The 72089-nt window shown below is 50.2% G+C and overlaps 1 protein-coding gene across 3 annotated transcripts; it reads left to right on the top strand.

Moving 5' to 3' along the window:
• The first annotated feature begins 35863 nt into the window (after positions 1-35863).
• SLC19A1 (solute carrier family 19 member 1) lies at positions 35864-66990 on the top strand. Of its 3 annotated transcripts, none has more exons than XM_075318902.1 (6): positions 35864-35963; positions 42989-43245; positions 48272-49025; positions 58162-58354; positions 58688-58829; positions 66079-66990. In XM_075318902.1, the coding sequence occupies exons 2-6, from the start codon at positions 43003-43005 to the stop codon at positions 66256-66258; spliced, it is 1512 nt and encodes a 503-aa protein (XP_075175017.1). In that variant the 5' UTR covers positions 35864-35963; positions 42989-43002; the 3' UTR covers positions 66259-66990. The 3 variants fall into 3 exon arrangements, with proteins under 3 accessions (XP_075175017.1, XP_075175016.1, XP_075175014.1); XM_075318901.1 differs by having other exon boundaries at positions 42982-43245; XM_075318899.1 differs by having other exon boundaries at positions 35864-35996; positions 42982-43245.
• Positions 66991-72089: the final 5099 nt, after the last annotated feature.

Genomic DNA, 72089 nt, shown 5'->3' with positions numbered 1-72089 from the left:
AAGGGTCCTGGCAATTTGGTGTTGCTACCAACAGGTAAACAAAAATCCTGAGAAACACTCTGCACCACACCCACCAGCCACCCATTGGGCAGTCTGAGGGGAACAGGGCCACCCAGATGGAGGGATGGAAGAGGGAGGGCAGAGATGTCAGGTCAGTGAGTGAGTGAGAGAGTTAAGTAGTGGAAGTGGAGGAGAAAGCAGCAGTGACAGGTTATGCTGTGGAGCTGGGCTCCTGTACCCGTCCCAGGTGCCAGACGTTTGCCTGGCCAGGAGGAGCTGGAGCCCCGGTCGCAGGGGATAGTGGCAGGGAGCACGGTGCTGCTACAGAGAGCAGGCCGGCTGCCTTGTGCTACAACCGGGCAGGGGCTAGGGCACGACGGGGTACGCGGACCCTAGGCTGGGAAGAAGCTTCACGCAGCCCAGTAATTCACCCGAAGGGAACGGAGTCTTCAGGAACCGTTTCCCACCCGCTCCAGAATCGGGGTACTAGCACAACGAGGGGAATAGGACTTCCCACATCCGTCCAGAAAATCCCAAGCGTGAGCCCTGAGAGCCAGCTCACCCTGCTAACCACGCAGGTGAGCGGGACCCAAGTAGTTCTAGGTGAAAGGGATCCATTTAGAAGACACACTGTGCCAAGGAACAAGACTTCAGGCCAACCAGCAACACCAAAAGGGCACAGACCCAGCGTGCTTGTTCAAGAGAGATGGAGCATTCAAGAGTTTGGTTTACCTGGTGTCCGTGTCTTTGGACTGTGTGAGTACCTGATATCCCTCTACTCCCGACGGGTCCCCCTATGCCCAATCCATCACCGAGCCCCGGGACACCATCCCCCTGCCCACGGAAGGGTTACCAACTCGAGCTGCTACACCATCGTCACCGGGCTCTCTCTCTACTTGTGTCCCTGATTTAATTTATATCCATATCCTGTGGTACTGTATTTCGAGGGGCGTAACAATCATGGTTGCAGAGAGTGCGACCATGACTGGCCCCATGCTGGAGGGGGACTGCCGACCCCAGCGCGTACTTCATTTGGATGTGTGTCAGAGGACCCATGTTTATCTGCAAAGTATTGCAGTGCAGAGACTGGTCGGGTCCCTGCAAAGCAATATACACTGCCAGCGAGAGATTGGGCTAAGTTGTGGAGGAAACATATACCAGTAGAGGGCCCAGGTTAGGAGACATACATGCCAGGATGGGGGACATATATACTAAGATAGGCGACCTATATACCAGGATAGGGCCCAAGATAAGGGATATATACCTGAAAGGAGCCCAGTAAGGGGGACATATATACCTAGAAGGGACCCAGGATAGGGGACCTTAGTACAAGATGGGGGACATTATCACATAATGAAGGGGGAAGGGGATACACATATGTCTTTACAGGATTTAGAACACTACAAAGGCCCATACATCTGACCAACATGCGAGGGGAAGGCAGGTCCAAATCTTGCACAGGGGTCCATCGGATTCTAGTTACAGCACTGATTATTCATATAGTATAACATTTGAGGGCTTTAGGCAGCACTCCAGGTACAGAAATAGGGAATTATGTAACATGGTTGTATCATTTACTATGTGATAAAAAACCCTTTACTTACTATATTTGGTTGTGAAGTGGTGATATCGATTAGCTCGTGTATGACTGTATTTATTACTCAATGTTTGGTAGTATTGGTCATAATATGGTGTCATTGTTTGTCAGCATATATTATTAATGTAGTATTAATCAGTCACTATGTTATAGTAATCTGTTATACTTGTAACGTGGTGTTACTCAGTGTAAGGGGTGGGGCAGACCCCTTACAAAGAAGCCCGGAATGTTGATGTTGTTTAATAAAAATGTTTTTATTGTTAATGCACTGTTTTAGTGGGTTCCCCCTAGTGGCCGGGTGGGACGGCTGTCTCACAGAAACAAGTGGTAGGAGGAGCCGGCAAGATGAATGGGAGGGAGAGAAAAGATGTGGAGGAAAAAGTGGGAGTAAGCAGGCAGTTGAGTCCGGGATGGGAGAGAAGAAGCAGAGCAGGGGCAGAGTGTGGGAGCTGGATAAAAGGGAAGCCGGAGAGAAAAGGAGCGGGCGGAACCTCAAAGTGCGAAGCAGTACCAGTGTGGGTCCAGTCTGTGGGTAGCCGTAGTGGGAGCCAGGTGAAGAAGATTAGCCGGGCACATCCCCACTGGAGGAGACGTCAGGACAGGCTTTCCCCCAGCTAAAGGAAGCGTGAAGTGTCATCTATAACTGCCGGTTGTGTGAAGAACTGTGTAATAAAGAATGCCTTTTGTTTGCACCGAATCATGCCTGGAAAGTGTTTGTATGTCGGACGACATCTGCACCACCACACTCTGCCCCACCAAGACATCTCCTGTCCCGATAGTGACGGTGGAGCCAGGGGTAAGCCCGAGAGGAAAAGGGGCCATGACTACAACCCCCGAGGCACCCCTGGCACCCCGTTACATGTGGCGTAGTCGGCAGGATACGGATTGTATGCAAGGGGTCCCGACCCAAGAAGACGGAGACCAAGTGGTGCCTAGGGCACAGGATCCGGATTATTGGAGAAGAGTACCGATCCCTTGGTGGGAAGAGGAAGTAGTGCCTGAGGCGTTGGACCGGGCACAAGATGGCGGCAAGATGGCCGTCGTCTTCAAGGACACAGAAAGAGCGCGAAGAATTGGCGCCAAAAGAAGAGCCTGGGGCTGGCCGGTGCCGAAAAAGAAGTTCGGAGTACTCCGCCCAAAGAGGGGAGGTGCCGGTCCCAGGGCACGGATGAAGATATGTGAAGTGGGCGGTGGTCCAGGGAAAAAGAAGAACCGCCGCGGAGGGGTCGACCCAATGTGTGAGGCTGGGGGTGGAGTATACCCAAGGGCGGGAAAAGTAGGCCTGCCTCCACTTCCTCCGGCATCTCCACTGACCCCGCCGCCATTATCAGAGACGCTGACTGAAAACGAGATGGAGACCTCCAGACAGCAGCAAGATGTGGTGGCCGCGCTAGCAGCCACTAATCTGGGCAGAGGACGCCCAAAGCAGACCGCGGAAGGACTTCCTCACAACTTACCGGCGGTGCCCGGAGGACCGGAGCGGCCTACGAAAGTCACCTGGCTTACGACCTGGGACGCCGTCACCGGAGAGACCACGACCAAGGTCCGGGCGACTTACACCGCACAGCTGCCGTCGGGGAACATGTGAGGTAAATCCGGAGATATGACGATAAATCATGATATTCAAGTATGTCAGGAAGCCCTCTCCTGGTGTCAACCCCCCTTTCCTCCACACAACTGGGTTAGCAACAAACTCCATGGCCATGTCCTGTGATATGGAAATTAGGTGGCTTTGGGACAATGGACACAGGATGACTCCCTGCCGTCACCCTGTAGTAGGAGCTGCTATCTAATTAGCAAGGCTCTGGAAATAGCCAGACAGAACGACTCCAGTAAAAAATGGTTCATATCTCGCAAGCCATATTTCCGATAAATATGGCAACCATAAAAATGGTGTCTCCGCATGTGGACGATGCCGGCACCCCCTTTTTATGGGAGCAGGACATTGGGAAATGCCCCAGGCGTGATATCAGCCAATGGGGAACTGGCAGACAGGTCATGAGTCCCCTCGTTCTGTAGCTAAATTCATAACTGTCACAATGAGAGCATTGGCGTCTGCCTACGACGCTCCCAGGCAAAGTTATAGCCAAAATCCCCTTTGCTGGATAATTCTGATCCATGCAGGGGGAGTGGCAGTGCTTCCCTGTGAGGTCACTAAGGTAGGAGGGGACCTGGATCTGCCCAGGTTGATAACCCTACTTCGGCCATTTTCCAGCGTTCTTCTGCTCGGGGGCCTGGTTGGGACAGACCTGTGAGAGAGTTCCTGGAAACCTGGTCTACAGCGCCCCCCTGTGGCCAGACGCACAAGGTAACTGATTGAATTGCATACCTGTTGTAAACCATGCTTTATCGGTAACTGTACTCTGACATAACTGTATATTCTGTAGATTCCCTATTGTATATATTGTAGTTCTAGTGTGCTTTAGGCTGATTAAATTATATAATTAATCTTGGGCTGTTCTGTTATCTCGATCTTGAATCCCACGTCTGTGTGTTCGGCTAATAGTTACCGTAAATCGGTTGGTGGCAGCGAGTTTGTGCCAAGGATTATTGTGGGGAGGCCAGTGAGATTCAGGGAGGTTTTATATATTCCGCCCGCGGAGGTCGGGGGAATATATACCCTACTCTCACCGGGGACCCTTCAATAATCGGCATAAGTAGTATAGCGGCCTCCTTGCTTATTGTCGGGCAATTCCATAATTGGCCTGACTATAAGAGGGGCGCTAGAGAGCGCGTCACGTGCTCTGTCTGTCGGTCGGGAGGTATAAAGTAGGGGTGACCCCCACTTGTTACCCCCCGATTGTGACGTACTGGTAGCCAGCGCGGGGGATTTCTGAGTGACCCCCCCGGTGGTTTGTGACATATTGGTGGCAAGCGGTGGGATCGAGATAATAGTGTGTGTGAGTGTGAGACCCATACTCCCAGACACTAAAGACTGCCTGCAGCAGCTGTGGCTGCTGGGGTCTTCAGACTAGCTCAACACTAGAGTGTCAGAGTGCAGATACTGTAAGGTGTGTGGAGGCATCAGGTGTCAGTTCTGTGTCAGTGACCAAAAGTCTGCAAGAATGGCTGATGGCACCAGGAGCAGAGCTATGCAACTGGCCAATGCTAAGGCAGGAGCCGAAGAGAGGGAGGACGGTGCTGTGGACAGCAATGAGGAGGTTGCCCACGAGTCCTCCAGGAGCTCGACGCCAGAAAACAGCTCTGCAGAGGACATTGCACAACCGGGCACTGCTGGACAAGATGAGGAGCAGCTCGCCCAAGGGTCCTCAACGAGCCAGATGCCAGCCCTCCGCTCTGCCATGGACAGTGAATCACCAGGCTCCGCAGCGGGCCGCAGATCACCACGTGCCATTCCACCGAGCCTGGGAGGCTCGGATAGCCTTCTTCAAATGGCTATGGCCCTACGCCAGGCTGGAGACCGGGAGGGCTACAAGGAACTCATGGCCGAGCGTGAGCGGCAAGCAGCGCGTGAAGAGCGCCAGGCAGAGCGTAACTACCAGCTGCAGCTAGCTCAGCTCCGGCCCTCATCAGCCACCCGTGACCTTCCAGACACCAAACTTCCAAAGGTCCGTGTTGAGGACTTCCCAGTGCTGGAGAAGGATGGAGACTTGGACTCTTTCTTGACTGCTTTTGAACGGACTTGCTTGCAGCACCATCTGGACAAGGACCAGTGGGCCAAATACCTGACCCCCCGTTTAAGGGGTAAGGCCCTGGATGTCCTTGGGGACTTGCCTGCTGAGGCAGATCAGGGCTACGACACCATTAAGCGGGCCCTGATCCAACAGTACAACCTCACCCCGGAGTCCTACCGCAAGAAGTTCCGGACGCTGCAGAAGGGACCAAAGGACTCCTGGGCTGACCACCGGCGGGCACTTGCCCGAGCTGCCGACCACTGGACCCAAGGCCTGCAGCTTTCCACCGGACCGGAGATCCTGGACTTGTTCATCACGGAGCAACTCTTGTGGAACTGCCCTGAGGATCTCCGCCAGTTCATCCGAGACCAGAAGCCAAAGGGATCCACGGCTACAGCTGCCCTGGTAGATGACTACACCAACAATCGGGCTCCTGAGGCCAGGAGAGCAGCCACCAGCAGCACCTGGAGAGGGGGTAAGATGAACTCTGCGACGGCCCCACCTGCCCCTAGACTGCAGGGGGTGTCCCCCTCAACTCCCCTCTCCAGGCCCGTGGCAGAGCCAAGACGGTGCCACCAGTGCAACCTACCTGGACACTTCAAGGCCATGTGCCCTCAGCGTCCCAAGGCCCCGGCTCCGTCCCCGTCCCAAGGGCCGCCCAAGGTGTATTGTGTGGGTGGGGGTGGTGGTAGGTCCCTGGACAGCTTCCAACCTGTCACCGTCGGCCAGTCTGTGACCATAGGACTGCGAGACAGCGCCTCGGAGGTGACTCTGGTGCGGCCTGAGATGGTGTCCCCCCAAGACTTGATCCCTGGAAAAACCCTCGCTGTCTCCGGGATTGGAGGCATTGACCCGGCGCTGCCTGTTGCTGACATTTATGTGGACTGGGGCGCAGGGCGAGGGGTGAGGGAGGTGGGGGTAACTGATCGGATCCCTGCAAACGTGCTACTTGGGACAGATTTGGGGCAAATAACCTCCCAGTTTGGCCCCGCCCCAAAGGCTGAACCTTCAGCCAGTGCTGACATGACTCCTGACAATGTTAATGTGTTATCTATGAATGATGTAAGGGAGGAGGGAGTGAACTCTGATATTTCTGCTTGCACAGACACCATAGACACACACACAGCTGCAGCTGTGACAGGGGAGGGGGTCAGAGAAAGGTGTGACAATGCCTCTACAAGTAATCAGCCTGTGAGCTGGGATCTGTTGCCCTCTGCAGGGATAAGCAGAGAGCAGGGTGCTGCAGGGGGAGGACCAGTGTGTGGGGTGGGGGCTACCACAGCAAATGTGGGGTCCCCAGAGATTTCACAGCGGGGTTCTGTTGCTGCAGGGGGGGAACAGGCAGGTGAGATTGGGGCCGGTCCAGGAGCGGAAGTGCTCCCAGGTAAGATCTCGGTGCAGGGTTCCCCCACAACCGGGGTGTCAGGAAGCCAGGTAGGTCTGCCTGAACCGGCGACTTGGTCAGGAACGGAGGAGGAGCAGGCACGACCCACGGTCGCAGCGGCTGTGGCCGCTGTCACCCGCAGTGGGAGTGCTGGAAGCCAAGGGGCCTCCCGGAGGTCCGATAGCTCTTCCCCTTCTGACCAAGTGGCAGCCGAGTCAGGTGGAGGCCAGGACACAGGTCCCGGGGTACTGACCGAAGATGTGACAGTCTCGTCGATTCTGGCCACATCTGGTCAGGGGTTTCAGGCAGCGTTAGAAGCTGACGACAGCCTGAAAGCTCTAAAGGAGCAGGCGGCACAGCCTCCCTCGGACTCGGACCCGGAGCGAGTGGTCTGGGACCAAGGACGGCTGTACCGGGCCACGGTCCAGCAGGGTTCACCGGAGGCGTGGCCCAGGGACCGACAGTTGGTGGTACCCTATCCGTTCCGGACGGAGTTGTTGCGGATCGCACATGAGATTCCGATGGCCGGACACCTAGGGATCGCTAAGACCAAGGCCAGGTTAAACCAGCATTTCTACTGGCCAAAAATGGGGGCCGATGTGGCTGCCTACTGCCGTTCGTGTGAAACCTGTCAGAGAGTGGGGAAGGCGGGGCCACACCCCAAAGCCCCACTAGTATCTCTGCCAATCATCGATGAGCCTTTCAGGAGGGTGGCTGTGGATCTGGTCGGCCCGCTGGCCATCCCCAGCAGCTCCGGGAAACGCTTCATACTGACGGTAGTTGACTATGCCACCCGGTACCCAGAAGCAGTGGCCTTGTCGTCCATTCGGGCTGACAAGGTGGCCACCGCATTGCTGGAGATTTTCTCCCGAGTGGGTTTTCCCCAGGAAATGCTCACCGACCGGGGGACCCAATTCATGTCCCAGCTGATGGAGACCCTCTGTAAGCAAGTCCAGGTGCGACATCTGGTGGCCAGCCCGTACCATCCACAGACTAATGGCCTGTGCGAGCGGTTCAATGGCACCTTAAAGCAGATGCTTAAGATGTTGGTCGACTCCCATGGGCGTGACTGGGAGCGGTATCTCCCACACCTGTTATTTGCTTACCGGGAGGTTCCACAGGCCTCAACAGGATTCTCACCGTTTGAGCTCCTGTACGGGCGACGTGTGCGGGGCCCCCTGGCTCTGGTGAAAGAGGCTTGGGAAGGGGATTTGGCCACCCCTGGAGTGTCGGTTATCGAGTATGTCATGCGCTTCCGGGACAAAATGCAGGCCTTGACGCAACTGGTACACGACAATATGGCTCAAGCCCAGGCTGATCAGAAGCGTTGGTACGACCAGAACGCTTGTGAGAGGACCTACCAAGTGGGTCAAGAGGTGTGGGTACTGGTCCCCGTACCACAGGACAAGCTTCAGGCAGCCTGGGAAGGCCCATACCTCGTGTACCAGCAGCTCAACCCTGTGACGTACCTGGTCACCCTGGACCCTGCCCGTGGAAGGCGGAAGCCCTTCCATGTGAACATGATGAAGGCACATCATGAGCGGGAGGCATGTGCGCTCCCCGTGTGCAACCTGCCCGAGGAGGGAGAAGCGGAAACCCTCTTGGATATGCTAGCCCAGGTTAGGGCAGGCGGATCCATTGAGGATGTGGAGGTTGGCCACCAGCTCTTGGAGGACCAACGGTCCCAGCTGTGGGCCACCCTACACCCCTTCCGGGGGTTGTTTACCAACCAGCCCGGAAGGACTGACTTGGCTATCCATCACGTGGACACTGGGGATCATCCCCCGATCCGGCGTTCAGCATATCGGGTCTCCCTGGAGGTGCAGCAACACATGCGCCAGGAGATTGACGAGATGCTGGAGCTGGGGGTGATCCAGGCATCCAACAGCGCTTGGGCCTCGCCTGTAGTCCTCGTCCCTAAGAAGGACCGAACCACTCGGTTCTGCGTGGACTACAGGGGGCTCAATGCTGTCACGGTCGCCGATGCGTACCCAATGCCACGCATCGATGACCTGCTCGATCAGTTGGCCGGGGCTCAGTACCTGACCATCATGGACCTGAGCCGGGGATATTGGCAGATCCCCCTGACTCGCAAGGCCAGGGAACGCTCTGCCTTTATTACCCCATTTGGACTGTACGAGTCCACGGTGATGCCATTCGGGATGAGGAATGCCCCTGCCACTTTCCAGCGGATGGTCAACACCCTGCTCAAGGGACTTGAAGGGTACGCGGCCGCGTACCTGGATGACATTGCCGTCTTCAGTCCCACCTGGGAAGATCACCTAGAGCATCTAGCACAGGTGCTCAGGCGGATCCACCGGGCAGGTTTGACCATCAAGCCGGGAAAGTGTCAGCTGGCCATGAGCGAGGTCCAGTACCTCGGTCACCGGGTAGGTGGGAGAACACTGAAGCCCGAGCCTGAGAAAGTGGAAGCCATCGCATCCTGGCCCACCCCCAGGACCAAGAAGCAGGTGATGTCCTTCTTGGGGACCGCTGGGTACTATAGGAGGTTTGTTCCATGCTATAGTAGCCTGGCAAAGCCCTTGACGGACCTCACCAAGAAGAAGCTGCCCTCTGCAGTCGATTGGACAATGGACTGCGAGACAGCCTTCCGGGCCCTAAAGGACGCCCTGTCCAGCCCGCCCGTGCTACAGGCAGCCGACTTCACGCGGCCGTTTGTAGTACAGACCGACGCCAGTGACTTCGGCCTCGGTGCGGTGCTCAGCCAGGTGGACTCTGCGAGCCAAGAGCACCCAGTCTTGTACCTGAGCAGGAAGCTGTTACCAAGGGAAGTTGCCTATTCCACGATGGAGAAGGAGTGCCTGGCCATAGTGTGGGCCCTGCAGCGTCTGCAACCCTATCTATACGGGCGCCACTTCATCGTGGAGACGGACCACAATCCCCTCAGCTGGTTGCACACCGTCTCTGGGACGAATGGGCGACTGTTGCGATGGAGCCTTGCGCTCCAGCAATACAACTTCACCATTCGCCACAAAAGGGGCCGTGACCACGGTAACGCAGACGGGCTGTCCCGACAAGGAGAGGTCGCGGACGGGCGCACGGGGGAACACCGGAGTGTGCTGCCCCCTAGCGCCCTCAAAAGGGGGGAGGTGTGAGGTAAATCCGGAGATATGACGATAAATCATGATATTCAAGTATGTCAGGAAGCCCTCTCCTGGTGTCAACCCCCCTTTCCTCCACACAACTGGTTTAGCAACAAACTCCATGGCCATGTCCTGTGATATGGAAATTAGGTGGCTTTGGGACAATGGACACAGGATGACTCCCTGCCGTCACCCTGTAGTAGGAGCTGCTATCTAATTAGCAAGGCTCTGGAAATAGCCAGACAGAACGACTCCAGTAAAAAATGGTTCATATCTCGCAAGCCATATTTCCGATAAATATGGCAACCATAAAAATGGTGTCTCCGCATGTGGACGATGCCGGCACCCCCTTTTTATGGGAGCAGGACATTGGGAAATGCCCCAGGCGTGATATCAGCCAATGGGGAACTGGCAGACAGGTCATGAGTCCCCTCGTTCTGTAGCTAAATTCATAACTGTCACAATGAGAGCATTGGCGTCTGCCTACGACGCTCCCAGGCAAAGTTATAGCCAAAATCCCCTTTGCTGGATAATTCTGATCCATGCAGGGGGAGTGGCAGTGCTTCCCTGTGAGGTCACTAAGGTAGGAGGGGACCTGGATCTGCCCAGGTTGATAACCCTACTTCGGCCATTTTCCAGCGTTCTTCTGCTCGGGGGCCTGGTTGGGACAGACCTGTGAGAGAGTTCCTGGAAACCTGGTCTACAGCGCCCCCCTGTGGCCAGACGCACAAGGTAACTGATTGAATTGCATACCTGTTGTAAACCATGCTTTATCGGTAACTGTACTCTGACATAACTGTATATTCTGTAGATTCCCTATTGTATATATTGTAGTTCTAGTGTGCTTTAGGCTGATTAAATTATATAATTAATCTTGGGCTGTTCTGTTATCTCGATCTTGAATCCCACGTCTGTGTGTTCGGCTAATAGTTACCGTAAATCGGTTGGTGGCAGCGAGTTTGTGCCAAGGATTATTGTGGGGAGGCCAGTGAGATTCAGGGAGGTTTTATATATTCCGCCCGCGGAGGTCGGGGGAATATATACCCTACTCTCACCGGGGACCCTTCAATAATCGGCATAAGTAGTATAGCGGCCTCCTTGCTTATTGTCGGGCAATTCCATAATTGGCCTGACTATAAGAGGGGCGCTAGAGAGCGCGTCACGTGCTCTGTCTGTCGGTCGGGAGGTATAAAGTAGGGGTGACCCCCACTTGTTACCCCCCGATTGTGACGTACTGGTAGCCAGCGCGGGGGATTTCTGAGTGACCCCCCCGGTGGTTTGTGACAGAACAGGCTTCTGGGAACCCCATACCCGTGCCCGGAGATACCCCCGCCAGTCGCGGTGGGATCTTCCACCCACGTAACCGTCCCGGCCCCGGAAGAACCACACGCCCGGGAGCTGGAAAAGGACAACTGGGGTTTCTTTTGGGACCCAGTACAGCCGTCACCCCTGCCTCAGCGGAAGTCTCCGTCACCAGAACCCGACCCGGTACAGGAGAGGCTGCTGGCCGAGACCGTGGCCCGGGAAATGATGGCCGGTCCCCGGAGTGAAGAATTCGAGCGCCAGTGCACCGTCGGGACTGTGGTGAAGTTTAACCAGAAGGAAGGTTACGGCTTCATCGAAGATGAAGAGACCGGCGATCACTATTTTTATAATCGGGTGAACCTTAACACCGAGGGCCTACCACAGCGCCTCCACACTTTATATCCGGGAGAGAAGGTGCGGTTCATGAGGGAGGTGGGATGCCGAGGCCTCTTTGCGGTCGGAGTGACCCGGATGCCCACTACCCAAGAGGCTGCCCAATGGCAGCAAGAACTTGAGTGGGAGGAATGCCAATACCGGCGGCATGCACAGCAAAGACCGGTACTAGCGGAGATCTCCCACCCGAGGAACACACTGGCCGTAGCCCCGGAAGTCATGCCCGGACCGAGCGCTGACCCGGAGAAGTGGACCCCGGCGGTGCTGGCTATACAACAGAGCCTGGTGACTCATCCGGTAATCGTCATGGGCAGCCCCCAGCCGTCCCGTGCAGCGACCCCGTCACCCCCGTCGGGGGTTGAGGAGACCAAGACACCGGAGCCCACCGTCAGTTATGAGCCCTTCCGGAGGCTGCGCCGGCTGCCCGGCCAGTCCTTGTCGGACTATGTGAAGGCTCAACGGGCTGAATGGCAACGTGCCTATCATCCGGAGTGAATTGTCAAGACCGGAAGATAGCGGACCTGCCTATGTTAACTACCGGCGTTGTTTTGAGCCGGAAGAAGTTCTGTTGTTGTTTGCAATCAGTTCAAGATACTAAGCCCGGAAGGAGCCTGAAGCTGGACTGAGCCAGGGGCTCCCTCCGCGTTATTGAAGAAGAACGTGTTGTTGTGTGTTCCTGCCGTCCAAGACCGGGAGTGCTGCAAAAGCCTCCGGGCACGTCTAAGACCGGGAGCTTCCAGGAGGAACTCCGGGCGCTGGACTGGTGTGCCCTTGCGGGTGCCCTAAGGTGAACATGGTCGTAGTTCTATTAAAATGACTTTGTTTAGTTTTAAATGTAGTTTTAGATTTATGCCTTGCCGGGAGGCTTAGGCTTAAAGAGGGGAGGTGTGTAAGGGGTGGGGCAGACCCCTTACAAAGAAGCCCGGAATGTTGATGTTGTTTAATAAAAATGTTTTTATTGTTAATGCACTGTTTTAGTGGGTTCCCCCTAGTGGCCGGGTGGGACGGCTGTCTCACAGAAACAAGTGGTAGGAGGAGCCGGCAAGATGAATGGGAGGGAGAGAAAAGATGTGGAGGAAAAAGTGGGAGTAAGCAGGCAGTTGAGTCCGGGACGGGAGAGAAGAAGCAGAGCACGGGCAGAGTGTGGGAGCTGGATAAAAGGGAAGCCGGAGAGAAAAGGAGCGGGCGGAACCTCAAAGTGCGAAGCAGTACCAGTGTGGGTCCGGTCTGTGGGTAGCCGTAGTGAGAGCCAGGTGAAGAAGATTAGCCGGGCACATCCCCACTGGAGGAGACGTCAGGACAGGCTTTCCCCCAGCTAAAGGAAGCGTGAAGTGTCATCTATAACTGCCGGTTGTGTGAAGAACTGTGTAATATAGAATGCCTTTTGTTTGCACCGAATCATGCCTGGAAAGTGTTTGTATGTCGGACGACATCTGCACCACCACACTCTGCCCCACCAAGACATCTCCTGTCCCGATAGTGACGGTGGAGCCAGGGGTAAGCCTGAGAGGAAAAGGGGCCATGACTACAACCCCCGAGGCACCCCTGGCACCCCGTTACATCAGTCTCAGTTAATCAGCATTATACTTACATGCAGATTTGGGTTTGTGGTCGCCAATTACATTACTGGTGTCAGGTCCGAACATTCCTACATGAACCTTGTCCTGGAAAGTGGATTCGTCATCATGGGCCAGTTGAATGGCCACCAAGATCTCTCGATCTGCCCCCTTAGACTTTTATCTTTGGGGTTATCTGAAGGCAATTGTCTATGCTGTGAAGATACAAGATGTGCAGCATCTGAAACAACAGATACTGGAAGCCTGTGCTAGCATTTCTCCTGTGGTGTTGCAATCAGTGTGTCAAGAGTGGGAGAAGAGGGTTGCAATCCAACACCAATAGGCAGCACTTTGAACACATTTTATAAGTGGTCATAAAATTGTAAATAACTAATGAACGAATAAAGTCATGTTAAAATCAAGCACACCATTGTTTTTCATGTGAAATGCTCAATAAGTTTGATGTGTTACATGACCCTCTTCCCATTGAAAAAATTAAAGTTGTATCCAAAATGGCCAACTTCAAAATGGCCGCCATGATCACCACCCATCTTGAAAAGTTTCTCCCCTCCTATATACAAAGGAGCCACAAACAGGAAGTTGATATCACCAACCAGTCCCATTTTATTTGGGTGTATCCATACAAATGGCCCACCCTGTATATATATATATATATATATATATATATATATAATTTTTTTTTAAAGAAGTTAGAAATCTATTTGTTTAGATTTTGCGTTGTTTGGCTATTCTCACTTTAACGGATGAAAATAAACAACCGAGATGGGGAAATTTACATTTCTCACATAGTTACATAAAGGTGCATCTCAGGAAATTAGAATATCATCAAAAAGTTCATTTATTTCAGTAATTCAATACAAAAAGGAAACAGATATATTATATAGAGTCACTACACACAGAGAGATCTATTTCTATATATTATATAGAGTCATTACACACAGAGGGATCTATTCCTATATATTATATAGAGTCATTACACACAGAGGGATCTATTCCTATATATTATATAGAGTCATTACACACAGAGTGATCTATTCCTATATATTATATAGAGTAATTACACACAGAGGGATCTATTCCTATATATTATATAGAGTCATTACACACAGAGGGATCGATTCCTATATATTATATAGAGTCATTACAAATGGCCAACTTCAAAATGGCCGCCATGATCACCACCCATCTTGAAAAGTTTCTCCCCTCCCATATACTAATGAGCCACAAACAGAAGGTTGATATCACCAACCAGTCCCATTTTATTTAGGTGTATCCATACAAATGGCCCACCCTGTATGTATATATATATATATATATATATATATATATATATATATATATATAAATATATATATATATATATATAATTTTTTTAAAGAAGTTAGAAATCTATTTGTTTACATTTTGCGATGTTTGGCTATTCTCACTTTAACGGATGAAAATAAACAACCGAGATGGGTAAATTTACATTTCTCACATAGTTACATAAAGGTGCATCTCAAGAAATTAGAATATCATCAAAAAGTTCATTTATTTCAGTAATTCAATACAAAAAGGAAACAGATATATTATATAGAGTCACTACACACAGAGAGATCTATTTCTATATATTATATAGAGTCATTACACACAGAGGGATCTATTCCTATATATTATATAGAGTCATTACACACAGAGGGATCTATTCCTATATATTATATAGAGTCACTACACACAGAGAGATCTATTTCTATATATTATGTAGAGTCATTACACACAGAGTGATCTATTCCTATATATTATATAGAGTCATTACACACAGAGGGATCTATTCCTATATATTATATAGAGTCATTACATACAGAGGGATCTATTTCAAGTGTTTATTTCTGTTAATGTTGATGATTATGGCTTACAGCTAATTAAAACCCAAAATTATATCAGAAAATTAGATTATTATATAAGACCAACTGAAAAAATGATTTTAAACTCAGAAATGTTGGTGTCTACTGAAAAGTCTGTACAGTAAATGCCTCATTACTTGGTCAAGGTTCCTTTTGCATGAATTACTGCATCAATGCGGCGTGGCATGGAGGCGATCAGCCTGTGGCGCTGCTGAGGTGTTATGAAAGCCCAGGTTACTTTGATAGCAGACTTCAACTCATCTGCATTGTTGGGTCTGGTGTTTCTCATCTTCCTCTTGACAATACCCCATACATTCTCTATGGGGTTTAGGTCAGGCGAGTTTGCTGGCCAATCAAGCACACTGATACTGTGGTTAGTAAACCAGGTATTGGTACTTTTGGCAGTGTGGACAGGTGCCAAGTCCTGCTGGAAAATGAAATTTCCATCTTCAAAAAGCTTGTTGGTAGAGTGAAGCATGAAGTGCTGTAACATTTCCTGGTAGACGGCTGCGCTGACTTTGGTCTTGATAAAACACAGTGGAGCTACACCAGCAGATGACATGGCTCCCCAAACCATCACTGATTGTGGAAACGTCACACTAGACCTCAAGCAGCTTGGATTGTGTCTTCTCCAATCTTCCTCTAGACTCTGGGACTTTGAATTCCAAAGGAAATACAAAATGTACTTCTTTTGACAACACCTTGGATCACTGAGAACAGTCCAGTTCTTTTTCTCCTTGGCTCAGGTAAGACGCTTCTGGCGTTGTCTATTGGTTATGAGTGGCTTGATAATAGGAATGCGACACTCGTAGCTCATGTCCTGGATACGTCTGTGTGTGGTGGATCTGGAAGCACTGACTCCAGCAGCAGTCCATTCCTTGTGAATCTCCCTTAAATTTTTAATGGCCTTTTCTTAACAATCCTATCAAGGATACGGTTATCCCGGTTGCTTGTGCACCTTTTTCTACCACACTTTCTCCTTTCTCTCAACTTTCCATTAATATGCTTGGATCCAACACTCTGTGAACAGCCAGCTTCTTTAGCAATGACCTTTTGTTGCTTACCTTCCTTGTGGAGTGTGTCAATGACTGCCTTCTGGACATCTTTCAAGTCAGCAGTCTTCCCCACGATTGTAGCCTAGTGAACCAGACTAAAGGCCACTTTACACACTGCGATATCGGTACCGATATCGCCAGCGTGCGTACCCGCCCCCATCGGTTGTGCGACATGGGCCAATCACTGCCCGTGTCGCACAACATCACCTGGACCTGTCACACGGACTTACCTTCCCTGCGACGTCGCTGTGACCGGCGAACCGCCTCCTTTCTAATGGGGCGGTTCGTTCAGCGTCACAGCGATGTCACAGCAGCGTCACTGAACCGCCGCCCAATAGAAGCGGAGGGGCGGAGATGAGCGGGATATAACATCCCGTCCACCTCCTTCCTTCCACATTGTGGCCGGGACGCAGGTAAGGTGAGGTTCCTCGTTCCTGCGGTGTCACACGGAGCGATGTGTGCTGCCGCAGGAACAAGGAACAACTTCGTTACTGCTGCAGTAATGATATTTGAGAATGGACACCCATGTCACCGATGAGCGATTTTTCATGTTTTTGCGACGATGAAAAATCGCTCATAGGTGTCACACGCAGCGGCATCGCTAACGCGGCCGGATGTGCATCACAAATTCCGTGACCCCAACGAGATCACTTGAGCGATGTCGTAGCGTGTAAAGCCTGCTTAAGGGATCATTTTAAACACTTAGGATGCCTTTGGAGATTATTTGTGGTAATTATTTTAACTTTCTGAGATAATGGCTTTTGGGTTTTCAGTGGCTGTAAGCCATAATCAAGAACATTAATAGAAATAAACACTTAAAATAGATCACTCTGTGTGTAATGACGCTATATAATATATGCTTTTCACTTTTTGTACTGAATTACTGAAATAAATTAACTTTTTGATGTTATTCTAATTTATTGAGATGCAAATATATTAATTCTGCACATGTAGATATCCTCCTAAGAAAGACAAAACCTCACTTTTACTTTCTTAAATATTCAGGTCTATTAACCATTAATAGAGATGAGCGAACCCGAGGTCCTGAAGTTCGGTGTTTGTACCAAACACAGACTTTACAAAAAATTCAGAGCATGGATTCAGAGCTTGGGTGCTCTATGTATGCCAACCACTCATGCGAGCGTCTCTGTGCTCGGGTACACTTGATACTCAGCCCAGTGCGAGCCGCTTGCAGTGTTTGATCAGCTCGCACTGGGGGTAACAACTGCATGATCGTATGTAGTGTGCACCCCACAAAAAATTGACTTTTTACAGGACTTTTTATGCGGTTTTCTTACAAAATTTGTACCATTTATGTTCATGCCCAAAATTGGGGAACCCGAAAGTAAAAACATGGTGCTATATCCCAAAAAAACATGTGTCAACACTACATGATTTGTACTTTCTGCAACTTCCTCCACTACAGCTTCCACTGGCAGCGTCACTTCATAAAATTTCATTATATGAAAGTGGATCTGGGCTTTATGGTCAGAAATCATTAAGGAGGTTATAAACTCCCGTATAAAAAAAGAGCTGATGTGCCAAAATAAACCACAGATAACAGAGCTATGGAAGGTGAACGGTGCAAACTACTTAATGAAACCCAATGTCAAAAATGATTTTTATCCCAAAATGCATAGATTACAAAAACGTTGGCTCCAGGGGGTCTCCATATATTTTAACGTTCTCTGTAAAGTTATACTCAGATAAACGCTTTATTGATAAATCTGGCTAAAAACACCAGGTCACACTTTTTCCAAACATATTACATTTCTATACATCATCAGTAAAACCATGTATATTTAGTGCTGACAACTTTCGTGGATGTGCATCAGGAGGGCTGCTGTTATGGGTGTGTTACAGGCAGGGCCGGACTGGGACTGAAATTCAGCCCTGGAACTCAAACCAAAGCAGCCCACATGTGGTGGCGCACTGGCGGTATAATACCGGCGGCGGCCAGCAGCATTGAAAATTGGTGGCGGGGGCCGCTCACCGGACCCCGCCGCTATAGTGGCGGCCGGCGGGTGGCAGCAGCCACAAAATAATTTTAAACAGCAGGCAGTGCGGGCAGGGCCGGCTCCAGGTTTTTGTGGGCCCCGGGCGGAAGAGTCCCAGTGGGCCCCATAAACACGCAGACACACACATACGTACACATATATATACATATTTAAAGACAAACTCACAAAAATACATATAGAACTGACACATCTATACAGTCATATACACTGACATACATAGATACACATCATACATGCATACAGACACACACAGCTCTGCTACATACATACACACATAGCTCTGCTGCATACATACACACATAGCTCTGCTGCATACATACACACATAGCTCTGCTGCATACATACACACATAGCTCTGCTACATACATATGTGTCGCCCTGGGCAAGCCAGGGGACACAGGTCACAACACCACCACACCCCACACTCCAGGTAGGCACATCTGCTAACCAGAAATCCTTGTTGCCTTCCTCCAGGAGTCTGTTGATGCACACCAGGGGGTGGGCCAGGCGGTTGGCTCCGCCCACCAAGGGGCTCACAACTCTGGAGGCAGGAAGTAACCAGGCAGAAAGCCCAGGCAGGGCAAGTGTGAGGAGCTAAAGAGAGAGTAAACAAGCAGTGAAAGTAAGAGAAGTGTAAAGGAGAGAAGCAAGTAAAGTGACAGAAGGAAAGAAAGCCTGAGAGCCCAGCTGTGTGTAGGGCTAGAACAGCAAGGTCAGCGACGGCGGTGACTGTTTGGAGGGGGACAGTTTGGAAGTTCCTGGAAGGGACCCCGTTGGCTGTGTGCCCGGTGGTCTGGAGCAGTGTTCCGAAGGACAGTCAGCACCAGGGCAGGGGCCTCTCGGACCCCGGCAAGGCTAGGAGTCGCCAGATTTGCCAAATCCGTCAGTGACGGGGACGCAGATCCCCCAGCAACCAAGTCCCGATTGACGGCAACAGCCCGACCATTACCGGGGAGACACCGCCACCGCCAAGGCACAAGTTTCCCCAGGGCCAGCGCCTGCGGGCAAAGTGTAGAGCTCCTCCGGCCCAGATTGCAGTCGGGGAGCGGGTAACCGGAGGGAATCCACCGCTACCATCAGACAACACAGGTGCAAGGAAGAGAAACGTCACCGTTACCTACCGGGAGTGCAGGTGCAGCCGTCTGTGGGACCGTCCTACCAGCCGTTGGTTTACCGTACAAACTGTGTCCGTGTGTCAGGCTGAGTGAGTACCATAGTGCCGCAAGGCACAGCGCTGCCCCCGCGCCCCTGCGCCCTCCAGGCCCTACACTTCACATCTCATCACCGGGCCCCGGTATCACCAACCCCTACCCACGGAGGGGCAACACAACACCTGGCTGCTCCGCATCACCATCCCCGGGACCCCCACACTGAGCAGCGGTGGTGCAATCACCACAACCGTGGGTGGCGTCACGAACTATAACAATCCCCACACCCAACAAACACCCCCTTTCACTCACGGGCGAGGAGTGTCGCTCGAGACACCCCGGGATCCGGCCCACGGCTCGAGGCACCAGGAGCAACTGCCGGACCCGAGCAGAAGGGGTGAGCGCGGTGTGCTGACACCCTCCTCCCCGCCCGCGACAACTTGGCGTCACGAACAGGATCTTACCGCTCTGCCGTCAGGTAGAGGTGCGCCTTGTTACCGCCGGAGGCATCCGGCAGAAAAATTTCAGAAGCCGCCATCTTTGGCGCGAAAAGTTCCCGCTCGAGCGTCTTCTCGAGCAGTAGAAGCGCGAAGGCCAAAACCCCGCCCCGAGAGAGGAGGGGCCGGAAAGAGCTAAGGGGGACGGAAACAAGATGTCTGCGCCCGACGGAGCCGCTGGAGGAGCGGTGGTCGCAGCCGCAGCGGCACACGCGGATGGGAATGGGCCTGCCCAAGTCCCGGTTGTACCGGCGGGAGGTGCCGCGGCCCCCGCGCTTGCTCAGGTCATGCCGTTTTCCTTGCCCTATGCACCCGGAGCTGCCTGGCTACCGCAGTATGACGGGAAACCGGATGCCCTACAGGCTTTCCGGAAGAAGCTTAACCCGTTGCTAGAGCTGTATCCCCTGACTGATAAGCAACGTGCGGCGATAGTGTTGGGCCAGTTAACCGGTGCGGCGGAGCAGGAAGCGGAGACCTGGGCCGAGGGGGACCGGCTCTCTGTAGCCGCCATCTTCGAGAGGCTGCAGACTGCCTTCGAGACCCGGACCGAAGCTGAGCTGAGGATGCAGTTTTACCAGTGCCGGCAACGAGCTGGGGATAGCATTCGGGACTATGCTCTACGTCTGCAGACCGCCCTCCGCACGCTGAAGCGGGTGAACTCTATTAATGAGGCGGATAGCAACAAGATGTTAGTGGAGCAATTTGCGCAGGGGATGAGGTCCCCTGAGGATCGTAAACAACTCCGGCTGTGGGCCCTAGAACACCCTGATGTGGACTTCGCTGTGTTAAAGGAGCGGGCTATTAAAGCACTACAGCCCCTAGCTGCTGAAGTTCTGGAACCCGTCCCGTGGCCCGTCGAGACAGCTCCTGTTATGGCGGCCTCAGCCAAACCAACCTCTGTAATGCCTGCAGCCCCGAGCAGCACCGTAGAAGAGTTGGCCGCCCAGGTCCGTCGCCTGGACGGAGACCTTGCCAAAATCCTTGCTGCACTGCAACCTCTGACCAGATCCCAGCCTCCAGCGCAGATACAGCTCGCTGACAGTCCCGAAGATGTTCCCTGGATGCAGCGGAGAAGCGTTAACAACCCGCGGAGCAAACCTCCAATCTGCTACAAGTGCCGTGAGCCGGGCCATTATTACCGACAGTGCCCGTTAAACGAGCAACCCCTGGGGCCCCGGGCTAATCCTCAGGAGTAGAACACCGTGGCCCCCCGTACTGGCGAGACCGATATGTCGGGGCCCGCCCTATCATCCCCGTGGCTGTGGACGGCATACCAGTGATGGCTCTCTTGGACACTGGATCACAGGTAACTACCATACCGTACACGTTGTATCAGCAGTATTGGGCCACAGACGAGCTGGCGCCTCCAGACCCTAGTATAAATTTGATTGCCGCTAATGGACTTCCATTGACCCAGGTGGGGTATAAAGAAGTGGCTATGACAGTGGGGCAAGCTGAACTGCAACATCATTATTGTGATCATGAATGAACCCAGTGATCATAACCCGAAAATAGTGCTGGGAACCAATGTGATGGAACACTGCATGGCTGATGTGTTGAACCTTTTGCAACGGCTAGCCGCCACGGCGGCGGGGAGCCGGCAGAGGGCTGTGCAGCGTGAGATCCGCGCCCTGATGTACCGCCAGCATGTAAGCTCAACAGGAGGGGAGATTGGTGGAGTGCGAGTGATGGATGTTGCTCCATTGACTGTGCCCCCTAGGAGTGAGATGATGATCTGGTGTAGGGCAGCAGTAGGGCCTCAGGGGCGTGACTACCCTGCGATGATGGAGCCCATGCCTTCCGAGCACTGGCCCACTGTAATGGCCGCCCGAGGGGTGGTGGATGTGAAGAAAGGGAGAGTGCCTGTGAGAGTGCTGAACTGTGGAGAGGAAGAAGTCAGGCTTCCCCGGTATGCCACCATTGCCAAACTGCTCACCCTGGACCCTCACACTATCCAGGAAGCCCATCCATCCACACTCCCACCTACCACCAGCACTTCCCCACCCCAGGGGGACACCAAGGAGTGGCACCAACAGCTACATGTGGGCACTGATGATACCCCTACACATCACAGGGCAGGGGTACACAGGGTAGTGCAGGAGTACGAACAGGTTTTCAGTAAGCACCCCCTAGACTTTGGGCAGATCAAGGGGGTCCAACACCACATTCCCACGGGTGAACATCCCCCTATCAAAGAGAGGTATAGACCTATTCCCCCTGCACATTACCAGTGTGCCAAAGATATGTTGAAGAATATGAAGGAGGCAGGGGTTATTCGGGACAGTTGTAGTCCCTGGGCCGCTCCGTTGGTACTGGTCAAGAAGAAGGATGGTACCATGCGGATGTGTGTGGACTACCGGAAGATCAACCAGATAACCCATAAAGATGCCTATCCATTGCCTCGTATTGAAGAATCTTTGGCTGCACTGAGAACTGCAAACTACTTCTCGACCCTTGACCTCACCAGCGGATACTGGCAAGTGGCCGTGGCCCCCGAGGACCGGGAGAAGACCACCTTCACCACCCCGATGGGGCTCTGCGAATTCAATAGCATGCCGTTTGGGCTGTGTAATGCCCCCGGGACCTTCCAACGGTTGATGGAGTGCTGTTTGGGACATTTAAACTTCGAGACCGTCCTGCTGTATTTGGATGATGTGATTGTTTATTCCCAGACGTATGAAGCCCATCTGGAGCACCTGGCCGAGGTGTTCGCGTCCCTTGCCAAGTTCGGGATGAAGTTGAAGCCCTCGAAGTGCCATCTGCTGAAACCCAGGGTGCAGTATCTAGGACATGTGGTGAGTGCGGATGGTGTTGCCCCCGACCCTGAGAAGATCACTGCCATCCAGAGCTGGCCGAGACCAACCACAGTGAGGGAAGTAAGGCAGTTCCTGGGTCTGGTAGGGTACTATCAGCGTTTTATCAAGGGGTACACGAAGATGGCTGCCCCCATGCCAGATCTCCTCGTGGGACAGACCAAAGGTGGTAGACCCATTGGAGCCCCACTGTTGTGGGAGGACAAGCATGAGGAGTCCTTTGGCCAGTTGAAGGCGGCCTTGACCGGAGAAGAGGTCTTGGCGTACCCTGACTATGGGCGCCCGTTCATTCTCCACACGGACGCCAGTAATGTGGGGCTAGGAGCGGTCTTGTCCCAGGTCCAGGATGGAAAGGAGAAGGTGATTGCCTACGCCAGCCGAAAACTCCGGCCGACCGAAAGGAACCCTGAGAACTATAGCTCCTTCAAGCTCGAGCTATTGGCGTTGGTGTGGGCTATCACAGAGCGGTTCCGCCACTACCTGGCGGCACCCAACAAACACCCCCTTTCACTCACGGGCGAGGAGTGTCGCTCGAGACACCCCGGGATCCGGCCCACGACTCGAGCCACCAGGAGCAACTGCCGGACCCGAGCAGAAGGGGTGAGCGCGGTGTGCTGACACCCTCCTCCCCGCCCGTGACAACTACACACATAGCTCTGCTGCATACATACACACATAGCTCTGCTACATACATACACACATAGCTCTGCTACATACATACACACATAGCTATGCTACATACATACACACATAGCTTTGCTACATACATACACACAGCTCTGCTGCATACATACACACATAGCTCTGCTGCATACATACACATAGCTCTGCTGCATACATACACACATAGCTCTGCTACATACATACACACATAGCTCTGCTGCATACATACACACATAGCTCTGCTACATACATACACACATAGCTCTGCTACATACATACACACATAGCTCTGCTGCATACATACACACATAGCTCTGCTACATACATACACACATAGCTCTGCTACATACATACACACAGCTCTGCTGCATACATACACACATAGCTCTGCTGCATACATACACACATAGCTCTGCTGCATACATACACACATAGCTCTGCTGCATACATACACACATAGCTCTGCTACATACATACACACATAGCTCTGCTACATACATACACACATAGCTCTGCTGCATACATACACACATAGCTCTGCTGCATACATACACACAGCTCTGCTGCATACATACACACATAGCTCTGCTGCATACATAAACACATAGCTCTGCTGCATACATACACACATAGCTCTGCTACATACATACACACATAGCTCTGCTACATACATACACACATAGCTCTGCTACATACACACAGCTCTGCTGCATACATACACACATAGCTCTGCTGCATACATACACACATAGCTCTGCTGCATACATACACACATAGCTCTGCTGCATACATACACACATAGCTCTGCTACATACATACACACATAGCTCTGCTACATACATACACACAGCTCTGCTGCATACATACACACATAGCTCTGCTGCATACATACACACATAGCTCTGCTGCATACATACACACATAGCTCTGCTGCATACATACACACATAGCTCTGCTACATACATACACACATAGCTCTGCTGCATACATACACACATAGCTCTGCTACATACATACACGCAGCTCTGCTGCATACATACACACATAGCTCTGCTGCATACATACACACATAGCTCTGCTACATACATACACACATAGTTCTGCTGCATACATACACACATAGCTCTGCTACATACATACACACATAGCTCTGCTACATACATACACACATAGCTCTGCTACATACATACACACATAGCTATGCTACATACATACACACATAGCTTTGCTACATACATACACACAGCTCTGCTGCATACATACACACATAGCTCTGCTGCATATATACACATAGCTCTGCTGCATACATACACACATAGCTCTGCTACATACATACACACATAGCTCTGCTGCATACATACACACATAGCTCTGCTCCATACCTGCTCCATACCTGCTTCCAGGTATGACATCCCTTTGTCACGTGATAGTATTTTGAACACGCCCCTATCACGTGACAAAGGGACGTCATCCCTGGAAGCAGCCCATACAGTCTAGCATCTACACTGAGCACAGTGTGACCGCTGGTGAGGTTTGCGCGCTCACGAGATTATGGGCGGGTACTTGCTGATAACAGTCACAGTCCCGCCCATAATCACTTGCCTGCGCACACGTCACCAGCAGTCACAGTGCTCAGTCCCGTGAGACTGGCACTGGGCATGCGCGGGGATGGCTGGAGCAGTGGGCGGCGTCCAAAAGTATGGAAATCAGCGATGGGGGCGGCATACAGGACCAGGGGGCAGAATAACGGCCATCAGGCTGCCCGCCCCTGTGTCTGATTTATAGAATCCGAAGCCAAAAAGGTACCTCTTTATAAACTCTTTTTTTCGGTCAGAAAGTGGCCACAATACTAACAGGGACCTTTCTAGAATGCAGCCCACGAGCTGCAGAGGGGGAATCTGTTAGGTTTTAGGGGAAATTTCTGCTGACAGGTTCCCTTTAAAATAATACTTAGAAATATAATGTTTACATATGTGTGATGACATGATGCCTAAAGAAAACTACAATTCATCCTGCAAATTATAGATAGAGATTTTTATTTCAGAAAAGAGTTGGAATTATTATACGTATCATTTATCCAAAAAAAAAACCAACACATTGTTCTGGTCAGTAAGACCCTAATTTCCATCAGTTGAAGGATTAAAGGGGTTATCCGGTTTCTTTGACATTTTTCTTTTTATTTCCCTATTGGGCTACATTGGGGCAGGTAGGTAGATAGAGAGCACTTACCTGCCCTGCTGTCAGCCCCTCTCCCCCGGCTCAGAGCGGTCATGTGACCGCTCCTGCCGCGATTTTGCTGCTTCCGGTCATTTCATGTCAACATGGGCAGGGCCATGTTGACATGCAAATGTGGAAACAGCATGTCGCCTCCCTGCTGGGTGTCTACAGTGTGATGAGCCCCGCCCCCCTTCCCTGCACCCTCCCACACATTCCCCCGCACCTCTTTTACTCTCCAGTAACCTCCCCCTGCACTGCTGTGGGGTCCGTGACCTGGGGGCGTGGCCTGGCGGCAGCTGCCATGGTGTCAACTCCAGCACCGGGCCCCCTGCTCAGGATAACACATTCAAATGTACCGGCATCACAGATCACCGATGCCGGTATATTTGAAAGTGCTGATGAGAAGCAGCGCAGCGCTGCTTCTCATCACTGTCCCTCCCGCTGTCTGTGCTCTCTTCAGCACAGCGGTGACGTCACTACTGTGCTGATATGTCCAGAGCACAGACAGCACGCGAACGTGCAGGAGCGGCGGGGACCGAGGAAGGGTGAGTATGTATTCCACATGTGTTCCCGATGGGGATGGGGATGGGGGGGGTTGCAGAGCCATATGTGTGCGTGTACAGAGCCATATGTGTGCGTGTGCGGTGCAGAGCTATATGTGTACGTGTGCAGAGCCATATGTGTGCGTGTGCGTGTGCGGTGCAGAGCCATATGTGTGCGTGTGTGGTGCAGAGCCATATGTGTGCATGTGCAGAGCCATGTGTGTGCGTGTGCGGTACAAAGCCATATGTGTGCGTGTGCGGTGCAGAGCCATATGTGTGCGTGTGCGGTGCAGAGCCATATGTGTGCGTGTGCGGTGCAGAGCCATATGTGTGCAGAGCCATGTGTGTGCGTGTGCGGTACAGAGCCATATGTGTGCGTGTGCGGATCAGAGCCATATGTGTGCGGTACAGAGCCATATGTGTGGATGTGCGGTGCAGAGCCATATGTGTGCGTGTGCGGTGCAGAGCCCGATGTGGGGCTGTTATTTGCAATGCTGTAGTGATACCAGGTCAGGTGCTAGGGAAGGGAAGAATACTGACAAGGAATGTTGTGCAGGGGGCGGGCAGAGGGCGAGGCTGGACACTGGGGTGGGTGGTGACAGCTCTGACTGAGGTTTTGCACAGGAAGTGGTCATGTTTGCTGGATCTGAATGTAAACAAGGTGCTGCAGAGAATAAAGGGATAATTCAAGAGGAACAAAAGTTAGAAAACAAAAAATAACAATGTAGGGGTGATTTATATGACAATACAGCACAGATAAACTCAAAAATTTTTGTTAAGCTAATGTCGGACAACTCCTTTAAATTTAAAACTTTGCTTTCCTACGGAGAGCTGCCACTCTTTTTTGGGGGGTGGGTTTTTCTTAAGAAAAAAAATACAGGAATACATATTGATGCCTTTTATATTTGTCTATCGCTTATATAAGTGTAGTGAGTATGTGTGTAATGTATATATATATATATATACTAGAAGGTGGCCCGATTCTACGCATCGGGTATTCTAGAATTTACGTATTGTGTAGTTCATGTATGATTTTTGTTATATATATATATATATATATATATATATATAGATGTTGTTGTGTGTAGTTACCAAGTGTTTGTGTAGGGGCTGTACATGTTCTGGGTGTTGTCTGGGTGTGACGGGGGGTGAGAGCGGTGTTGTATGTGTGTTGCGTTGTTTGTGGAGCGCTGTGTGTCTGTAGCGTTGTGTGTGTGTTGCGCGGTTTGTGTGTGTGTGGTGTGTTTTGGGGGGAGGTATGTTTTGTGCAATGTGTGTGTTGTGCGGTATGTGCGTATATTTGTGTGTGCCGCGGTGTTTGTGTGTTGGGTGCTGTGTGTGCGCAGCGTTGTCTGTGTGTGTGGGTGTCTGTGTAGGGCAGTTGTTTGTGGTTCCCAGTGTGTGTGTGTGGTGTGTGGTGTGTGGTGTGTTGTGCAGTGCGCGCGCGCGCGCGTGTGTGTGTGTGTGTGTGTTTTGGGGGGAGGTGCGCACTCCCAAACGTGCTCCATCCCCCATGCAGCGCACTCCCCATCGTGCTCCATCCCCCATGCAGCGCACTCCTCATCGTGCTCCATCCCCTATGCTGCGCACCCCCCATCGTGCTCCATCTCCCATGCTGCGCACTCCCAAACGTGCTCCATCCGCCATGCTGCGCACTCCCAAACGTGCTCCATCCGCCATGCTGCGCACTCCCAAACGTGCTCCATCCACCATACTCTGCACTCCCCATCGTGCTCCATCCCCCATGCAGCGCACTCCCTATCGTGCTCACCCCCCATGCTGCACCAGCATCAGCCTCTCTGCCCCCAGCATCAGCTTCTCTGCCCCCAGCATCAGCCTCTCTCCTCCCAGCATCAGCCTCTCTCCTCCCAGCATCAGCCTCTCTCATCCTAGCATCAGCCTCTCTCCTCTCAGCATCAGCCTCTCCTCTCTGTCCCCAGCATCAGCCTCTCTCCTCCCAGCCTTCCCCAGCATCAGCCTCTCTCCTCCCAGCCTCCCTCCTCCCACCCTCCCCCAGCATCAGCCTCCCTCTCCCAGCCTCCCCCAGCATCTGCCTCCCCCAGCATCAGCCTCTCTTCTCTCAGCCTACCTCTCCCAGCCTCCCTCCTCCCAGCCTCCCTCAGCATCAGCCTCCCTCTCCCAGCCTCCCAAAGCATCAGCCTCCACCAGCATCAGACTCTCTCCTTCCAGCCTCCCCCAGCATCAGCCTCCGCCAGCATCAGCCTCTCTCCTTCCAGCCTCCTCCAGCATCAGCCTCCCTCTCCCAGCCTTCCCCAGGATCAGCCTCTCTCCTCCCAGCCTCCGTCCTCCCAGCCTTCCCCAGCATCAGCTTTCCCCTCCCAGCCTCCCTCAGCATCAGCCTTCCCCAGCATCAGCCTCTCTCCTCCCAGCCTCAGCCTCTCTCCTTCCAGCCTCCCCCAGCATCAGCCTCTCTCCTTCCAGCCTCCCTCAGCATCAGCCTCCCTTTCCCAGCCTTCCCCAGGATCAGCCTCTCTCCTCCCAGCCTCCTTCCTCCCAGCCTCCCGCTCCCAGCCTCCCTCAGCCTTCCGCTCCCAGTCTCCTCCAGCATCAGCCTCCCCAAGCATCAGCCTCCACCAGCATCAGCCTCTGTCCTTCCAGCCTCCCCCAGCATCAGCCTCTCTCCTTCCAGCCTCCCTCAGCATCAGCCTCCCGTTCCTAGCCTTCCCCATGATCAGCCTCTCTGCTCCCAGCCTCCTCCAGCACGCCGTGCTCCTCTGCCGACACTCACACACCCGATCGCATCCACTCACACACACCCGATCGCATCCACTCACACACACCCGATCACATCCACTCACACACACCCGACCGATCGCATCCACTCACACACACCCGACCGATCGCATCCACTCACACACACCCGACCGATCGCATACACTCACACACAACCGATCGCATACACTCACACACACAGACACTGACGATATCGCACATACGCGCTCACAGTCACAACATCCGGACATACCACATGCTTCTGGCCATGTGATCCTCCGGCAGGTCCTGGAAGCTCACAGCACAGTATCGAGGCCGAGAAGCAAGCGATATCGCCGGATGCTGTGAGTGTGTGGATGCGATGTGTGTGTGAGGTGTGTGTGAGGTGTGTGTGAGGTGTGTGTGAGGTGTTTGTGAGAGTGAGTGCGATCTGATGTGTGTGTGTATGCGTGTGTGTGTGCTGTTATGTTTGTGCGTGTGGAAGTCCCGCCGCTGCAGGACCTTGATTTACTGATAACTATGCAAGCATGGTTACCAGCGCAACACGTCCCCTGCTCGCACGGGAGCCAACACCAGCATACGGCGGCGGCGTACGCTGATGTGGGCTCCCGTTGGTGAGGGGGGAAAGGGGGGGGAGTACAGTACTCACCTGGGATTCGTGGCTCCGTGACCGTGTCAGTTCGGGCAATGCGGGGGGGGGGGGGCGAGAGCTAACGTCTATTGCGTGAGGGGGGCGGGGCGTGGCGTGGGCGAGTTGCCAATGCCTGCAGGGTGCCGGGGCGAGAGGCCAATCTGTGGGGGGGGGCAGAGCCTGGGCGAGCGGCTGGCCAATCCGTGTGGGGGCGCAGCCGGGGCGAGAGGCCAATCCGTGTGGGGGGGCGGGGCCATGGCGAACCCAGCGGCCAATCAGCTTTGTGTCACCGCAAGGACATGTCACGGTGACACAATGTCACCGTGACACAATTTTGGAGCATGACAGACAGAATAAGGCAATTATATATATAGATAGATATATATATATATATATATATATATCCACAGTGGGTAAAATACATATTGAATTTAAAAAATGGTTTAGGGTCCCCCATATTGTGATACCCAACACATATAAAGCATATAGCTACAGGCTGCAGCCCCTAGCTGTGTGCTTATCTTGGCTGTGTATCAAAATGAGGGACTCCATGCATTTTTTTTTTTTTAATTATTTAAAAAAATAATTTTAAAAAACGGCATGCAGTTGCCACAAAATTTTGATACCCAGCTATGATAAAGCCGACAGCTGGGGTTGGTATACTCAGGCTGGGGAGACCCATTGTTATTGGCCCCCCAGCCTAAAAATAGCAGTCTACAGCTGCCCAAAATTGTCACGTCCATTAGATGAGACTATCATGGCACTTTACCTGGCTCATCCCGATTACCCTGCTGGGGTAGCAATCGGGGTAAAATAAGGGGTTAAGGACAGCTCACAGCTACCACTAAGGCCTAGATTAGTAATGGGAGGCATCTATGAGACCCCACATTATTAATGTGTAAGTGAAAAGAAATGATTACTCTCAGTGAGAGGAACAAAATTAAAATTTTGTATTTGTGATACCTTTTAATGGCTAACTAAAATAAAAATAAAATATGATGTTATAAAGCAAGCTTTCGCGACATCTCTGGTCTCTTCCTCAGGCATGGTATGACAAAATATCTGAAGAAACACAAATATATAAATAAAACAGAGCAGAACTATGCATAGTAAAAGGACATTTAAATAAACAAACACTGAGCTTAGAAAGTGAATCCTTAATTAGCTTTGATTAGTGGTGTGAGTTTTATTGTCCCAATATCCATGTAGGATCAGAGGCATGGTGCCCTAGCAGTCTCTGGAGCTGACCTCTCAGATTTTGTAATGGGTCATAAATCCTCCTGAGAGGGTGAGTCCTGTGTCCACAGAGTTACACATTGTGATGAATTTGTATTCCCAGACCCTGCGATGGCTCTGTGATCTGAAGTTGCCTTTTAATATGACAACTTTCATGTGGTTTATGTTGTGTCCTGGAGCGCAGAAATGTTTGGTCACAGGTAAATGGATTTTTTTTGTCTGTAATTGTGTGGCGGTGAGATCTCATCCTTGCTCTCAGTCTCTGTCCTGTTTCTCCAACATAGAGGCCCCTAATAGGTATGACTGCACTGTTGTATAGAAATTCTGCATCCTGTGCTGTGTGTTTCCAGTTACTGTACTCCTTAAAGTTTGTATTTCCATTTGGACCTTTTTCTTGGTGCTGTAGAAAACATGAATAAGATGATTCCGTAGTCTCTCTCTGGCTAACACGGTACCAAAACCTTTTTCTTTTAAGTGAAAATAAACACAAATATCGAAAAAATTCTTTATTTACTATTAAATACAAAAAAATCACTCTCTATGTCCAGTATTTTAACCCCAAACACCCAGTTAGGACATAATCCACACAAGGTCCTACAATGATTCCAGCTCTGCTACATACATACTGAAGTCACAGGGCACGAACACAGAACATGTCTGCACACTGTAGCTTCAGGCAAAGACTGACTGAGCTGCAGCTGGGAGCGGTGGTGTCAATCAGTTTATCTGCAGTCAGAGCCGGAGGTTCCCACGGTAATCCACCTGTAACCACAGGTAAACTCACCTCACATGACCTCATTGAACTCAATGAACTCACCTCAGGTGAACTGAGTTCACAGACTTTTCTTTTGCTTTTTTTTTCCAAGAGATGCCGATTTGGTGCTGAAATTTATACATCATATTCCTGCACCAAATCTGCATCTTCTGGCAAAAAAAGTATCAAAACACGATGTAGTTTTGATGTGGTTGTGATACGATTTTTTGCCAGGAGATGCAGATTTGGTGCAGGAATATGGTGTATAAATTTCAGCACTAAATCTACATCTCTTGGCAAAAAAATGCACAAAAACAGTTTTGACGCCGCTTTGGTGCGGCTTTCTGCCAGGAGATGCAAATTTGGTGCAGACATTTCCAGTTTGACCCACCAATCCCGAATATGTGCAGATTTGCCCATCACTAGTGATACATCTCCAGACCATAATTCTGGTATGAAGACAGCTGCAGTGACTGTAAAAGGCTGATAATTATGGTACATTTGTCGCGGGCGGCGGGGCGCTGTGCTCGCTAACGCTCGGGTCCAGCGCTGCTGCTGCTGCTCGGTGGCTCAAGCGGTGGGCAGGATCCAGGAACTCGAGCGGCGCTCCTCGCCTGTGAGTGAAAAGGGGGTAGTTTGTTTGGGGATTTAGTCCGTGACGCCACCCACGGGTTGTGGTGAAGATGGGCACCACCGCTGCTGGTGACGGGGATACCGAGAGCGATGGTAGGAAGCAGCTGGGATGTTGTTTTCCCCCTCCGTGGGTAGGGGTTGGTGGTCCCGGGGCCCGGTGGTGAGACGGGGAGGCAGGGTCGGTGAGGTGCAGGGTTGCAGGGAGTGTACGGTATCAGCAAGAGATGCACAAAGACTCCGATAAACCAAACGGCTGGATGGACGGGTCCCGCAGGTGGCTGCTGTGTCTCTCCCCGGACAGGTGATGGTGGCTGTCTTTCCCTGCACCTTTGTATACTGTGTTGACTCTAAAGGCTTCCCAACGGTAATCCGCTCCCCGATGTATAGATACCGGAGGAGCCCGTTTTGCCTGCAGGCGCTGGCCCTTGGACTCCTAGCCGGTGGCAGTGGCTGTATGTCCTCACGGTGTGAGCGGTTGCCTTCAATCGGGACTTGGTTGTTAGGGAACCCCGGGGGTTCCTGTCACATTTGGATTTGACTATTGTCGGCGGCTCCAAGCCTGGTCGTGGTCCGATGGCCCTGCCTGGGTGTGCTTAGCTTCACTTCGTTCCCCGGTCCAGTACCGGTGGGGCACCGCCCAGCCCCGGTCGTTACGGCTCTGCGGAGTTCCACCAACTCCTGCAGACGGCCACCACCGTCTGCCAACCTTGCTGTCAGTGTCTGGGCTCCTACACAGGCACCTGCAGTACGTGACCTCTCACTTTCACCTCCAAGGCTAAACTGTCACTTTTCTCGCCTCCAGGCCTCTGAACTCCTCGGTGGGTGGGGCCAACCGCCTGGCTACGCCCCACCTGGTGTGAACATCAGACCCTGGAGGGAGGCAACAAGGGTTTTGTGTCTGACTAATGTAACTGTCCGGGGGTGGGGGTGTGTGTGTGTTTTGTCTGTGGCTACCTGGCTAGTCCAGGGCGCCACACATTCACATGTACATATGAATTGGATGAAAATCTCGCATTGCACTCGGACCAATGTTATTCAATAAAGGAGAGCAGATTAACAAGACCCATGTCACTCGCACCCATACGAGTCTATGGGTGCGAGTGAAACATTGGACTGCATTCAGATGACATCCAAATGCAGTGTGATAATCGCATCAGCTGACGATTGAGGAGATGGGGAGATTAATCCTTCCCTCTCTTCCTCAGCGGTGATCTGATCGCAGAATCAGATCACAGTTGGATGACACTTGGTTCATGCTGGCAGAAGAGTGGGAGCCGAGGGTGATTAGCATATCGCATCCGATGTTATCGCATCACATGCCATAGCATCGTGTGTATTCAGCCTAAAGGGGGCTTTACACGCTGCGACATCGCTAATGCGGAGTCGTTGGGGTCACGGAATTTGTGACGCACATCCGGCCGCATTAGTGATGTTGCTGCGTGTGACACCGATGAGCGATTTTGCATCGTTGCAAAAACGTGCAAAATCGCTCATTGGTGACATGGGGGTCCATTCTCGATTATCGTTACTGCAGCAGTAACGATGTAGTTCGTCGCTCCTGCGGCAGCACACATCGCTCCGTGTGACACCGCAGGAACGAGGAACCTCTCCTTACCTGCCTCCCGGGCACTATGCGGAAGGAAGGAGGTGGGCGGGATGTTCCGGCCACTCATCTCCGCCCCTCCGCTTCTATTGGGCGGCCACTCAGTGACGTCGCTGTGACGCTGCACGGACCGCCCCCTTAGAAAGGAGGCGGTTCGCTGGTCACAGCGACGTCGCCGGGCAGGTAAGTGTGACGGGTCTGGGCGATGTTGTGCGGCACGGGCAGCGATTTGCCCGCGTCGCACAACAGATGGCGGCGGGTACGCACGCTAGCGATATCGGGACTGATATCGCAGCGTGTAAAGTAGCCTTTAGGCTATGTGCCCACGGGACTTTGTACCTGCGGATTTATCCGCAGGTTTACCGCAGCTGCTCCCCGGAAACCGCAGCTATTTATAGCTGCGGTAGTACAGCGAAATATCTGCAGTAAACCTGCGGACATTCGTGCAGCTTACCTGCGGAAGTCCCGGCTTTATCTCCATAGTGGAGGGTCGGAATTCCACAGGTATTTCCGCAGAAAGAATTGACATGCAATTACGTGCGGCTGTGGGACATCCGCAGCATATTCCGCAGCCGCACATACCGCAGCGTGGACACAGACACTTCTCATGCCCCGTAGGATAACATGGGGAGTCTCTGTGCATGCTGAAACCTGCGGATTTATCTGGAAAATCCAGAAAATCCGCTGATTTTCCACAGATAAATCCGCAGGTTTAATCTCCAGTGGCCACAAGGCCTTATGCCGGCGTCACACGGTACGATATATCGGGCGATATGTAGGCGGGGTCACGTCGTTAGTGACGCACATCCGGCATCGTTAGAGATATCGTAGCGTGTGACACCTCCGAACGACTGTGAACGAGCAAAAATACTCACCTTATCTTTGCTCGTTGACACGTCGTTCATTTTCATAATGTCGTTCCTCCTTCTGTGCTCCGGTTGTTTGTCGTTCCTGGGGCAGCACACATCGCTCCATGTGACACCCTGGGAACGACGAACACAGCTTACCTGCATGTTGCCGGCAATGAGGAAGGAAGGAGGTGGGCGGGATGTTACGTCCCGCTCATCTCCGCCCTTCCGCTTCTATTGGCCGGCCGCTGTGACTTCGCTGTGACGCCGAACGTCCCACCCCCTTTAGAAAGAGTATGTTCGCCGCCCACAGTGAGGTCGTCCGGGAGGTAAGTACTTGTAACGGGGGTAAACGACTTTGTGCGACACGGGCAACAAATTGCCCGTGACGCACAAACGACGGGGGCGGGTGCAATCACTGATGTGATCGCACGATAAATCATCCCGTGTGACGCCGGTATTAGAATCAAAATAATCTGTAAAAGTTTCTTCAGCTTCTAAAAAACCACAAACACCGTAATTTTTTTTACAGACAGGGTACAAAAGTGCCTTATTTTTACAGATTGTCCCGGAATTTTTGAACTGTTGGCGTCTCAGGGAGGGGTCCGGCTGGGGTACTGTTGGCGTCTCAGGGAGGGGTCCGGCTGGGGTACTGTTGGCGTCTCAGGGAGGGGTCCGGCTGGGGTACTGTTGGCGTCTCAGGGAGGGGTCCGGCTGGGGTACTGTTGGCGTCTCAGGGAGGGGTCCGGCTGGGGTACTGTTGGTGTCTCAGGGAGGAGTCCGGCTGGGGTACTGTTGGCGTCTCAGGGAGGGGTCCGGCTGGGGTACTGTTGGCGTCTCAGGGAGGGGTCCGGCTGGGGTACTGTTGGCGTCTCAGGGAGGGGTCCGGCTGGGGTACTGTTGGCGTCTCAGGGAGGGGTCCGGCTGGGGTACTGTTGGTGTCTCAGGGAGGAGTCCGGCTGGGGTACTGTTGGCGTCTCAGGGAGGGGTCCGGCTGGGGTACTGTTGGTGTCTCAGGGAGGAGTCCGGCTGGGGTACTGTTGGCGTCTCAGGGAGGGGTCCGGCTGGGGTACTGTTGGCGTCTCAGGGAGGGGTCCGGCTGGGGTACTGTTGGCGTCTCAGGGAGGGGTTTGGCTGGGGTACTGTTGGCGTCTCAGGGAGGGGTCCGGCTGGGGTACTGTTGGCGTCTCAGGGAGGGGTCCGGCTGGGGTACTGTTGGCGTCTCAGGGAGGGGTCCGGCTGGGGTACTGTTGGCGTCTCAGGGAGGGGTCCGGCTGGGGTACTGTTGGCGTCTCAGGGAGGGGTCCGGCTGGGGTATGTACTGCTCAGGGGCGCCTGGTTGCACCAGAGCTACAAGTTATTTACTTGGTGCTGCAGCAATGACCACTTGACTCAGGTACAATTGAAAGCTTGGAGGGAAGAATCCGCGCCGGTTTCTATCACATATCTCTGCCGCTGATCCGCACCACGGACAGCACACGGATACAGCAGAACAGCGCCGCATGTGCACATACCGCGGAGCAGCTAGATGGCGCTGCCGTGCCCCGATTACGTGTTGTTTTGCTTTGTTACTATGCATCCTGGGAAATGTAGTCACGTGTGGAATGCCGGGTACTGTGCACAGCAGCAGACGAGCTTGTGAATATAGGGGAACGGGCATTGTGACCTGAGCGCGGTGACAGCGGCTACATGCGGTGAGTGAGCGGCCTGCCAGGACGGCGGCGCAGGTAGGTGACAGCGCTGTGTCAGAGTATAGGGAGCACGTGGCAGGGTGACATGCACTGTACACTGCTGGTATGTGGATGCCCAGTGCCATGTGTCAGCGCACCAGTGTATGCCTGCGGGCACATGATGATGTCCACGGGTGTCCTGTACATGGCGCTGTACTGTCTGCATTGTGCCACCTGGGTACTGAGCGCAGGAGGTAACTGTGTGTCCTGGGTAACAGGGCACCACCAATATGGATGACCACTAGTGATGAGCGGGCACTACCATGCTCTGGTGCTCAGTACTCATAACTAGTGATGAGCGGGCACTACCATGCTCGGGTGCTCAGTACTCGTAACTAGTGATGAGCGGGCACTACCATGCTCTGGTGCTCAGTACTCATAACTAGTGATGAGCGGGCACTACCATGCTCTGGTGCTCAGTACTGGTAACTAGTGATGAGCGGGCACTACCATGCTCAGGTGCTCAGTACTGGTAACTAGTGATGAGCGGGCACTACCATGCTCAGGTGCTCAGTACTGGTAACTAGTGATGAGCGGGCACTACCATGCTCAGGTGGTCAGTACATGTAACTAGTGATGAGCGGGCACTACCATGCTCAGGTGTTCAGTACTTGTAACTAGTGATGAGCGGGCACTACCATGCTCAGGTGTTCAGTACTTGTAACTAGTGATGAGCGGGCACTACCATGCTCAGGTGTTCAGTACTGGTAACTAGTGATGAGCGAGCACTACCATGCTCAGGTGTTCAGTACTTGTAACTAGTGATGAGCGGGCACTACCATGCTCAGGTGTTCAGTACTTGTAACTAGTGATGAGCGGGCACTACCATGCTCAGGTGTTCAGTACTTGTAACTAGTGATGAGCGGGCACTACCATGCTCAGGTGTTCAGTACTGGTAACTAGTGATGAGCGGGCACTACCATGCTCAGGTGTTCAGTACTTGTAACTAGTGATGAGCGGGCACTACCATGCTCAGGTGTTCAGTACTTGTAACTAGTGATGAGCGGGCACTACCATGCTCAGGTGTTCAGTACTTGTAACTAGTGATGAGCGGGCACTACCATGCTCAGGTGGTCAGTACATGTAACTAGTGATGAGCGGGCACTACCATGCTCAGGTGTTCAGTACATGTAACTAGTGATGAGCGGGCACTACCATGCTCAGGTGTTCAGTACTTGTAACTAGTGATGAGCGGGCACTACCATGCTCAGGTGTTCAGTACTTGTAACTAGTGATGAGCGGGCACTACCATGCTCAGGTGTTCAGTACTGGTAACTAGTGATGAGCGGGCACTACCATGCTCAGGTGTTCAGTACATGTAACTAGTGATGAGCGGGCACTACCATGCTCAGGTGTTCAGTACATGTAACTAGTGATGAGCGGGCACTACCATGCTCAGGTGTTCAGTACTTGTAACTAGTGATGAGCGGGCACTACCATGCTCAGGTGTTCAGTACTTGTAACTAGTGATGAGCGAGCACTACCATGCTCAGGTGTTCAGTACTTGTAACTAGTGATGAGCGGGCACTACCATGCTCAGGTGTTCAGTACATGTAACTAGTGATGAGCGGGCACTACCATGCTCAGGTGTTCAGTACTTGTAACTAGTGATGAGCGGGCACTACCATGCTCAGGTGTTCAGTACATGTAACTAGTGATGAGCGGGCACTACCATGCTCAGGTGTTCAGTACATGTAACTAGTGATGAGCGGGCACTACCATGCTCAGGTGTTCAGTACTTGTAACTAGTGATGAGCGGGCACTACCATGCTCAGGTGTTCAGTACTTGTAACTAGTGATGAGCGGGCACTACCATGCTCAGGTGTTCAGTACTTGTAACTAGTGATGAGCGAGCACTACCATGCTCAGGTGTTCAGTACATGTAACTAGTGATGAGCGGGCACTACCATGCTCAGGTGTTCAGTACTTGTAACTAGTGATGAGCGGGCACTACCATGCTCAGGTGTTCAGTACTTGTAACTAGTGATGAGCGGGCACTACCATGCTCAGGTGTTCAGTACTGGTAACTAGTGATGAGCGGGCACTACCATGCTCAGGTGTTCAGTACTTGTAACTAGTGATGAGCGGGCACTACCATGCTCAGGTGTTCAGTACTTGTAACTAGTGATGAGCGGGCACTACCATGCTCAGGTGTTCAGTACTTGTAACTAGTGATGAGCGGGCACTACCATGCTCAGGTGGTCAGTACTTGTAACTAGTGATGAGCGGGCACTACCATGCTCAGGTGCTCAGTACTGGTAACTAGTGATGAGCGGGCACTACCATGCTCAGGTGCTCAGTACTCGTAATGAGCAATTGGATGCTTGGACGGACTCTACTCGTCAATGGAAAACGAAAGAATGGGCAACTTGAGCATCTTTCTGGAAAATCTTCTGGAAAAATCCTCGATTTCCCCATTGATGTCCATTATACTCAGTACACAAGTTGCTCCTGTCTGCTTGTTAAGAGTATCGAGCACCTGAGCAAAGTAGTGCCCGCTCATCACTAGTGTCAATGCCAGTGTACAGGGCGGTGATGGACACCACCAGTAGTCTCTCCCAGTTACAGCCGGACATGTACCCTCATACGGTCGCTGGCTTGGTCACTGAGGCCAGGTCTAGGCCAGGAGGTCACATTGCAGGTGAATGGGGTCACGGGCGGCACGATGGCTCAGTGGTTAGCACTGCAGTCTTGCAGCGCTGGGGTCCTGGGTTCTAGTCCCACTCAGGACACCATCTGCTAGGAGTTTGTATGTTCTCCCCGTGTTTGCGTGGGTTTCCTCCCGGTACTCCGGTTTCCTCCCACACTCCAAAGACATACAGATAGGGAATTTAGATTGGCAACACTGTTCCCATTGGAGCTCACAATGTATGTACAGTGCTGTTGAATTAATAGCACTATATAAATGAATATATATATATATATATATATATATATATATATATACTGTGATCCACAATGTCCTGTAACTGTGCCAAGAATGGTGCAAAAAAACCCAACTGGTTCTTACTGTCCTCTCCTTGTGATAATTTGTGGATCACAAATGTTTCACTGTCTCTTGCAGGCTCTTTGCTTCTCTGATGTGTCCTGTGGCCATTACTCAGGAGCTCAGAAAAAGACAAATATTAGTTGTAAACTTACTAATGAATTCTCAGATAGGCCTAAGCCACACAGCGAGAAAATCAGTGCAAGTAGAGTGGGATAAAACATCACATTCCCCTCGGACCAATATTAGCCTGTGTGTCAGCGCACATGAGCGATTATTTTCTCAGCCCTAATCAGACCAAGAAAACAATCACAGCATGCTGCTACTGTAATGTGATCATTGTTTCTCTCACACCCATTCAAGTGTATGGGGTGAGAGAAAAATCGCGCTGCACTCACGGTACACCGGTGTACCGCGAGAATAGCAATAGCCAGCAACGGAGGAGAGAGAGAGAGAAATCCCTCCCGACTCTTCTCAGTGCCGGCCCGCCCCCTGCAGCTGAGGTCCGATCACACAGTTGCAGGGATACTAGCATGACACTCAGCTCTGCTGTACTGCTAGCGCAAGCCCAGTGTCATGCGAGCATCGCACTAGTGCCCTGTGTGGCCTCTTAAGAGGGCTTTACACGCTACGATATCGTTACTGTTTTATCGTCGGGGTCACGGTGTTTGTGACGCACATCCGGCGTCATTAACGTTATCGCAGCGTGTGACACTTATGTGCGACCTAAAACGATTGCAAAAGTGGCAAAATCATTTGCCGCGGAGAGGTCGTCCTAAAACCAAAAATCGTTCACCTCTCATTAGCGATGTTGTTCCTCGTTCCTGCGGCAGCACACATCGCTGTGTGTGACACTGCAGAGTGACGAACATCTCCTTACCTGCCTCCACCGGCTATGTGGAAGGAAGGAGGTGGGCGGGATGTTTACATCCCGCTCATCTCCACCCCTCCGCTTCTATTGGACGTCTGCCGTGTGACGTCGCTGTGATGCCGAACAAACCACCCCCTTAGAAAGGAGGCGGATCACCGGCCAGAGCGACGTCGCAGAGCAGGTAAGTGCATGTGACGGGGGAGTGCGATTTTGTGCGCGACACGCAGCGATATGCCCGTGTCACACAAACGATGGGGGCGGGTACGCCATTACCGATATCGGTACCGTGTAAAGCCCCCTTTACTCTCCAACCAGCAATGGACAGAACAACACAGAAGCTAGAGAAGGCAAATGGGGCACCATTTTTAATAAAATGGTATTGCCAAAATTTTCTTTTTTAGCCCTAAATACTTGCATTTAGGCCCGTTTCACACGTCAGTGAAAAACACTGACATTTTTCACTGGCGTGTAAAACACGCACATGTCCCTCCGTGTAACGTGAATCACGGCACACGTGGGTTGTCTAAGTGCAATCCGGGCTCCGTTCTCCGTGGCCCGTGATTGCACTTAGAAATCAACTCACCTGCGCCCGCTCCCGCTCTCCATGGTGCTGATCGCTCCCGCGGTGCAGCATCCGGCCGGCGGTGACCCCCGCAGCAGCTGCTTCCGGGTCGGCTGTGTCGCGCATAATGAATATGCACGACAGTAATGAGCCGGCTCAGAAGCAGCAAGCTGCACGGGCTGCAGAGGACATCGCTGGACGCCGGGTGAGTGAAATGATTATTATTTTAAATGCACGTTTTTTTCTGGCACGTGTCTCATGGATCACACCACTGCGTGGTCCGTGGAACATCAGTGATGCCAGAAAAAAATGGACATGTCTCCGTGCAGCAATCACGCACACGCGGGTACGCTGCACGGAGACACGTGCAGTGAAAAATCACTGACGTGTGAGCAGACCCATTCACTATAATGGGTCTGCGTATGTCAGTGATTCTGGTACGTTTAAAAAAAAGCACAAACGTCCCAGAATCACTGACGTGTGAAAGGGGCCTTAAGTAACAAAAAAACTTTCAGTTTGTCAGAGTTTCTATTGTGTGTGTGAAGGGAAGTGCCCTCTGTAGATGGCCGAAAACATCAGATGGCTGACGATGGTCTCACTTGATTCCACAATCACAGAGATCAGCCCATTGCGCCTGTTATGTGTAAAGAAGCCGCTGCCAGACATTCCTGGCGGTGGATTATATCCCTGCAGAATAAAAGGATTGGCCTTTGAAATCCCCCCACCCCACCCCTTACGTCCCCCAACATGATCTTTTAGCCCACCCAGGTTTACCTACAGATTTTTCCTTCCCGTGTGAACAGTGAACATACCCTTGGAAGTATAGGCATGGGGGGAAAAAGTCTGTTCTAAAAAAAAAATAAAAATAGGTATCTGGCACATATGAGAAAGAAGCCATGTAAAATTAAAGCATTTGTTCTTCTCTTGCTCAACTGCACATTCTCCCATTGTGCTAAAAGGAGAAATTGGGCAGAAGGTCAGAGTGATTACAGCTGCACAGCAGTCCCGGAGTCACCCGATCGCAGCTTGTGGCCTGCACTGGGATGTGACTACATAGTGGTAATAACTATAAACTGTGCTAAACCAGCGACATCCAGGAAGAGAAGTAATGGCAAGCAATAAATATAGTCCTAGTCATTGGTTTTGTTTATGCGAAATTGCAAAATCAAAAAATAATTGGATCAGTAAGAAAAGTAACAGCAAATGTTTAGTGACCCCAGATATAAAATAACAAATGTAGGGTTTTGTTAACGGATATTCTAGGTACAAAAAAAATAGATAGGCACGACATCGGTCAGTATACTTGTATCGAGTGAGGCGGCACCCATCTGGTCGGATAATGCCTGGGAGTCTGCCTATTGCATACTTGTGTGACCGCCATTTCCGGCTCTGACACGGGAGAATCCCCGCAGCGTATAGTGTGCACGATGCAAGAATTCACAAGTCTGCGGACACAGAGGGATTGCAGACTTGTCATTCTAGACTGGACAACCCCTTTAAAGGGGTTGTCCACTAGTTTTACATTGATGGCCTATCCTTATCCTAGCCTAGCCTATCATCAATGTCACCCGCACTCCCGCTGATCTGCTGAGCTCGGTGCCATCGACAGGCAGCTGGAACTGCTCAGTTCCGGAACTGCTCCATCTTCTGCTAGTGACCACGGATGGAAACTACACAGTCACCTCTTATTGAGGTATAGGAGGCGAATGTGCAGTACCTGGCCGCAGCCACTATGAGTAGATGGAGCAGAACTGGAGATGAGCGGTTTCTGCTGCCAGCACAGAAAACAGCAGATCGGCTGGGGTCCGGGGTGTCGGACCCCGACTGATCTGACGTTGATGACCTATCCTAAGCAGGACTCTGCACACAACGACATCGCAAGCTGATGCTTGCGATGCCGAGCACGATAGTCCCTGCCCCCGTCGCAGCAGCGATATCTTGTGATAGCAGCCTTAGCGAACATTATCACTACGGCAGCTTCACACGCACTTACCTGCCTTGCAACGTCTATCTGGCCGGCGACCCGCCTCCTTATTAGGGGGCGGGTCGTGCGACATCACACGGCAGGCGGCCAATAGAAGCGGAGGAGTGGAGATGAGCGGGACGTAAACATCCCGCCCACCTTCGTCCTTCCGTATAGCCGGCGTGAGCTGCAGGACGCAGGTAGGAGATGTTCCTCGCTCCTGCGGCTTCACACACAGCGATGTGTGCTGCCGCGGGAGCGAGGAACAACATCGTAACATCGCGGCAGCGTAATTATGGATTTCCCACACACTACACCGATGATACGATTATGACGATTTTGTGCTCATTAATCGTATCATCTAGGATTTACACACTACTATGTCTGGTGCGACGCCGGAAGTGCGTCACTTTCGATTTGACCCCTCCGACATCGCACATGCGATATCGTAGTGTGCAAAGTACCCCTAAGGATTGGCCATCAATGTAAAAGTAGGGGACAACCCCATTAACTAAAGTAACTTTGCATGTGAAGTTTTTCTATTGGGACAGTGAATAATGTAACTTTACTATAAAGGTAACATCTTATAATATTTGTCAGCCCACAGGGTACAATATCAAGATGGATCCAGACTGTGAAAAGAATGAGAAACTTGAACCTCCAGAGAAGGAGGAACATGAGCCTCCTGTGGAAGAGACGCCATCTCCATCTGAGACCCCGGCAGCGCCCCCCGAGGAGCAGAAAGGGTGGAAGTTTCTGCTGTTCTACCTATGCTTTTATGGCTTCATGACTCAGCTACGCCCAGGAGAAAGCTTCATAACGCCGTTCCTACTCAGCCTCGAAAGGAATTTCACCAAAGAGCAGGTATACAATCCATAATTTGCTGTGTGTTGTGTAAGGAAAGGATCACGTCACCTTTTTGAGTGGTTATTGACTCTTTGCTCCATTCAGGTCTGCATTTTCGGGATCCCAACAGTTGAACTCCACCGATCGGGAAGTTTTCCCTTATCCAATAGATGGGGTTCAATATCAAAACTTGATACAGTCCTTTTAAATTTGTCATCTTGGGTCTCCCCTAATAGAGGGTAAAGCAAAGTGTCATCCTTTTATTAGGCTGGGCTCAGGCTAAGCTTACGCTATGTTTCCCGATGCTTTTCGCACTTCATCCTTCAGATCTGGTTCCATTGAAAGAAGCGGCCTTTCCACTGGGGTCATTGTTACCTCTATTAATAAAAGCTTTTTTGGTTTCTACTAACTTGTCAGGGCTACAGGAGGTAAATGAGTAAAGGCCCAGTCACACACAACGACTTACCAGCGATCCCAAAAACGATGCGACCTGATAGGGATCACAGGTAAGTCGCTGGGAGGTCGCAGGTGAGATGTCACACAGCCAGATCTTACCAGCGATGCAGGAACAATACAGGTGGCAGTAGCGACCTGTATAACGATCTCAGCAGTCACTGTGATCCTGTTACACAGTGTCAAACACAGCGATGTGTCCTGCCCAGCAGGACGTCACCTTTGAAGAAAATGGCCTGGACCATTCTGCAACGACTAGAGATCTCACAGCAGGGGCTGATCGCTGGTAGATGTCACACATAACGAGATCGCTAACGAGATCGCTACTGCGTCACAGAAACCGTGACTCAGCTGCGATCTCACTAGGTGTGACGGTACCTTAAGGTTGAAATCCTGGACATCCCCTTTGATAACATGGATGCTGGATGCATTACATCCCATTACACATTGTGTTTTATTTGCAAGCCTTGGCTAAATATTGTTCCAGCAAATAGACCTTTTGTCGGGTCCCCTGTTATATGGCAGCCCCCAATCCTTTTGTAGTGTGCACAGATAATGCAGACACTATGGCGAGGCCCACATCTGATGGTGTCACTTGTCCCCGGTTTCCGAATGCACAATGATTCATCAGAATTCTCCTGTAATAAAATGGCTTAGAAGTGTGCACAGGGATTTTCACACTTTACTTATTGAGGAATGTACTAAGCAGCAAACTGCTGTGAAAGCATGTGAACTGCAACCTTTGTCCAGTCCTTAACCCAGACATCAGTCATCCGGCCGCAAGCTTATGAGTTTAAGACTCGGGACTAGCTAGTTGTTAAAGGGAACCTGTTAGCTGAGAAAAGTAGGGTTGTGTCATAGATATATTCTCCCTACGAAAAAGGAATCTTGTAAGTCTGGAAATTATCTTCTTCGCCATCTCTGAAAAACTATGTGGGTAGTGGTGTCTGGGGTAATCGCTCCTTCAGGTCGTCACAATGAGCCATTTTTAGAGATCTAAAGAGGACCAACCACCAGAATTTTCATGTATAAACTAAAGCCAGTGCTATACTGGTGCTATCATACTGATTCTATACATACCTTTAGTTGTGAGATCGGATGTATAGTTTCTGAAATATAGGCAAGTAAAGTTTGTGAAATGCACTGTTATTTGATTGATAGCAGCTACAGAATATCTAATAGGTAGGTCGGGTTTTGCTAGTTATTCCTGCCCCTGTCTGCTGCCTGTCCTTCCTCCCCCTGTAATAGAGACAGGGGAAGGAAGGACAGGCAGGCAGACAGTGGGCTGGAGGGGCAGACAGTGGGCTGGAGGGACAGGCAGGCAGACGGGCGGGAATAACTAGCAAAACCCGACCCACCTATTAGATATTCTGCAGCACCTATCAAGCAAGTAACAGTGCATTTCACAAACTTTACTTGCTTGTATTTCAGGAACTATACATCCGATCTGACAACTAAAGGTATGTATAGAATCAGCATGATAGCTGCAGTATAGCACGGGCTTTAGTTTATATATGGAAAAACCTGGTGGATGGTTCTCTTTAAGGCCCTGTGCGCACGCTGCGGATTTTGCCGCAGATTTGCTGCAGAAAATGTGTCTAACATTGCTGCAGTCATTCCCCAGCAAATCCTATGGGTTTTAAAAAAATGCTGTGCGCACACTGCGGGTTTTTTTTTTTTTTTTTAAACCTGCGGATTTACCCGCGGATTTTCTGCTGCGGAATTAATGAGCATGTCACTTCGTTACCGCTGTTACCTGCGTTTTTTGCCATAGATAATCTTAAAAATCTGCAGGGACCAACTTGCGGCAAATCCGCATAAAAACCGCGGTAAACCTTCAGGAGCGTGCACTACTCCTCTGCCTCCCAGATTCCTGATTGCCGGGGTGGTGTATTTTTCAAGGGGGAGTCATTGAACCAGGTTGCCCTGCTGGTCCGAAGCATAGAGCAAGCTTTACACACTCTTACCCTGGAAACTGGCCACTCTGAGACCGCATGGGGGCCAGTTACCTTGACAATTAGCTCTACACTATAAAAGAAAAAAATCCTCCAGGATTATCTCTCCCTCTTCTTCTTCTTTTTTTTTTTTTTTTTTTTATACACGCGCCTTACAATTTTACCGATTTAAGAACTTGAGACGGTCCCTTTATTCATATACATTATATAGCTGTCAGGCAAATGATTCAGCCGTCAGCTATCCCTTTTCACTCCCGCTCGGCCAAGTGCTACTTTGTTCTCTTTGGCAGAGCCGCTGCCATCTTTTGCAGGAGAGTTGTGATGTGCCATGTGTAAGGTTGTCATATACACCAGAAATGCATTGGTGATTTCTATGGGTTTTTGAGGAGGATTCAACTATGTTCCTTTTAATGATCTCTTAATAAATATTGAACAATTTTTTTTTTTTTTTTTTTTTTTCGGGGATCTCTACAAGTCTCCCCAAAGGCGGTGCTGTTTTCCCTACTCCTCATGCTATCAAGCATATTATATTGAGCTGGATTTGAAAGGTCCACAGTGACTTTAGATGTATCCAAATCCCCCCTCACTATGGTCACATAGTAGGAACAGAAGCTCCTAGTGATCGGTGGGGTCCCAGCAGTCATACATATCCTGTGGGCGGATGCTAAGAGTCCATTGGAGGAATACCCCTTCCAATAAGAATAATTACTTCTCGCTAACATTTACCAACATCATCCAGCTTATGCTTTCTATTGTTAAAAGCCAGATACCACAATTGTAGCTTTTTTAACTCTGATTGCTAACATAAAGGGGCTGCGCACTAAAGTGATGGCATCTGACTAGGACATGCGATGACTTGCGGTTCCAACAGCCAGGGTCTCACAACGCTCCTGCCACCCACCGTGCAGGGAATTACACGTCCCATGGATGGTGCGGCGTTGCATTTACCACTACTACAGGAGAAGTGGCAAAAGGACATCCGTCTCCCCATTGTTTGGATTGGCAGGTGTCTGCCCCCCCCCCACCACCACCATCATCATGATATGGCAGATCCCATCCTTATATATTTATATAAAAATTAATTTCTGCTGACTGTTCGGTATTCACGGCCAAACAACCGGAGCAATGTGCACCAAATTTGTCACATAGGTAAAGGAGGGGCTTCTAAAGGCTTTACACCAGTTTCAACTCTCTAGAGCCTGCTTTACACGTTGCAATTTCGCATACGATATCGTATGCGATTTGCAACGCCCCCATCGTATGTGTGGCATGTTCAATTTGTTGAATGTGCCGCACATACGAGTAACCCCCGTCACACGTACTTACCTTCCATACGACCTCGATGTGGGCGGTGAACGTCCACTTCCTGGAGTGGGAGGGACGTTTGGCATCACATCGACGTCACGCGGCAGCCAGCCAATAGAAGCGGAGGGGCGGAGCTGAGCGGGACGTAAACATCCCGCCCACCTCCTTCCTTCCGCATTGTGGGCCGGGAGCCGCAGGAGGCAGGTGAGATCTGTTCATCGTTCCTGGGGTGTCACACACTGCGATGTGCGCTACCCCGGGTACGATGAACAATCTGACGTTCAATTCATCAGGAATGAACGACGTGTATGCGATGAACGGTTTTTCGTTCAATCGCAATTGCACGTCACTGTCACACGCTACAACATACCTTACGATGCCGGATGTGCGTCACTTACGACGTGACCCCGCCGACACATTGTAAGATATTTTGTAGCGTGTAAAGCGGGCTTTGGACATACCGATCTCCCCATATTCACAAAAAAACTAATATTAATTGCATTCTCTTCTGGACGTTTAGACATGTAAGATTTCTGTACATATTAAGGCATCAGATCAAGAGATAATACCAAACAAAACAGTTAAACAAAATAGACCCATGCGATGGTGGTTAATTCTACTAGTAACATTATATAAGGGGAACAAAAAACCCCAAAAAAACAGATCATTTACATGAGGTGTCAAACAACATTGATTAGCAACATGCAAACTGATCGGCAGTCATTTAAAGAGAACTGGTCACCATGTCAAACGTGGCCAGGTCTCCCTCTTATTTTATTCCCACTGCTCCCGGGTATTCCACTTTTTTGTTTTTTTATTAAATCCGGCACACGGATCCAGAGATATGGGCATTTTATTCAGAGCTAATTTTTTGTGCGGTGCAGACAGGGTAATAACGTAGAGCAGCCTACAGACTCACCCCAGAGGATCCTGTGAGCACCGCCCCATTAGTAAAGAGCATAAAAAGTAGTGCTAATTAAATGGGCCCAGATCTGTACAACCGGATGGCAAATTTAATCACAAAGCCTGATTGAGACAGCCGAGCAAAGCACCAAGTAGAGCGATGGCACGTGATGGGCCCCCGTCCTGTTCGGTCATGCAAGGGAGAGTATTGGACCCCCTTACTGTGACCTTGTATAGGGGCGTACAATATTATGGTCGTGACAATGTTCTTTCCTTGTACATGCCATAATGATGTTCTTATTGAGCTTTTGGTCACATTACCCTTCCTGTAATATTTAATCCCTATTTTTTTTTTTTTTTTTTTTTTCTTTTATTCTTGCTTTGTAAAAAACCTTTTACCTTTTTTCTTCCCTCTTTGTCTTTTGTAGGTCACCAATGAAATTACTCCGGTGCTGAGCTACTCCTACATGGCGGTTCTAGTTCCGGTTTTTCTCCTGACTGATTACCTGCGTTATAAACCGGTTTTGATCCTCCAGAGCCTCAGTCACATCTCCGTCTGGTTATTGCTCATCTTCGGAACCGATGTGATTGCAATGCAGTTCATGGAGTTCTTCTATGGCATCACCATGGCCGCCCGAGTTGCCTATTCTTCATACATTTTCTCATTGGTTTCTCCTTCCAACTATCAAAGAGCGGCCGGGTACTCCCGATCCGCTGTGCTCATGGGGGTTTTCTTGAGTGCCGTGTTGGGACAGATATGCGTTACTGCTTTCGATGTTCCCTTTCTGACTCTTAATTACATCTCGCTGGGCTTCATGTTGTTTGGACTGATCCTCACTCTCTTCTTGAGACGTCCCAAGAAGAGTCTTTTCTTCAATAAAAACATATCTAAGCAAGAAAATGGGATTCATCAGTCTGAGCTACAAAAGATGAATCCCGAAGCCAAAGTTGGTGGTTTGTGCAGCCGGTGGAAAGACTCTGTGTTTGTCCGCATGATCCTTGAACTGAAAGGAACTGTACATCATCCCAGACTTCGGATCTGGTCACTGTGGTGGATCTTCAATTCTGCCGGGTATTACCTTATGCTGTACTACGTGCAGATCCTGTGGAATGAGATCTATCCCACCACAAACAACCGCAAAGTGTACAATGGGGGGGTTGATGCTGCTTCTACACTACTTGGTAAGATTCCTCAAGAACATTTATGACATTTTTATCCTATGCATTAAATGTGATAAAATGTTTTCATGGTAAGTCACGGCAGCCATGTGCTCGGACAAGTCATTGCAAGCAACCTCAATGTTAAGGGAAAGTTTCTTGTATAAACATAAAATCAGCATTTTAATTTTTTTAGCAAATGCCAAATAGTTTGACTAGCCATAGTGGCGTATACTTCTGCTGAGCAGTCCGGCCCTGTGCTGAGCCCCCACATAGTGGCACATAGGCAGAAGTTCACTGGATGAGCCACTACCTTCCGGTTCAGCACGGTAACGGTTTGCAGACGGAAGTAGTCGGCCAGTTAGACTTTGAGTGTGCAGTGTGACGCCAGAGCAATGCCACATAGGCAGATCACTGTGCACACCCGAGGTCACAGTGGCTACCAGGGATTTGTGTGATTATAGAATGTTGGGAGGAAACAGTGGGGCACTACAGGGACTATAGATGTGCCTCTATGGGCATGATACTGGCTGTCTGGATTGGACTGCTTTCAGCATACTTGCAATTTTTTCCTCTATTTTCCACTACATTTTGTAGTAAATATAAAAGGTGGCCTTCAAAACTACAACTTGTCCTGCAAAGGTCAAGCTTGATGGGCAGGAAAAAAATGAAAATTGGCTGCAGTGGGAACGGAATAGAGATTCCAATCTAATGCATCTTGAGTTGTACTGACTTTACCCTATTAGAGCTGACACCTCTTCTCCCTGCAGCCTCTGCTCCCCCGTAGAGCTGACACCTCTTCTCCCTGCAGCCTCTGCTCCCCCGTAGAGCTGACACCTCTTCTCCCTGCAGCCTCTGCTCTCCCGTAGAGCTGACACCTCTTCTCCCTGCAGCCTCTGCTCTCCCGTAGAGCTGACACCTCTTCTCCCTGCAGCCTCTGCTCTCCCGTAGAGCTGACACCTCTTCTCCCTGCAGCCTCTGCTCTCCCGTAGAGCTGACACCTCTTTTCCCTGCAGCCTCTGCTCTCCCGTAGAGCTGACACCTCTTCTCCCTGCAGCCTCTGCTCTCCCGTAGAGCTGACACCTCTTCTCCCTGCAGCCTCTGCTCTCCCGTAGAGCTGACACCTCTTCTCCCTGCAGCCTCTGCTCTCCCGTAGAGCTGACACCTCTTCTCCCTGCAGCCTCTGCTCTCCCGTAGAGCTGACACCTCTTCTCCCTGCAGCCTCTGCTCTCCCGTAGAGCTGACACCTCTTCTCCCTGCAGCCTCTGCTCTCCCGTAGAGCTGACACCTCTTCTCCCTGCAGCCTCTGCTCTCCCGTAGAGCTGACACCTCTTCTCCCTGCAGCCTCTGCTCTCCCGTAGAGCTGACACCTCTTCTCCCTGCAGCCTCTGCTCTCCCGTAGAGCTGACACCTCTTCTCCCTGCAGCCTCTGCTCTCCCGTAGAGCTGACACCTCTTCTCCCTGCAGCCTCTGCTCTCCCGTAGAGCTGACACCTCTTCTCCCTGCAGCCTCTGCTCTCCCGTAGAGCTGACACCTCTTCTCCCTGCAGCCTCCGCTCTCCCGTAGAGCTGACACCTCTTCTCCCTGCAGCCTCTGCTCTCCCGTAGAGCTGACACCTCTTCTCCCTGCAGCCTCTGCTCTCCCGTAGAGCTGACACCTCTTCTCCCTGCAGCCTCCGCTCTCCCGTAGAGCTGACACCTCTTCTCCCTGCAGCCTCCGCTCTCCCGTAGAGCTGACACCTCTTCTCCCTGCAGCCTCCGCTCTCCCGTAGAGCTGACACCTCTTCTCCCTGCAGCCTCCGCTCTCCCGTAGAGCTGACACCTCTTCTCCCTGCAGCCTCCGCTCTCCCGTAGAGCTGACACCTCTTCTCCCTGCAGCCTCCGCTCTCCCGTAGAGCTGACACCTCTTCTCCCTGCAGCCTCCGCTCTCCCGTAGAGCTGACACCTCTTCTCCCTGCAGCCTCCGCTCTCCCGTAGAGCTGACACCTCTTCTCCCTGCAGCCTCCGCTCTCCCGTAGAGCTGACACCTCTTCTCCCTGCAGCCTCCGCTCTCCCGTAGAGCTGACACCTCTTCTCCCTGCAGCCTCCGCTCTCCCGTAGAGCTGACACCTCTTCTCCCTGCAGCCTCCGCTCTCCCGTAGAGCTGACACCTCTTCTCCCTTCAGCCTCCGCTCTCCCGTAGAGCTGACACCTCTTCTCCCTGCAGCCTCCGCTCTCCCGTAGAGCTGACACCTCTTCTCCCTGCAGCCTCCGCTCTCCCGTAGAGCTGACACCTCTTCTCCCTGCAGCCTCCGCTCTCCCGTAGAGCTGACACCTCTTCTCCCTGCAGCCTCCGCTCTCCCGTAGAGCTGACACCTCTTCTCCCTGCAGCCTCCGCTCCCCCGTAGAGCTGACACCTCTTCTCCCTGCAGCCGCCGCTCCCCCGTAGAGCTGACACCTCTTCTCCCTGCAGCCGCCGCTCCCCCGTAGAGCTGACACCTCTTCTCCCTGCAGCCGCCGCTCCCCCGTAGAGCTGACACCTCTTCTCCCTGCAGCCGCCGCTCCCCCGTAGAGCTGACACCAATTCTCCCTGCAGCCGCCGCTCCCCCGTAGAGGTGACACCAATTCTCCTTGCAGCCTCCACAGAAGTCATACATGAGGTCCTACTTGGCTGTAATTGGAAAGGATTAGTAGTATTAGGGCCAATAAAATTCCTCAGCGCATTTCACTTCTCTATAAAGAGGACCCATTTCATAGTTGTCATTTACAGTGCGGCAGCTTGTTAGAGGGAGTCCTTCTCTGAGCGGTGTCCACATACATGGGCTCTTGTGTGCGCTGTCACACTCAAGGCCCTGGTTAGGTTTGCATCAAGAGCTTGTGTGGTGGACAATGAAGGGCCGAATGTGGCGTTGGGGGAGATATTTGGTTGTGCTTGTGCCCATGTCTTTTAGTTGGGATTTCTACTATGGGAATGCTCATGTATCCACAATTTGTGTGATTAGTGGGAGTCCTATTGGTTGGAAACCCCACTGTTTACAAAGACAAAGGTCCCAAGGTGCCCTGTGTGAATGGAGAAGGGCTCATATAGGACCACTGCCCCGTTCACTGTCTTTTGGGTTCCCAGAGATACTTGAGCGCTGTACCCAAGTATTTTTGGCAGTCCCATAGACTTTGAATAGGGCAGTGGTCATAGTGGTCATGCATGTTTCCTTACAAGTTACCGTATTTTTCAGACTATAAGACGCACCGAACCATAAGACGCACCCTGGTTTTAGAGGAGGAAAATAAAATTTTAAGCAAAAAATGTGGTCATGACACACTGTTATGGGGCGAGGATCTGCTGCTGACACTGTTATGGGGTAATGTCCTGCTCATATACTCCCCATGCTGCTCATAATAAACCCCTATCCTGCTCATATACCCCCATCATCCTGGTGTATAGCCGCATCCTGTGGCACATAAAAAAAATAAAAGTTCATACTCACCTTACCTTACCTCACTCCCTGCAGCACCGCTCCTCTTACCATTTATGTCAGCGGCAGCGCCGCTGAGTGGAGCCGTCCCCGTTCCCCTGCAGCATTGCGATCTCCTCCTGTCTGTGCCGGTGGCTGCGTGTGGACACGTGCGCACAGCGATGACGTCATCGCTGTGCGCCCCGCTAGTCTCCACGCAAGTCAGCTGATCGGAGGAGACAGGAGGAGATTGCGATGCTGCAGGGGAATGGTGAGTAATGTGTACTGATTCACTGCCCCCCGCACTGATGATGATGTTCGGGGGGCAGTGAAGACAGCCGCACATGATCACTCCAGGCTGCAGTTGCCAGGGGTGATCATGCGGGCCGGCTGTTTATCCCTCGCCCATCACCTCGCCCACCTGTCAGTGCCGGCTTCAGTGCTGAGAGATGATGGGCGGGAGGATGGGCGTGCATATTAAATGAGTGGGTCCACGTGGTCACGGTAGGCTGCTACTGCCTGCTCGTGCCCCCGATGACCCGCAGCACCCTCATTCCCCGCAGCCCTATATTCAGACCATAAGACGCACCCCCCCACTTTCCCCCAACATTTGGGGGGAAAAAAGTGCGTCTTATGGTCCGAAAAATACGGTACATTAACACAGGGGAGTCATGGACCCTCTTGCTCATGAGCTCCCACCAATCTATCACCTAGTTTTGAATGTGGGAAAATCCATGTAATTACCCTCCATTTCTCCTTCCTTGATTCTTCACTCCTTTACTGAATTTTTCTTCAGGAAGAGAGTGACCACTGTCATTATGTGCTGCTGCAGAGAAGCTAGCTACCTTCCCCCAGCTCAGTTTTCTGCTCCGCTGTTGGTGGCTAGATACGGCTTAAAGCCCGCTCTGCTTCCCTCCGGTACTGAACAGCAGGGGACTGTGCATCTAAGGAACGCCCGTATATCACCTCTTCTTTATGACCTCCCGTAGGATTTGCAGCTTTGAATAACTGCTAAAAGGGTATTAAGAAATCAGATGGTGCAGAACGTTGGATCTATAAATGGCACCTTGATAAATTAAAGGGCTTGTCTCACGAACAAAGTTCATTTTAATCAATAGATCTAGGAATAATAATTTCCACAATTGTATGTGTTAAATGTTCCTGTACGGAGATAATCTTATATATGTGTCCCTGCTATGTACTGTGTAATGGATGCGCGTGATCATGCAGAGCTGCTCCAGTTCATGGTCGCCACTTACTTATCAGTTCCCCCTGGCTAAAGGTCCAGTCACACTAAGCAACATCGCTAGCAACATCGCTGCTAACGAACAACTTTTGTGACGTTGCTAGCGATGTTGCTGTGTGTGACATCCAGCAACAACCTGGCCCCTGCTGTGAGGTCGTTGGTTGTTGCTGAATGTCCTGGGCCATTTTTTAGTTGTTGCTGTCCCGCTGTGAAGCACAGATCGCTGTGTGTGACAGCGAGACAGCAACAACTAAATGTGCAGGGAGCCGGCTTCTGCGGAGGCTGGTAACCAATGTAAACATCGGGTAACCAAGAAGCCCTGTCCTTGGTTACCCGATATTTACCTTTGTTACCAGCCTCCGCCGCTCTCACTGTCAGTGCCGGCTCCTGCTCTGTGCACATGTAGCTGCAGGACACATCGGGTTAATTAACCCGATGTGTGCTGTAACTAGGAGAGCAAGGAGCCAGCGCTAAGCATTGTGCGCTGCTCCCTGCTCTGTGCACGTGTAGCTGCAGCACACATCGGGTAATTAACCCCATGTGTGCTGTAACTAGGAGAGCAAGGAGCCAGCGCTAAGCATTGTGCACTGCTCCCTGCTCTGTGCACATTTAGCTGCAGCACACATCGGGTAATTAACCCGATGTGTGCTGTAGCTAGGAGAGCAGGGAGCCAGCGCTAAGCATTGTACGCTGCTCCCTGCTCTCTGCACATTTAGCTGCAGCACACATCGGGTAATTAACCCGATGTGTGCTGTACTAGGAGAGCAGGGAGCCAGCGCTCAGTGTGCGCTGCTCCCTGCTCTCTGCACGTGTAGCTGCGTGAGCTGGTAACCAAGGTAAATATCGGGTTGGTTACCCGATATTTACCTTGGTTACCAAGCGCAGCATCTTCCACGCGGCGCTGGGGGCTGGTCACGGGTTGCTGGTGAGCTCACCAGCAACTCGTGTAGCCACGCTCCAGCGATCCCTGCCAGGTCAGGTTGCTGGTGGGATCGCTGGAGCGTCGCAGTGTGACATCTCACCAGCAACCTCCTAGCAACTTACCAGCGATCCCTATCGTTGTTGGGATCGCTGGTAAGTTGTTTAGTGTGACTGGACCTTAAGAGCTGTGGAAAGTTATGATAAGTGAGTATACAGACAAAACAGCAGGGGCTGGTAGTTGCTGCTTTCTGAGGTAAGACAGTTTCCTGCCTGCCTGTCTGTTTTAGGACAAGAGTGAACATTTCTGCCACATCTCCAGCCATTTCAGCTCCTCATAAATCAAAAGCTCAGCGGCCTCCAGAGATCGTATGTCAATGGCTTTATGTATGATGAGCTCAGAGGTGCTGGAGGTGCAGCATGTGATCAAACACCTAGGGAAATGTTAAGGCCGCTTTACACACTGCGATATCGGTACTGATATCGCTAGCGTGGGTACCCGCCCCCATCTGTTGTGCGACACAGGCAAATCGCTGCCCGTGCCGCACTACATCGCCCAGACCCCTCACACTACTTACCTGCCCGGCGACGTCGCTGTGACCGGCGAACCGCCTCCTTTCTAAGGGGGCGGTTCGTTCAGCGTCACAGCTGCGTCACTGAACCGCCGCCCAATAGAAGTGGAGGGGCGGAGATGAGCGGGACGTAACATCCCGCCCACCTCCTTCCTTCCGCATAGCGCCCGGGAGGCAGGTAAGGAGAGGTTCCTCGTTCCTGCGGTGGAACGAGGAACAACTTCGTTACTGCTGCAGTAACGATTTTTGAGAATGGACCCCCATGTCACCGATGAGCGATTTTGCACGTTTTTGCGACTATGCAAAATCGCTCATAGGTGTCACACGCAACGACATCGCTAATGCGGCCGGATGTGCGTCACCAATTCCGTGACCCCAACGACTCCGCATTAGCGATCTCGTAGCGTGTAAAGCCCCCTTTAATCTTAGAAAGCAGCAACGGTGAGCCCCTGCGGCTTCATCTGTGTACTCGCTTATCATGAATTACTTGGAAAGAGAAGACTGGAAAGTATAAAGCAGAAACAGAGGAGGTTGTACTAGTCAGGCACAACGCTGATGGAGGTAAGGAAGGTGTCCACAGGGCTGCTAAACCATCACCCATCCCAATGCTGAGGCACCAGAACAAGAGAGTATCCGGGACTGGATAGAACGACGTTCTGTCCCCTTCATCAGAAAACTGTTCATAGTTCTAAACTCACATGACGGATGTGATAACTTTCATCCACTTAACCCTTTCCTGACAGAAAAAACAGACATCATTGTATGCCAAAGGAAAAGGCACATATTCATAGAATAACCGTGTCATATAAATATTGCAATAGAATTAAAAAATTATTACAGTGTATAGATAGAGAGATAGAGATAGATAGAGATATATATATATATATATATATATCTATACACTGTAATAATTGTTTAATTCTATTGCAATATTTATGACACGGTTATTCTATGAATATTATATATATATATAATGTATATATATATCAGTACAGACCAAAAGTTTGGACACACCTCATTCAAAGAGTTTTCCTTATTTTCATGACTCTGTAAATTGTAGATTCACATTGAAGACACCAAAACTATGAATGAAAACATGTGGAATGAAATACTTACTTAAAAAGTGTGAAACAACTGAAAATATGTCTTATATTCTAGGTTCTTCAAAGTAGCCACCTTTTGCTTTGATTACTGCTTTGCACACTCTTGGCATTCTCTTGATGAGCTTCAAAATGTAGTCACCGGAAATGGTTTTCCAACAGTCTTGAAGGGGTTCCCAGACATGCTTAGCACTAGTTGGCCCTTTTGCCTTCACACTGCAGTCCAGCTCACCCCAAACCATCTCAATTGGGTTCAGATCTGGTGACTGTGGAGGCCAGGTCATCTGGCGTAGCACCCCAACACTATCCTTCTTAGTCAAATAGCCCTTACACAACCTGGAGGTGTGTTTGGGGTCATTGTCCTGTTGAAAAATAAATGATGGTCCAACTAAATGCAAACCGGATGGAATAGCATGCCCCTGCAAGATGCTGTGGTAGCCATGCTGGTTCTGTATGCCTTCAATTTTGAATAAATCCCCAACAGTGTCACCAGCAAAGCACCATCACACCTCCTCCTCCATGCTTCACGGTGGGAACCAGGCATGTAGAGTCCATCCGTTCACCTTTTCTACAAAGAGACGGTGTTTGGATCCAAATTGGACTCATCAGACCAAAGCACAGATTTCCACTGGTCTAATGCCCATGCCTTGTGTACGGTACTTTAGCCCAAACAAGTCTCTTCTGCTTGTTGCCTGTCCTTAGCAGTGGTTTCCTAGCAGCTATTTTACCATGAAGGCTTCTGCACAAAGTCTCCTCTTAACAGTTGTTCTAGAGATGAGAAGGTGTGTCCAAACCTTTGGTCTGTACTGTGTGTATATGTATGTATGTATGTATGTGTGTGTGTATATATGTGTGTGTGTGTGTGTGTGTGTGTGTATGTATATACTCACAGTTAGGTCCAGAAATATTTGGACAGTGACACAAGTTTTGTTATTTTAGCTGTTTACAAAAACATGTTCAGAAATACAATTTATATATATAATATGGGCTGAAAGTGCACACTCCCAGCTGCAATATGAGAGTTTTCACATTCAAATCGGAGAAAGGGTTTAGGAATCATAGCTCTGTAATGCATAGCCTCCTCTTTTTCAAGGGACCAAAAGTAATTGGACAAGGGACTCTAAGGGCTGCAATTAACTCTGAAGGCGTCTCCCTTGTTAACCTGTAATCAATGAAGTAGTTAAAAGGTCTGGGGTTGATAGATATAGATATATATATATATATATATATATATATATATATATAATATATATATATATATATATATATATATATATATATATATATATATATATATATATATAAATAATAATATTATAATATTACACACAGACATTCTGCCTTCTAGTAACCATAAAATTACTATTGTCTCGTATTCTCTTCATAGTCTACCTTCCGGGGACGGTCTGGGTCATTATAAAACTCCAAAATAATTCCCTATTCGTTAATCTGTTAAACCTAATTAATTTTAAATAATTGCAAGGCTTCAGGGTTTCTTTGATTTGTACATGAATAAATGTCTAGATAGACTGTAATTAAAATTCCATGCTATATATTCGATCTATGTTTGTTCTTTCTAATACAAACAGGTAGCGTAGTGCGTCCAATGTGTTGTATTTTACAGCAATTAAATTATAAAAGAGCTATTACAATTTAAAAACTGCTTGATTGCAAACGTTTCCCTGCAGTCTTGGAAATAAAACTTTTACAACCATGAATCGATATTTTGCAACATTTTCGATCCCCCACAACGGTAAGTTCCCATTAGTTCAGGAGGGAGAGTTAATTACTTGTGTACATAAGAAACCCAACCTGTTCACATTGGAATGAACAAACGTTCCTTGCCTCTTGCTATATGAGTGCTAGTAACTATATTTCTGCTTGTTTTTTTTAGGAGCGATGACGTCCTTTGCTGCTGGGTATGTGAAGATCCGCTGGAGCTTGTGGTCTGAATTGGTTATTGGGGTGGTCACTGCTTTCCAGGCGGGACTTCTTATGCTCATGAACACAACTTCCAATATCTGGGTGTGCTACGTGGCTTATGTCCTTTTCCGCAGTTCATACCAGTTCTTGGTTCCCATTGCCATGTAAGTTAGTTATTTGGGTTTTCTGTAACGAGAACTTCTTTAGATTGTAATGAGCATTTCTAGCAGACAGTTTGACTTTCTGGCTGAAAAATAAGTTTCTCACCTTCCCGACATAACACTTGTTGGTACGCCTCCTGTTGGGTGCCGTGGGGTAAGAATACAAGGTGGATGTCTGTCTCACAGGGCTCGGGGATACTAAACTTACTATATCTGCCAGAATGTCAGGTGGAGGATGCTAACAAGAAATACTTTAACAAGCGCTACTCCATCATTGAAGCTCTACAGATCTGACCGGCTTCTGTTATACATGATACCATTTTTCTTCTTTTTCAGTTTCCAGATTGCCAGCTCTATGTCTAAAGAACTTTGTGCTCTGGTTTTTGGAATTAACACTTTCTTTGCTACGATATTGAAAACGATCATAACCATTATTATCGCTGACAAGAGAGGCTTGGCTCTTTCTGTGCACCCTCAGGTAAGGTAGGAGCATTCCGCCACAGCCATAGATGAGATGACTTCTCTCCACCGGAGATCCAGCTCTGCCCGTCCTGCGGTGTTTCCAGTCTTTGTTGACATGCTGACAGCACATGATCTCTGCAGACAATCAGTGGCCGCAGTGGTCACCTCATCTATGCCAGACTTAAAGCCCTGCAGGAAGGTCATTGCTGGATTGCTAGGGAAGAGAGTAGGGGAGTAGTGATGTTTCTTTAACGTTCCTATGGGAGACCCAGACCATGGGTGTATAGCTACTGCCTCCGGAGGACACACAAAGTACTACACTCAAAACGTGTAGCTCCTCCCTCCTAGCATATACACCCCCTGCTAGCCAGTCCTAGCCAGTTCAATGCTTTGTGTTTCAGGAGGATCACACACACATGCATTCTCTGATTTTGATTTTTGATTTTTCCACTTTGGATCAAAGATTTGGAAGAAAAGCGGGTCCAGCTTGACTCCCGGCATGTCCCTTCTCACCCCACTGTGTCGGCGGTGCAGTTAAGGTTGATTTTCCAAGGCTGGAGCCTTCTCATGCCGCGCTCCTTCACCATCCCATGCTGGGGCTCTGGCTTGAAGTGGGAGCCAACACGGTTCTCACTGCTTTGCAGGAGACCGGTCTCCATCCGCAGCCCTTTTTCAGGATCCTGCTGGACGGAGCGATCACCCCCCAGGGACCTGGCAACCTGCGTCTCACAAGCTAAGTATATGAGACGTTATTACCACAGAAAGTGGTCTTTCCAGGGGTCCTTTATATTTATTTATTGGGGGAGTGTGTTTTTATGTTTGTGTTAACGTTTCCGGCCGGTTCTCCAGTTTTCACTGGAGAACCGCGCCGAGGGTGCCTGCACGCCGGCCGCATGTTTTACTCTAGGCCCCGGCTTCGCCTGAGGCCTAGTTTCGGTTTCCACTGTCTCTGCATGTCAGTCAGGCAGAGGGACAGTATGGCTCCGCCCAGCGGCTGTGCAGCACAGGGAAGGGACACTCCTCACTGAGGAAGGATTCCCTCCCCTGGCTACCTCATTTGCCGCTCTCAGAGTAGGCCCCGCCCCCTCTCCTCACTCCGGTCGCCATTTTCTCAGCGTTCTCTGTGCCTGCATAGGCACAGAGATTCCACATTGTGACAAGTGGGGGCCTGGGCTGAGGGACTAGAGGGCACAGACATGTCTGTTTAAGCGATCTGGCAGCCACAACCTCCGGTTTGTGCAGCTGCTTATTTTATCTGTTTATATATGCTGGGGGCCATTCTAGACAGAGCCCCCACCTCTGCAGCATGTCTCACAGAGCGAGGCTGCAGGCTGTTTTTATTATCCACTGCATGTAGTCTCGTACGGCTGTACCGAGCTCATAACCACTGTGGCCCCTCAGCTTGGAGGCTCATTAGTGGTCCCTCCAGCTGCTCCGGCTTCGGTGGCTGACCCCTGGTTTGGCTGGAATCCTATTTCCAGGGGTCGGCTGTCCCGGAATCTGCTGAGCATGCAGCCCCCTTCTCAGGGCGTTTTCTGCTACAGCTCGCTCAGCACAGCTCACAGAGGACTCTCCTTCTGGTCTCAGACCCCGTCCTCCTGACAGGGAGACGCAGGGTCCCCTGTCCTCCCCGTCCCGCAGCTCTGATTACGAGCTGTCTCACTGGACGAGGAGGATGTCTCTACCAGGGGCTCGGACGCTACTTTATGTACCATTGATCCGTCCGTAGGTGACGCAGATGCTAATGATTGGATTGCGTCCATTATACTTGTACTGGACCTCCATCCACCTGAATCAGGGGAGTATTCCCCGCTGGCAGAAAGGCATCAGTATACCTTTAACAGGACAAGGAGTGTGTTCCTTAACCACTCCAGTTTTCAGCCCACTGTGTCCAAGCCCACAGCCTGTCCTGTCAGACCCCAAAGCGGGGTTCTGCTGCCTGTTTCCCCCTCCCATCAGAGGTGGTCAAGGAGTGAGCTCATTCGCCAAGGGTGGTCCCTCCGGTGTCTAGACTTTCAGCCCGGATAGTTGTATCAGTGGCTGACTGCACCTCTATAAGGATCCCACGGTACATTAATTTTGTACTGGACCTCAATCCGCCGGAGTTACCTTGCCTAGGAGAACACAATGTGTGTTCCTTAACCACTCCAGTTTTCAGGCCACTGTGACCAAGCCCAGGGTCCGCTCTGACAGTCGCTTCCCATGAAGCGTGATTCTGAGGACTGTTTTTTCCCTGTCCACCAATGGTGGTCAAGAAGTGGGCTCATTCACCTCAGGTGGCTCAGCCCGGACCGTTATGTCAGTGGCTGATGGCTCCTCACTTAAGGTTTTGCGGTCCGCCCGGTTGTCCTTCTGGCCAAATCTGTATGGGGGCGGCAGGAGCTTCGTTCTCCTCAGATTTACAGCAGTGCGGTTTTTTTGTAGCCTTCTCTGCTTCTCTAGAGGAGATGCATTCCCTCACAGGGACTCTATGCCCGAAATGGTTGCCTGAACTTCCAGACTTCGGTCTTTTCATCCTATGCCATGTCTGCCATGCTGGACACCGCACGGCGGTGGCCTTGGCTACTTTCCTCGCTATCCGCAGGCTCCTGTGGCTTCGGAAATGGAAGGCAGATGCTTCTATAGAAGTTCCTTGCTGGGCTCCCTTTTGTGGGACCAGTCTCTTCGGAACCAACTGGATGAAATTAAGGAAGCTCTTGGCGGGGAGAGTTCTTCCTTGCCACAAACCTAAACCAGGGAACCTGTCCAGGGCAGGAATCAGTTGAGGTTTCGGTTGTTTCCGTTCCTCCATCTGATCGTTCCCTAAGCCCTCGGCCTCGTCCTCTAGCTCGGCCAAGGTTCATAGACCCAAATGGCGCTCGAAGCTGCGTCTTCAGAAGACCGCAGGAGATGCTGCCACTGAGTCAGCTTCCTCCGAGCTATCTAGCCACGCCAACAACGTCCTTGGTCGGTGGCAGGCTCTCTCCACTTGGCGACGTATGGTTTTAACACGTCTCCGTTCAGTGGGGGCGGGATTATATCTCCTAGGGCTACAGGATGGAATTCTATCCACCCGCCAAACAGATTTTTTCTGTCAACTCCCCCCGGCTCCAAGGCCGCCGCCTTCTCACAGGCCGTGGCATTTCTTGCAGGCCAATGGAGTAATTGTACCGGTTCCCGACTGGGAACGGTTCTGAGATTTCTGCTTAAATCTATTCCTAGTCCCCGAAGAGGGCGGTGCCTTCCGACCTGGATCTTTAGCTTTTCAAGCATGGTCAGGTGTGGCGTTTTCACATGGAGTCTCTGTCTTGTTCCGTGTGTTTTTCACCGGATCAATCAAGAACCCAAGGAGATTCCCTAGCAGCCATCGGCATCAGAGTTGCCTATCTGCAGGTGTCAATCGCAGTTTCACACCAGCGTTGGCTACGTTTTGCAATCGGAGTGGTCCAATTCGTGGCTCTTCCCTTGGGGTTAGCCACGGCCCCTCGAGTATTCTCATTGGGGCAGCTGTGATTAGGGTCCTGCACCTCTAGGGATTGGCAGTGATCTTTTGCCCTGGACGGTCTTCTTGTCGGGGCTTCGTCCAGTGCAGACTCTTAGCAGAGTGCTTCGCTCACTCTAACCAATTCGGGTGGCTTGTCATTCTGTCCAAGTCCACTCTGACTTCGAACCAGAGGTTCCCAGGGACGCAATTCGAGACTCTGTCGGCACTTGTGAAGCTGCTCTTAGTCGAACAGTAGTCCCTCCGCTGGCGGTCGACGTCGTTCTATCAGACACCGAATACAGGTGCTGGTCAGATGGTGGCATCAATGGAAGCGATTCCTTTCCCAGTTTCTCCTGCGTCCTCTGAGACTGGATGTTTTCCGCTGTACAAGCGAACTTCCTCCTTCCACGGGGGTGGTGGCTTCGCCACTGACCAGGGGCTCGTTTCAGTGGTGGCTTCGGCCACTCTGTCTCAGGGACGCTCCTTCCTGCCCCGTCCCGGGTGCTCCTCACCAGGATGCTAGTCTATCCGCCCTGGGAGCAGTATATCTCCACCGTGGAGCGCAGGGCGCTTGGACTCTGTCCGAATCAGCCCTCTGGATCAATGTGCTGGAAATCAGAGCTGTATTTCTAGCTCTCTAAGCCTTTCACCATCTGTTGGCGGCTAGGCACATTTGAGTCCAGTCGGACAACGTGACAACGTTTTCCTACATCAACTTCCAGGGCGGGACACTCAGCCGCCTGGCAATGTTGGCGGCTCAACGCATTCTTCAGTGAACGAGGGACTCCTAGTCCACCGTATCCGCAGCCCACATCCTAGATGTGAAAACTGCGAGGCAGACTATTTCAGCTGTCCAACCGTGGTCCACGATCCTCAGGTTTTGCGGCAGACGCACTGGTTCATGTTTGGTCCCAGTTTCGTCTCTTTTACGTGTTTCACCCTCTAGCTCTTGTCCAGAGTCCTGCGCAAGATCAGTAAAGAGGGCCGTCGGGTCATTCTCATTCTCCAGACTGACCCAGGCAGGCTTGGTACCCTGACCTGCTCCATCTGTCCGTTGGGTTGCCATGGCATCTTCCGGACCGTCCAGACCTTTTCTCAAAAGGTCCGCTTTTTCCGCCAGAATTCTGGACTCTCTGACGGCGTAGCTCTTGAGTCCTGGATCTTGACGACTTCTAGTATCCTTCCTGAAGTCATCTCCACTATGACTCGAGCTCCAAAGTGTCCTTTGACCTTTTTGGCCTTGCCGACCCTCCTGTCCCTTCCACAGTCAGGTCTACAGCTAGGACTATCCCTCATTAAGGGACAGGTCTCGGCTCTGTCAGTGTGTGCCAGCGGCGTATCGTCCGGCTGGCTCCGGTGCACTCCTTCAAGGGCGCATCTCACATCATTCCGCCTTTCTGGCGGCCTATGGAGCCCTGGGACCTTAATCCGGTCCTCACGGTTCCCAGAAACCCCCCTTTTGCGCCTCTTAGGGAGGTTTCTTTGTTTCATCTTTCACAGAAAGTAGTCTTTCTAGTGGCCATAATTTCCCGCCAGAGAGTTCTGGCTGCACTCTCTCGGAGTCACCCCCTTTTTTGGTCTTTTGCATCAAGACAAGGTGGTCTCCGTCCGACTCCGGACTTTTTCCCTAAGGTGGTTACTGCTTCCACCTTATCCGGGGCAATTTTCCTGCCTTCCTTTTGTCCGGCTCCTGTTCATCGCTTTGAGGAAGCGTTGCATCTCCTGGATCTGGCGCGGGCGCTCCGGATCTATGTGTCCCGCACCGCCGTTATTAGGCGGTGCACCTCTCTCTGGTGCTGACCACTAGTCAGCGTAGCGGTCTCTCGGCATCTAAGCCGACCCTGGTTCGTTGGCTTAGGTCGGCCATTTCCGATGCCTACAAGTGTACTCCAGTGCCTTCCCCGCCGGGGATCAGGGCACACTTGATCAGACCTGTCGGTGCCTTTTGGGCTTTCAGGCACCAGGCTACGGCTCAGTAGGTCTGTCAGACTGCAGCTCGGATTAGACTGCATCCTTTTTCGAAGCACTACCCAAGGCATGCTCATGCTTTGGCAGACGCGGGCTTGGGCAGACGCATCTTTCAGGCGTCTGTCGCCCATTTGTGAAGTTAGGTTTCGCCTGCTTCTCAGTTGTCTGTTTATTCCCACCCATGGACTGCTTTGGAACGTCCCATGGTCTGGGTCTCCCATAGGAACATTAAAGAAAAAGAGAATTTTGTTACTTACCGTAAATTCTTTTTCTTGTAGTTCCGTCATGGGAGACCCAGCACCCTCCCTATTGCCTGTTGGCAGGTTTCTTGTTCCGTGTGTCTTCACCGGCTGTTGTTGTTGTAGACAGAGGTTCCGGTTCTTCCGGGTTTTACTCTGTCTCTTCTTGTGGGTGGATGTCCTCCTTCAGCTTTTGCACTAAACTGGCTAGGACTGGCTAGCAGGGGGTGTATATGCTAGGAGGGAGGAGCTACACGTTTTGAGTGTAGTACTTTGTGTGTCCTCCGGAGGCAGTAGCTATACACCCATGGTCTGGGTCTCCCATGACGGAACTACAAGAAAAAGAATTTACGGTAAGTAACAAAATTCTCTTTTTTTGCTGTATACAATATTGACAGCCACTTTTACAAAAGTTGGAAACCCCCCTTTTAAATTCTAATATGCTGCAGTCAATTTTAGCGACAGAAGCTAAAGTAGTTATCCCATTGGGGCCTTTGATGTGATCACACAGATTGCTAATGGGTTGTATTGGCAGCTTGGACCCAACATATGAACCCTATTTCAGCCATTGAGGTGAGCCTTGAAGTATTGCAGAATAATATACAAAAAATCAAATGATCAATTTTTCTAGGCTCATGGTGTTAAAGGGAACCTGTCAGCAGGTTTTTCCCTTATGAACTGTGGCCACCACTAGTGATCCCTTATATACAGCATTCAGAAATACTGTATATAAGATGCCAGGCCGCTCTGTATAATATAAAAAAGACCATTAAAATACTCACCTAGGAGGCAGTCCAGTCCGATGGTGTCGCTACTCTGTCTGGTGCCACCTCCATCTTGTGCAATCGATGCCCCCTTTCCAGTCCCATGTGGATGATATGTCCTACATCATCCACACAGAGGCCTCCATTGCGCTCCTGCGCAGGCACACTCCTCTCTGCCCGGCTGAGGGCAGATCAAAGTATTGTAGTGCGCATGCGGTCTTTGACCTTTACTCGTGTCTGCGCATTACAGTACTTTTGCTCTGCACTAATCAGGGTACATCAAAATGCGTAGGAGTGCAATGCCGGATTCTGTGTGGATGACGTAGGACGCATCATCCACGTGGCAACTGCACAAGATGGGGGAGGTTCGGGACTGAGAGCAGCAGCAACCATCAGACCGGACCGCCCTCTAGGTGAGTAGAATAAAGGTGTTTTTTAAGTTATACAGAGTAGCCCGGGCTCTTGTATACAGTATTCTGGAATGTTGTATATAAGAGCTCAGTGGTGGTGGCTGCAGCTTATAGGGGACAAATTTGGTGACAGGTTCCCTTTTTAAGAAAAAAAATCAATTCTTAATTAATCATTCTTGTCCTGTTAGACAACACCTGACTTTTTCTGCAGCTAAAGTAATTGATCACATTGGAGCATTGTCCCAATATCATGGCTATTCCTATAGGCTCTCAGTCCCACCTCTGCCATGAGAAGGAGGTCTCCTGGCCCCAATGGCAACTTGTTGTAAATAAACAACAACCCTTGCACATAGAGTTGAGTTTATACTACCGATTACATTGGCTGGTTTTTTTTGTCTGACGCTGTGTTTTTGTCTTCCAGTTTTATGTGTATTTTGGCTACTTCACGATCTTGGCTGTGTTGTACCTCTCCGCTGCAGCCTGGGTTATCATCAGATACAAACGAGAAGACCACGCTGAAGAAAACGAACAGACTAAGTCAAAGTCAACACCTGAACAGAAGGTGGAGACAGATAAATCCGCGGTGGAGTCACACGCATGAATTCAGTCTGTGGCCAAAAATAGGTGAACAGTGGACCAGTACTAGCACTGGGCTGTGCTGTGTGCAGCGGTACTGCGCTTAGGAGCCAATCTGTAGGCATTATGAGACCTAGATGTGGTAGTATCTGGATACAATTTGTAAGTACACGCTGTGATCTCGCCCTCTAGTACAACATTGGTGTCGGAGGGTGATGGCAAACAAGGTGGCTTTGACCCTTGAAAGAAGGACCTAGTTTACTGAGGCTGATGAGTGCATATTTTAGACTAAGAATCTCAGGGTTTTTGCTTTGCCAAAATACAGAGATTTTTTTTGATCCTCGATGTGAGAAATTTTAAGGTTTTTTTTCGGTTAGCACTAGAAATAATGACTTCACCACCCATCACAACTGTGAAGGACGCCACAATCACTGGAATATAACACAATTAATAGACGTTAGAAACGAATGACATAAGAAGCTGGATTCCGAGACGGATTTCCGGATTGTACACTGAACCACGACTTGCATAGAGGATAATCTGTGGACCCTTCATTAGACTTAAGGACGAAGGGGGGCGATTATTTTTGCATGATGTGCAGTATTAAAACCTAATGATGGGCTCACTCTGTGGGTATAAAAGTGCACTTACGATTTTTATTACTACATATTTGTATATAATGAGTTGATTTGATGAACATAGTTTTGGTAAGATGTGAGCGGTACATTGTTTGCTGAACCTTTGGACCAAAATAAACGATGAAAAAAAGCATTAGTTTTTCTGCTCATTTTTTTTTTAGATGAGTACTATAGAACCATCATGTTCTTATTACATTTACTGCAATCACGACTATTAGGCCCTGTGCACACTTGCCGGTTTTTGCCGCGGATTTCCTGCGGTTTTGCTGCATGTTTTGCTGCATGTTATGTTCATAACATCTCTGCAGTGAATCACCAGCAATACCTATGGGAAAAAAAAATGCTGTGCGCACTATGCATATTTTGACAGCTGCATGTTTTGCTGCGGCATTTCATTCCATTGCCTGCAATGTTATCGTGAAATCCCGCAGGGAATAACGCAGGTAGCAAATTCTGTGCGGTTGATTGCGTTTTCCTGCGTTATTCCCTCCAGTATTTCGCGGTTTACTGCGGTAATGTTCATCGCTGCCTGCGGTTTGCAGGGAAGTGATGTCATTATGACAGGAAGAGGAAGCTGAGCCGAGAGTAAACACACACACATTAGACACACACACACATTAGACACACACACACATTAGACACACACACACATTAGACACACACACACATTAGACACACACACACATTAGACACACACACACATTAGACACACACACATTAGACACACACACACATTAGACACACACACACATTAGAGACACACACATTAGACACGCACACACGCACACACACACATATACATACATATATACATATATATATATATATATATATATATATATATATATATATATATGCAATGCACATAGAAATCAAACGGACATATAGAAAAAAAAAAAACCACATGGGCTCCGCCGTATTTTTACCGTCCAGCCGAGGTAAACACACAGCGGCGGCCCGGTATTCTCAGGCTGGGGAGGGCGAGGGCCAGGGCCAGAGTTAATGTCCCCCTCCCTCCCGCAGCCGAGAATATCAGCCCACAGCTGCCCCGGGACTGTCGCATCTATTATGCGGCAGTCCCGGAGTGTCCCCGGCTCTTCCAGATGCCGTGATGCGGTGGCTATCCAGGTAATAATGAGTTAAATGACAGCGCATCGCCACCATTTAAGTCCAAGCTTGATCATGGCAGCGTCTGAGACAGCTTACATGGTCAACCCGTAAGTAAAGTGAAAAAACACACACTGAGAAATCCTTTAGTTTAAATAAAACACAAAAAAGCCCCTGTTTCACCCCTTTATTAACCCCCCCGAAACACACAGCTCCGGCGTAATCCATGCCCTGCGATGCTTGCATCCAGCCGCCACTGACACAGCGCTGAATGCAGCCTCGCAGCGAGACAGCAGAGGTAACCACAGGGCATTTCCCACGACCGGTAATGTGAACACATATTACCGCTCGGGAGAAATGTAGCGTGTGCTCACAGGGACTCTATTTATCTATCCCTCTCTCTATCCCTCTCTCTATCCCTCTCTCTATCCCTCTCTCTATCCCTCTCTCTATCCCTCTCTCTATCCCTCTCTCTATCCCTCTCTCTATCCCTCTCTCTATCCCTCTCTCTATCCCTCTCTCTATCCCTCTCTCTATCCCTCTCTCTGTCTATTCATCTATTTCAGAAGGAAATGACATTTTTTTTTTTTTCTTTTCTTTTTCAAAGTGCTTTATTGCATTGAATGCATTAAAACACATGTACCAACCCGCACGCGGCAAAACTGCGGCAAACCGAATGCGGTTTTCGGGTGCGGTTTGCCGTGGTTTTTTACCGCGGATGCGGTAATCTTTCAGACCCTACGGCATTTTCTTAAGAAAATTCCGTTTCCAGTGCGCACGGGGCCTTACCAGTATTGATCTCTGAGGAACAAAGTACTCATTGATTAAAACTCAAGGGTTCATCAGAAGAGTTCATTTACTTTCAAAACTCTCTACAATCTTGTTTACTCTGCTTAAATAAGGGAACTCTTCTACATCACAGTATAACACATATCCATAAACTTCAGGGATATCATGCTGGCCAGTTGGGAAGCATAATGAATCGTGAATCATTGTCACCTGCTTTAGTGCAAATTAAAAGTGAACCGGTCAGGTGCAATATGCACCCAGACCCACTGGCAGTTCTGGGTGCATATTGCTAATCCCCGCCTAACCGTCCCTGTATAGCATAGATAAAGGGATCTTTAGAAAAATTTATTTCTAAACATCTTATACGGTATGCTAATGAGCGAGGGGACTAGTCACAAGGGCGTTAGTTCCTCAGCCAGTCACCCCCATTATCATGTTAGTATGTCCACAGGGACGTACTATCATGCTAATGAATATGCAGTGTCAGCATCACCACCCAGCTTGACAAGTTTCCTCCCTCACATATACTAATGAGCCACACACAGGAAGTTTATATCAACCACTCCCATTTTATTTAGGTGTATGTATATAAATGGCCCACCGTGTGTGTGTATATGTATATATAGATAGATATAAATTTATAATCTTTTCCTATATTTATATGTTAATATATATTCATTAAATATATTTCTTAAGCCCAATTCTTTGTTGGGTTTCTCTTTTGTTAATATGTTGCCAGCAATGGGTCCAGATCTAAATCCCATTGAATATCTTTGGACAGAACTTTAAATTGCTGTTTGAAGGCGCGTTCAAACATGAGAGATTTAGAGCAGTTTACAAAGGAAGAGTCCAAAATTGCGGGTGAGAAGTACATATAAGCCGCTTGTGCACGATTACACGAAGCAATTGATTGTAGTTATTTATTCCAAAGGGTGTGCAAGCAAGTATTAAGTTGAGTTTGCCAACAGTTTTGCCTGGCACATTTTTTTGAGGGTTTTTTCTTTTTGTAAAATTATGCCCAATTTCCCTTTTTTTTTTTTTCTTTGTCTTCCAATACACACAAAAGAAATAAACTTGTGTGAAATATACAATCACAATAGTTTTTTGTGAGAAATTTCAAGGTTGCCAATACTTTTGACCATGACTAAATGCCGACAGCCCCAGCCATAGAGACAATGGAAGGTTGTAAAAAGTAAAAAAACAAAAAAAACAAATGCATGTGAATTGATAGGTCTGATTACAAAAAAAATAAATAACCTGATGAAGTAATTAACCAGAAACATGTTATTGTGTAGCTTGAGGTATCAGTTTCCCGGCTGCTTAATCAAATTATGTTACTCAATGTTAGTATTACCTGCTTTTTTGGCTACGGATTATTTAGTTGGCAATAAATTGACCTTGTGTAATTTTAATTGCTTTATTTACGCATAGGTTAGAAGATTGGCTAATAAATTATTTTTGGCCAATTGCTAGAGTAAAATAAGACCATGCACTGTCTTTTAGCTTGAGCATCACATTCAACACTGAAAAATGGTCGTTAGCCATATCCAGCATCCCCCCCCCCCCATCCCCACAGTAGCGATGCTCAGAACCAACTATGACCATTTTGGCAGTATATTTATGTCCAGGGTTCCCACTTTGGTATTTCTTAGGAGACACATTCACCACACTATTGCTTCCAGCTCTAAGTGCCCCTCTGACTGAGGCTATGTTCGCACGTTGCGTTTTTTACCGCGTTTCTGCAGCGTTTTTGGCAGCAGCGTTTTTGGGCAAAAATGCATGCGTTTTTGATTTCCAGCAAAGTCTATGGGAAAAGCAGAAATCCTGTCTGCACTTTGCTTTTTTTTCTGCAGCGTTTAATTTGCATATTTGTGGTCAAAAACCATGCTGAAAAAGAAGCAGCATGTCAGTTGTTTTTGCCATTTCTGCAGCGTTTCCTTAACATTGGAGTCAATGAGAAATGGCAAAAAGCAACCAAAATCACAATTCCTGCGTTTTTCATGCTTTTTACCTGCTTTTCCACTGCGTTTTTAGCTCAAAAAACGCATGCTTTTCTGGGGAAAAATTAATGGGTTCTAATGTTCCTTTACACACACACAATAACCGAAAATTTAAATGTAAAAAAATAATAAACTTTAGCTATTTTTCTGTTAAAATGTGCATAACCACTATTATTACATTAAAATTGATAATTTCCCATATAATTCTATTAAAAGTTAATTTTATACTTTTTTTCTCTTTTTCCATTCTTTTTGACTAATTCAACTTTATTTCTCAGTGTCTTGATCTCAAAAACGCATCTGCAGAAACGCAGGTGAAAACGCAGGTAAAAAGCGCTAAAAACGCGGTAAAAACGCATGCGTTTTTAGCGCTAAAAAATGGTCAAAAGCCATTTGGTCAAAAACCAAGGGAAGGAAAACGTGCAGAATAAACTGCAGGTACACCGACGCAACGTGCGGACATAGCCTTACAGTATCGTCCTATCTGCAGCTAAGGCTGCTTTCACACTACGTTTTTTTAGCATGCGTCATGAACGTTTTTTTTGCTGCAAAAGCGGATCCTGTTTTTGCAGAAAAAAACACATGCAAACGCAAGTGTTATTTTGCAGGATCCTGTCACTTGAAGTTTATGGGCGGGCATTGGAGTCATGTGATCGGGAGTGAGGGGAACTGAACGTGAGACTGGGAGCCGGCATCTGACAGCTGTGGGGGCTCGTAACCAAGGTAAACTTGCTTGGATACCCAATATTTACCTCGGTTACGAGCGTCTGCAGCTGCTAGGAGCCAGGCTCCCTGCACACGTAACCAAGGTAAACATCGGGTATCCAAGCAAGTTACCCGATGTTTACCTTGGTTACGAGCCTCCGCAGCTCTCAGGCGGGGGAGAGAGAGACTTATCACACCAGGCTGGTTTCTGGGCATGCTCAGTAGAGCAAGCAGGATCCTGTCTATCAGCATGCCAGCGTTCACATAAGTTTGCATGCAGTATAGTCAGGATCCAGCAATTTGCAGTATTTCGACGCAGCTCAAAAATGCTACAAGTAGCGTTTTTGAAAAAAGTTAAAAAAACTGCAACTCGCTGGATCCTCACTATAACGCACGCAAACGCAGGTGAACGCATGTTGACGCGAGTCCATTGCAAATGCATTGAAATGAAAACATTGAAACATTTGCACTGGATCCGTTTTTTGCGTTAAAAAAACGTTCAGGACGGATGTTAAACGTAGTGTGAAAGCAGCCTAACAATATTTATTTCTCGGTTGCTTCATTGAGGTACACAGAAACCATGGTATTATCTGCTGCCACCTGGAGGCTGACACTAT

This window comes from Anomaloglossus baeobatrachus, chromosome 7 (genome assembly GCF_048569485.1).
Source record: "Anomaloglossus baeobatrachus isolate aAnoBae1 chromosome 7, aAnoBae1.hap1, whole genome shotgun sequence".
Taxonomy (NCBI): domain Eukaryota; kingdom Metazoa; phylum Chordata; class Amphibia; order Anura; family Aromobatidae; genus Anomaloglossus; species Anomaloglossus baeobatrachus.
Note: the sequence above shows the minus strand (reverse complement) of the source record. Positions and strands in the feature narration are given on the sequence as shown.

Bases quoted from the DNA above. Each gene is read 5' to 3' on its own strand.
- SLC19A1 (XM_075318902.1), top strand. From the start codon at position 43,003: ATGGATCCAGACTGTGAAAAGAATGAGAAACTTGAACCTCCAGAGAAG. The intron at 43,246-48,271 runs GTATACAATCCA...TGTCTTTTGTAG, and splicing joins GGAATTTCACCAAAGAGCAG to GTCACCAATGAAATTACTCC. The intron at 58,355-58,687 runs GTAAGTTAGTTA...CTTCTTTTTCAG, and splicing joins TTCTTGGTTCCCATTGCCAT to TTTCCAGATTGCCAGCTCTA.